The 60,221-nt window shown below is 35.8% G+C and overlaps 3 protein-coding genes and 1 long non-coding RNA gene across 53 annotated transcripts in view; 3 read left to right on the top strand and 1 right to left on the bottom strand.

The window, feature by feature from the left end:
* Window positions 1-397: 397 nt before the first annotated feature.
* On the top strand, window positions 398-11,183 carry LOC127949427 (polymeric immunoglobulin receptor-like). 50 transcript variants are annotated; one of them, XM_052546715.1, is made up of 15 exons: window positions 398-582; window positions 673-987; window positions 1,994-2,344; window positions 2,453-2,755; window positions 2,855-3,166; window positions 3,258-3,596; window positions 4,734-4,781; window positions 4,902-4,955; window positions 5,414-5,506; window positions 6,301-6,368; window positions 6,461-7,374; window positions 7,459-7,542; window positions 7,627-7,668; window positions 7,963-8,004; window positions 8,047-11,183. In XM_052546715.1, exons 1-11 carry the CDS (start codon window positions 501-503, stop codon window positions 6,722-6,724), a joined length of 2,229 nt encoding a protein of 742 aa, XP_052402675.1. In that variant the 5' UTR covers window positions 398-500; the 3' UTR covers window positions 6,725-7,374; window positions 7,459-7,542; window positions 7,627-7,668; window positions 7,963-8,004; window positions 8,047-11,183. The 50 variants fall into 50 exon arrangements, with proteins under 50 accessions (XP_052402675.1, XP_052402647.1, XP_052402651.1 ...); XM_052546687.1 differs by lacking the exons at window positions 7,459-7,542; window positions 7,627-7,668 and adding exons at window positions 7,585-7,626; window positions 7,669-7,836 and having other exon boundaries at window positions 7,879-11,183; XM_052546691.1 differs by lacking the exons at window positions 7,459-7,542; window positions 7,627-7,668 and adding exons at window positions 7,543-7,626; window positions 7,711-7,836 and having other exon boundaries at window positions 7,879-11,183.
* A 6,121-nt stretch (window positions 11,184-17,304) lies between these two features.
* LOC127949458 (polymeric immunoglobulin receptor-like) lies at window positions 17,305-33,287 on the bottom strand. The gene is made up of 9 exons (XM_052546791.1): window positions 33,047-33,287; window positions 31,029-31,376; window positions 30,621-30,923; window positions 26,429-26,740; window positions 26,002-26,337; window positions 25,653-25,931; window positions 18,778-18,873; window positions 18,621-18,664; window positions 17,305-18,517 (listed from the first exon to the last, which is right to left on the bottom strand). The coding sequence occupies exons 3-9, from the start codon at window positions 30,646-30,648 to the stop codon at window positions 18,206-18,208; spliced, it is 1,407 nt and encodes a 468-aa protein (XP_052402751.1). The 5' UTR covers window positions 30,649-30,923; window positions 31,029-31,376; window positions 33,047-33,287; the 3' UTR covers window positions 17,305-18,205.
* On the top strand, window positions 21,961-25,164 carry LOC127949596 (uncharacterized). Its single transcript, XR_008152393.1, has 3 exons — window positions 21,961-22,065; window positions 24,688-24,777; window positions 25,015-25,164. It is a non-coding gene; the product is annotated as an uncharacterized LOC127949596 (long non-coding RNA).
* A 22,805-nt stretch (window positions 33,288-56,092) lies between the features above and the next one.
* Window positions 56,093-60,221, top strand: part of LOC127949460 (polymeric immunoglobulin receptor-like) — a 5,686-nt gene continuing 1,557 nt past the window's right edge. Inside the window, exons 1-6 of the mRNA XM_052546793.1 lie at window positions 56,093-56,406; window positions 57,548-57,898; window positions 58,005-58,307; window positions 58,412-58,723; window positions 58,815-59,153; window positions 59,225-59,503. Of these exons, the coding sequence (XP_052402753.1) occupies window positions 58,169-58,307; window positions 58,412-58,723; window positions 58,815-59,153; window positions 59,225-59,503 (1,069 nt within the window). The 5' untranslated portion in view covers window positions 56,093-56,406; window positions 57,548-57,898; window positions 58,005-58,168. The remainder of the gene's footprint in view (window positions 56,407-57,547; window positions 57,899-58,004; window positions 58,308-58,411; window positions 58,724-58,814; window positions 59,154-59,224; window positions 59,504-60,221) is intronic.

Raw genomic sequence — 60,221 nt, 5'->3', positions numbered from 1 at the left:
ATCCATAAATACACTATATCAGATACAAGTGACAGAAGAAGAAATAAGACATCTCTCAGATCTTGTGATGCATCTCAATCAATTTGTAGGCCTTTCATAACATCCAATACTCATAAAAATCCAACTGTATGTTTAATAATGTTTTAAGATGACTGACATCTAATAAAACATAACTTTACTGTTTTCAGTAATGAATGTAGCATGAAGCTAAAATAAACCCCTTAAAATCATAAACAGTAACTATGTATGTATACTGTCAGTGTTTGTTAATATAGCTTTTGCCATCATTTGTGTGTTATATGCTTACAGTAGATGTTTATCTGCATGTTAGCAGTCTTTCACACATATGTTCACACTGAACACCCTGTTCCTGGGTGGAGCTGTTTAGAGAAAGAGGAAGCAGAAATGTGAGAGGAAGATGTGTGTGTTTTAATGATAATTTACATCCATACATTACATATAGTGTATTTCATCAGCTCTTGCTTTCTCTGGATTGTGATATGATCATGATTAAAGATTCAAGAAGACAATCAGGAATGATGTCCATTATCATCATCTTCATCATTCTCTGTCTGATCTCAGGTCAGTTCTTTACTGCTCAAATAGTTGTTATATTATTTAACACATGTTGATTATATAATAACCCAGAACAATTGATCTTGTGTTCGTCAGGTCAGGTTCTGTGTTTTAAAGTGATTGGCTGCTCTGGAGGGAGTGTGATGTTCAAGTGCATGAAGACAAACCAGAGAGACTCTTCTGTTCAGTTTAAAGGAAAGTATTTCTGCAGAAACAGAGACTGTAGGACAGGAATCAGTACTGAGATTCAGCACCGCTGGGTTTATAATGAGAGATTCGCTCTGTATGACGGTGAAAACAGAGGATTCTTCTCAGTGTTCATCAGGAAGCTCAGCAGAGAGGATGATGGGAAATACTCATGTGGAAACAATCAGGAATGGAGTCATAATGTTGATTTAGTGGTGAACAGAAGTACGTATGATACTTTATAACTTACTACAGAAGACTGTTTTAATAAAAATGAACAAAACATGGTGACTGTGCAAGTACACAAATCATGATGCACAAGATTATCTTACAATACAGATTTATAATTTGAGCTGTTGAGTCAGATTATAATGGGATAAGGTCCACTTTACATCATACATGTTATTCCTATTTTACATGGTCAGATGCTGTTTTTCTGGATATATGTCTTGCAGGACGTACATTTGTCTTTCAGATCTGGGGGCCAAAGTCCAAAAGCTAACAAATAAATCAGGACTAAAGCAGTTTAATCAACAACAATTTAAGTTCACGCAGTCTCTCTAAATTGATCCAGGTTAAGTGAGTCAAGATAATTGGATGTTCACGCTTATTCTTAAGCAGACCTTAATGTGGATCATGGATCAAATCAATCCACCATGACTAGAATAGAATAAATATACATTTTGCTAAAACATTTGTTGTTGGACATTGAATGTAGAATTTTAATCCAACATACAAGTGCATTTTTTTATGATAGCTTTAAATCAAATGTAAGCTAATGCTACCCTAATTACTATCTTAATTGAGTTAATGTGTATTCCTCAGTTAATGCAATGGGAATATCAATGCATTCCTATTGGCCTGACAGTTTGTCTGCTCCGGATCAGATTAGTTTCCCAGCATATTTTACCACAGTGACTGTCTGAGCTTGAGCTGTATGGTAAATTTGCTTTATGAAACCAAATCAAGTGAAAATAAGTCCGATAGTAATAAGCCTGACTTATCTGGTAAACCTGTTTTATGAAACATCCCCCTGCTCTGATCACAAGGAACTGTAAATATACCTAAAAACAAGAATGTTAAAAATGAACTGCAAGCAACATGACACTGTATCTGTCACACAGAGATGGAGATAGAGAGACTGAAGTTCCCTGTAGTGCATCTTTAATAATGCTAATAATATTTTAATATTTCTGTGCATGTCTCAATGGTTTATTGAAATCATTTTCAGCCTCTTCTTCTTGTGGGACGTCTGTTATCCGATCTGCATATAAAGGTCAAACAATCACTTTCAGCTGTGAATGTGAACACAAGTTTAAAACACACACCAAAGTCTTGTACAGAGTGAATGGAGATCCTGTGTTTGTGCTGAAGATCTCTCAATCATCACAATCATCTGAAGAGAAGTTCATCCTGTCTGACAATCAGAGAAATCACTTTAATGTGACCATCAGAAACATTTCTGAAGAGGAGCGTGGAGTTTATTTATGTGGAGTGGAGAGAGACGGAGGAGATAAACCACCTTCAGAAACATCAATTACTCACATAACCTTCATTAAAGAGATTGAGCTGAACGTTTCTAGTGAGTTTAGATTCATTTTAATAATAACAAAAATAAAATAAAAACTCTAAATAAGAAATGTAAATCTCTCCTGACTATATTAATAATGCAATAAATCTTGTCTTGCAGGTCAGATATCTTCTGTCCAGGTTGAGGCCTACATCAGTAAATCAGTCTTCATCAAGTGTAAATTTCCAGAAGAATTCAAAGAAAACCAGAAATTCATCCAGAAAGATTCATCACAGGAGATCTCTGTAGAACAGAATCAGTGGATCCGTCATGATAAAGTTAATATGTATGATAACAGCAGTTCAGGAGTTTTGAAGGTTTTTATCAGTGATTTAACTGAAGCTGATGAAGGAACGTACAGATGTGGAGTGAAAACTGCTGACGATCATCTGTTCATGAAGATCACACTGAAGATCAGTCAAGGTAAAGAGTTTCTGTCTGAGTCTGTTTCTGTACAATTACTATCAGTTAAAATGAGAAAATAAGATTTAAAATTCAGTTTTTTTATTGTTTTGTGTATAGGTGATCATTTCCCTGAATCAAGTGGATCAGCTGCTGTTATTGGTGAAAGTGTGAAACTCAGCTGTAATTCCCCTGAGAAACAGCAGTCCATCAAACACATCTGTAAAGAGAACGAGCAGAAGATCTGTCAGAGCATCAGTTCATCAGAGAAGCAGCGCTTTGAGTTTTCTGACAGTACAGCAGGAGTTTTTACAGCGAGCATCAGTAATGTGAGCCTGAGAGATGCTGGAGTTTACTGGTGTGGAGCAGAAACCAGACACCAGCGTCTGACTTCTGTTTCTCTCACCAATAAACATCAACTGACTTTAACCAGTATGTACAGACACCACAAACCATGCAGTTCAGTCATAGATGCATGTATTTCACAGTGTATGAATACATCTCTGTTTTCTTTGACTATCAGTGCCTCCAGTGATCGGACGTGAAGGAGATTCAGTCCAGATCAAATGCCCTTATGATGAAAAACACTCAACAGGAATGTGTCTGCGCAGAGGAACGTGTTTGAGTAAAGAAGTAAAGTATCTGTGTAAAGGAAAGTGTTTCACTAAAGATGCTCAAATTATCATTCGGTCAGATGAAGATCATGTTAAAAACCCAAAGATTTCAGTAAAGGACGACACTGAACTCAATCTCTTCACTGTGACCATGACTGAGCTGAGAGCAGAGGATGCTGGGAAATACTGGTGTGCAGTGAAAGATGTGTTTAATCTTCCCATTGAGCTCATGATCATCAGGAAGAACGGTGAGGATGAATCTCAATGTTTCTGCTCGTTCTGTTCTCAGACTCATCATATTTAATGTTGTTTTCTTCTTCTATTTTCATAGCGATAGTTAACTGAGAATTTTTGTCATGTTGATTTTAACATGATTTTTATCTGAATTTAGCATTTTGTAATTTTTTTAAGGTTAAAGAAAAAATGTCTCTAAACTTAATATGGCAGAACATTACAACTCATTTTCCTGGTTTTGACAGATTTTTTTTTTTTTTTAAATTTCTAACAGTGTGATAATTTTTTGGGGGTGAACTGTCCTAAAAACTGTTGACCATGGAAAACATCAAGCAACAAAAAAACGGCCTGCTACTTTGTGTTTTCACACAATCAATGCATTTTATTGCATTTATTATTATTATTTTTTTTTTTATGTTGTTTACATAGTTCCTCACACAGGGTCACATAAGAGCTTACAGAACTAGCTAATGTACTTTGCCACATTAAAGCCCCATTCACAGCAAGGATGATAACTATAAAGATTCTCAGTATTAAAATATAACAGAGTCCACATCACAGCTATAACGATAAAGGCACAGAGAAACAATATCATCAGAATCACTTTCAGATTATTTTTTCCAGCTAATAAACAATAAAAACATTGACAGCCAATCAGAATCCATTCTGCTGTAACAAGCTCAAGAATTTAAAGCAGCAGACACATGTGCACTTAAACAGAAGATATCATCCTCTGGTGTGGACACTAATATCGTTATCTTTATATTTACTGTTCTTGGTGTGAATGGGGAATAACACTCATTGAACTCAACTGATCTGAATAATGGCACTATTGTCGTCTGTAGAACTGATTTACAGCTGAACTTGCACTTGTTTCATAACGGATTAATTTGATAGCATCAACACAGTTATTTTCCTCTTTATTAGAGTGAAGCTGCTTTGAGCAATCTGCAGGCCTGTTTTAAAAAACACTACAGAAATAAATGTGACTTGAATGAGTCTTGGGCATGAAACTGGAGTTTGACATCTAGTTACTTTCTGCTTTTAGAGGATTTTCTTCAATCACATGTTGAGTTTAACTGGATTAGAGAGTGACTCTTATATTAGAAATCTGTTCCTCTAATTTTATAATTTTCATTGTGTATTTTCAGAAATGACGACCTCTGACACCAAAAGGCAAACACCCCAGGATAAGCCTGGTGAGTCTGCTTCTCAAAACTAAAAGTGATCATTATGATAAATGTGAGCGTCGGATGTTCAACATGTGTAGGAAATATTGTGTTTTTAATTAATTTTTTTAAATTCATTCATTCATTGAGAAATGACCTCATCTGACACTGAAAAGGAAACGGTCCAGGAAACAGAAAAGACTGGTAAGATCCAACAACTCTTTTTCTCTTCTGTTCTTGCAGGTTTGACACTGCTGAAGTCACTATTTCTCTGTTTTACTACCTATGATATCAAATATATGTTCAGTAAGAATATACACAATAATATACTCCTACAACTATTAATGATAACTTCTCAATTATCTCAATAACTTCAACACTGCTTCATAGTTTATATGAGTCCACACTCAGAGTGTTAAATTAACACTGGGGATTTTGCTGTGTGTGTTTGTAGAAATTACCTCGACTGACAGCAAAAGTGGAAAAGACAAGCAAAAAGCAAAGTCTGATTGCAAATAATTTTGAAAAAGTTTCTCAGTTTTTAGCAGAAAGTGATCTAACTATTCAAACATTTGCATCCGTTGTATGTATGTTTCTGAATATTTGTTGATAAATATGGTCTCACCTTGTTTCTCAGTCACAATCTTTTTGTGTGATTTCAGGTTTTTTTGTAATAGTTGTGGTTGCTGTGGGTTTGATTCTGCTGGTTCTGGTTGTAGCCTTAATCTTATTCAAACTGAAACACAACAAACATGGTGAGACACACACACACACACACACACACACACACACACACACTGCTGCACACTCAGTAAATCTGAGCTTTTCTCCCTCTGCTGGTCAGAAATACAGTCATAGTTAAAGGGTTACTCCACCCCAAAATGAACATTTTGTCATTAATCATACTCCCATGTTGTGTTAAACCCCTCAAAGCTTTGTTTGTCTTCGGAATACAATTTAAGATATTTTGGATGAAAACTGGGAGGCTTGAGACTGTCTTACTGACTGACAAATAAATAACAGTATCAAGGTCCAGGAACGTATGAAAAGCATTGTCAAAATAGTTCATCTGACATCACTGGTTCAACCGAAACATTATGCAGCGACGAGAATACTTTTTGTAAGCGAAGAAAACAAAAATGACTTTATTCAATAATTCATCTCCTCTGCATTTCTCCACATCGCCCTAGCACCATTTTATAGAATATCCTCTGAAAACAAACTGTGTAAACTCTTCTCTGTCGGCAAAGAGACAAGGATATGTTTTCTAAGTGTATTTACGCTTTGATTTGAATGAAAACAGTGCATCCTTACAGCGCCGCTGACACAGAACAGTGTATGTCTTTCATACAGTTCTGGACCTTGACAGTATACTTTATTTGCCAGTCACAAGCTCACCAGTTTTCAATCAAAATATCTTAAATTGTGTTCCGAAGTCGAACAAAGCATTTACAGGTTTGGAACAACATGGGGGTAAGTGATTAATGACAAAATTGTAATTATGGGGTGGAGTATCCCTTTAAAATCACTCTTATTTTCTGCATCTCAGATGTTTCTCTTCTTCACACAGACATTATTTCATCAAGAGACAGAAGACAGACAGGGGATCATGAAATGGTGAGTTTCAGAACTATAATCTACATCTCAATTTGTGAAATGTCTTAGCTGAAACTATGTGCTTCTTGTTTTGGAAATTTCACTTCTTACAGACTCAAGAAGACGCCAGGCGCCATTCAGATCCTGAATCAAATCCTCTCTATTCAACAGTCCAGTCACCCACAATCTCCTCTGATTCACAGAATCCACTTTACTCCACAGTTCAGTCACCCACAATCCCCTCTGATGGGCTCCTGTACGCTGCTGTCAGTTTCCAAAATCATGAAGAGTCTCTCAGTGAAGCTTCTGTCAGATTCAGTAAAGAGGAGACTCACTGTGAATACGCATCTGTCAGTCACAATATCTCGCCAAATTAATATTACCACTGGATTGTTGTTTTTATACACAGCGAGAAGCAGTCACTGAGAATGACACAATCATTCAGTTTCATCAAGCAAGTCATTGAGCAGTCAGTGACATCTACAGGTCAGTGTTGGAAAAACCTGAAATGTTTCTCTGTGACTGAAGAGAACATAACTCCTTACCCTTTATTCACACTGCACACGTCTGCGGTGCATTACGACTCCAACAAGGTTTAGTTTCATCCTTCACATGGTGCCAACTCACACCAGGAGCACTTCAGAAGACATGCAACTGGATTCACGAGACATCTTGATTCGCCTGTCTGTCAGTGTTTTTCTTGATTTTTGAGTTCTACCATGGTTAAGTTGGCTAAGTAGTGATGTTTTGTCCAGTTTAATTGTGTTTATTGTTTAATTTATTGCTATTGTTCTGCTTTGTTGTCCTGTAGCCTACACACAGTCAATACACTTAAAGTTCAGTTATGTGTGACAAGGATGAAAGACGTGTGTTTTAGTCTGCACAGGACGTTTATTTTGTATTCGAACTGTAGACTAGGCGCCTATCTTTAGCGAAGCAGCATGGATAGTCACTTCTGGGACGCTTCAGCTCTGGTGGCCGTGACGGAGCCATAACCCACTGCAGACGTGTGCGGTGTAAATAAGAGGTTTTTATAACCCGCTGCAGAAGTGTGCGGTGTAAATAAGAAGTTTTTATAACCCGCTGCAGACGTGTGCGGTGTAAATAAGAGGTTTTTATAACCCGCTGCAGACGTGTGCGGTGTAAATAAGAGGTTTTTATAACCCGCTGCAGACGTGTGCGGTGTAAATAAGAGGTTTTTATAACCCGCTGCAGACGTGTGCGGTGTAAATAAGAGGTTTTTATAACCCGCTGCAGACGTGTGCGGTGTAAATAAGAGGTTTTTATAACCCGCTGCAGAAGTGTGCGGTGTAAATAAGAGGTTTTTATAACCCGCTGCAGACGTGTGCGGTGTAAATAAGAGGTTTTTATAACCCGCTGCAGACGTGTGCGGTGTAAATAAGAGGTTTTTATAACCCGCTGCAGACGTGTGCGGTGTAAATAAGAGGTTTTTATAACCCGCTGCAGACGTGTGCGGTGTAAATAAGAGGTTTTTATAACCCGCTGCAGACGTGTGCGGTGTAAATAAAAGGTTTTTATAACCCGCTGCAGACGTGTGCGGTGTAAATAAGAGGTTTTTATAACCCGCTGCAGACGTGTGCGGTGTAAATAAGAGGTTTTTATAACCCGCTGCAGAAGTGTGCGGTGTAAATAAGAGGTTTTTATAACCCGCTGCAGACGTGTGCGGTGTAAATAAGAGGTTTTTACACTGCACACATGTACAGTGTTACAGATTTGACACTGCCACAGGAGCTGATCACAGTCTTGACAAAGCTTGTGTTTATACCAGCTGTGTCTGCTGCACAGTTCTGAAGGCCTTAAAGTGTTTGATGTCAATTGATATTTTGACTATTAAACGTTTGAGGTAGAATCACAGTTTAAAGATCTAAAACAAATTAGAGTAAGCTTCAATAATAGCTAAACAAATATTAAATGACTTTATTAGAAATTTCTCACTAGAAATAAGATGTTTACTAATAAACCCAGCATGACCCCAACTGGGGGTCAGACAATCAAAAAAGATTTAATCTTAATAACTTTTTCAAATACATTTAAAACTAGTAGACTACATAAGTTCAGCCATCAAATACCAAATTCATTTGGATAAACATTATAATTTCAAAGGCAAATCCACATTAATATGTAAGGGATCAACCGGCTGGATGTACTTTATCCCGTTGTTATATGGCTACTTGCCAAATAAATAAATAATTAGGCGCGAAATATTGATTTGAGTTGAAATATTTGAACGCAAAGCTTCCGTGAAATGGGCAGCAGCTGGGTTTGAATGAAACGAGAGCGAGTCCGCAATACCAGGGTGAAAAAGACGAGTTTTAGTATTCTATTAGCTAAACAAACGCAAAGCTTCCACCAAGAAAAAAATAATAATTCAAGCCAAGCAAGAGTACAGCACGGACCACTGTTACCCGGATGAGCTTGTGTTGTTAGCTTTTAGAGGGATAACATATCTCGGAATGTAGCCACTGAGCAATCAAAACCAAGTATTCCACAGAGGCGTGTAATATATATATATTAGGGGTGTAACGATACGCGTATTCGTATTGAACCGTTCGGTACGAGGCTTTCGGTTCGGTGCACGGTACGCATTATGTACCGAACAGTTTGTTGGACTAATTAATTATATTTGGGGAAAAAAAAGTGAAATATAATGTTATGCGTTCAACAAGGTAGCCCAATAACCCAAACGACATAACAGGCAACGCCCCTGACACTCCCGAAGAAGAAAAAAACACCAACTTATATGTTTATGTTAGGCTACTCAGTCAGGCGCTCGCTCACTCAGTACACCCTGAAGGCTCGTTGCAAAATAGCCAATGTGTTTAACAGACCAGAAAAAGAAGATCCTCCAATAACCAACAGGTCTGGTGTTTGGGTGCACTTTGGATTCACTGTAAGCTATAATGGTGATGGCAAGAGAGTAGTGTACTATTTAAAATCATGTTTTACTGTAAAGCACTTTGGATCAGCTACAGTTGTGTAAAATTTGTGCTATATAAATAAACTTTGACTTGACTTGACTAGTGGATAAAAAAACAACAGTCCTATAACAGACAATAGGGTACACCAGCGGGAATAAAAAACAAACAAACAAAAAAAACACCAGCGGAAGTACTTGAAACATGTCCTTAGTGTGTCAGTATCTGGGAAAAGACGAAAAAAAGGAGAAAAATACACGCAACAAACTATCCCCGCAGCCTTTAGACAGACATTTCCAACTGATTCAAACAGGGCAAAAGACATCACCGCGGCGATTGGTACATTTACGTTACATTTACATTATAGCCGCGGATATGAGACCTTACTATTTACCATTCATTCTGTCATCACCATTATAGCTTACAGGGAATCCAAAGTGCACCCAAACACCAGACCTAGTGGTTATTGGAGGATCTTCTACTTCTGGTCTGTTAAATGCATTAGACATTTTGCAACGAGCCTTCAGCGCGTGCTGATTGAGCAAGGGCCTTAGGGGCCGTTCACATATCGCGCCTAAAAACGCGTGGAAAACGCTAGGCACGTCTTTCTCCTCCTTTCCAAAGTGCTCGGGCAGAAGCGCCCCTGCGGCGTCTGCCTTTGCTAAGCAACAATGACGTGCTGCTCTCTCCACGAAGACGCGGAAATTTCAGCAAAAGATAAATGGATTTGCAGCTCTAAAAACCGTTTACAGTAGCTCTGCTACTAAATTTATTTCAAAATTGCAATCCATATACAACTATGATCAGCTGTTCCTTCATCTTGGCTGAGCTTTCAATGTTGTTCCGGGAAAGGATGAAGCTGATTGGTTAGTTCTTGTCACATGACCCGCGGTGTGCTTGCGGCATTCTGAAGAGTTGAGATGTTTTTACATTTTGCTGTATCTAAAACGTACCGAACCGAACCGTGACATCAGTATATCGTATCGAACCGAACCATGAATTTTGTGAACCGTTACACCCCTAATATATATATATATATATATATATATATTAATCTAATAAAATTGTACAGTACACTCTGGTTTGTGATTTTCCTTTCTGTGGTGCTTGGCTGTGTTTTATTGTAACAACTCAATTAAATTTAAGGTTTAATCAAGTAGGTGAGGCAAGGATTAAGCCGATGTGGAAAACGTCTTTTTCTCCAGCATCTTAAACTAGCATATTTCTGGACATTACATGTGTTTTACCTGCTTATTTATTAACTCTTGATTTACTTACTTCTTTTTTTCTTTTCTTTAATTCTGAGAATATAGTCTTAGAAGGTAAAAATATTCTATATATATTATTTTTTTATTTTTTTATTTAGTTTGTTTTAATTCACTTTATACTTTACTAATTCATTTACATTTTATTACATTTAATGAAACAGTTTGTAAACATACTCTATCACCAGGAAAAAAAATATATATAAATAAACAGCATTATAGTATTATGCCATTGTAACTTTGTGTGTATCATCAGTGCGTTTGGATACATGCTATGGACCAGAACTCTGAATTCGTTACAGAGGGCAAAATGAAGTAGAACACAGTAATATAATAATAGTGTTCCTGTAGCTCAACTGGTGGAGCACTGCGCAAGGAAGCGCAAGGTTGGGGGTTCGATTTCCTGGGAACACATGATACGTAAAAATTGATAGCCTGAATGCACTGTAAGTCGCTTTGGATAAAAGCGTCTGCTACATGCATAAATTTACTTAATTTTAATTTATTTATAACACAAAAACCAGACAGACCAGGAAAATGACTTTTACCAAGATGGTTTCCTTTTACTTTTGCAGAAAGGTTGAAATTTAATGTAATATGAAATTAAATAACAATAAACAATACAACTCTATAAAGCAATGGATTTGTCTCTTTCTTTTTCCCTTTAAGAAATGTTGAAATGTGAGCTTCTTTGTGGTTACTTGACCTAATTATATCTATTCGTATTATATTTACTTACTTTTATATTTAAATCGTGTTTTTGTATATCAATTTGTTTCTAATAGACAGAGCTGGGTAGATTACTAATGAATTGTAATCAGTTACTGATTACAGATTACATGAAAAAAATTGTAATCAGTAATATAATCTCTTAGATTACACATTTTTGATAACGTAATCTGATTACTTTTGGAAGTGTTTTATCCCTTATTTGATATCACATATATTCAGTTAGCCTAATCTTGTACATTTCTTGAAAATTATATATATATATATATATATATATATATATATATATATATATATATATATATATATATATATATATATATAATTCAGCAAAAAGATCTTATTTTTCAAGTGCAATATAGACAGTTAATACTTACAAAATACTAACACTAATTTACCTCGCTGTTAGAGTTTGCTAGTAACACTGAAAAAAAAAAAAATCTTATGATTTTAAAGCATATTTACTTATAATTAAGTAAATTTAGAAAATCAATATCGAAAAACATGAAATTCACAGCAATACCACTACTAGGTAAAATATTTAATCTAAAACAAACAAACAAACAACAATAAAAAAACAAACACTAGAAGTGAATAAGACTGTATCAATGAAAAACATCAAACAATATAGCTACATTGCGAACATGAATTTTGAAAAAGACTAAACTCACACAGCAAGAACATTTCTATCCATCTCAAACCATTTTGAGTGCAAAGTAACAACGAGGAAAACAAAAACAACATTACAAAAATGTATATTAAAGCGAACTAACTCATAGCAATAACATTGCTAACACAGGACTCAACATTAAGCTTTTAGTAAAAAAAAAATTCACTTGTCCAAGTAAAAAAGTAACTTGTCCAGGAAAAAACTTTTTTTTTTTTTTTTGGGCACAAATTGAATTTATTCTGAAACAGTCTCATCAGTGCTCCATCAGGTATTACTTTAATAAGTATCTTTTTGATATTTGTCTTAAATGGATTGCTTTTACACTTTTAACTTTATAAAGGAAAATATTTTCCTAAACTGATTAAATGTAGATGTCTACATTTATGTTGAATTCTTACATTTTATCCTTACATTCAATTAGAATAATAAGACATTAAGGTTGTTATTATTATTAAAATGAAATCAGTATCAACAAACTCCATCTGTCCAAATGAATAAATTATGTTATTAGATTAATGTTTTACTTTTTTGACATAGAAAATATGAAATGTTGGAAAAATACACTGAAACTTTTAAATATGATATTGATGGCTGCCTTCCCCTCCATTTCCCTTTTATCTTGTTGCTGATTTCTTCTGTGCGCAATTCTGACCCCCCCTCTCCCTCTCCGCTGGAAAAACTCAAATAATCACAAACATATATAAGTGGCAGGTTTGTTAGGAAAAAATATAAACGTAAAAAAAAAGACATTTAGGAGAATCAATGAATTGTGAACGACTTATTACCATTTTGTAAATAATATGTAATCATGTAATCCATAAAAAAGTAACTGATTACGAGTATTTTAAAAAGTAGTTTACTCTAATTACAAGTACTTGAGTTTTGGAATCTGATTACGTAATCCAGATTACATGTAATCCATTACTAACCCAGCTCTGCTAATAGACTTAGATTCAATTTTTAGTTTTATGTAATTTCTTGTGTTCTAATTCACTATAGTGTTTTGTTTAGGTTGAGCTTTGTTTCTTATTAGTTTGGTTGAATTAGAACCTTTAACCCCCCCCCAAAATAAATAAAATACAATTCAAACAACAGATTACTTCAAGTAAAATAACAATTTAACTGAAAATGATACAAACTTGACAGTAATTCACTGTAGATAAACAGTTCTCAGACAATAGAATATTGTGTGAAAAACAAATAGTCCATTGAGTCCAAACGACGAATCCAAAAAATATGACAGTCTTTTGGTATGGTGAAGTGCAAAAGTCTGTAGTGCAACAATCAGCTCTGTACGATACTTAGTGTTGAGGTAACTGCTGAGAAATACCAGGATGATCTCCACTTGTGACGTCAGATAAGGCACTGATCACTCAATGAATCTCATAAAAATACCCTGACCATATCCGGGGGATTTCAATACACAATTAATCAGTAGCATCGGACTCTACAGGTCTCGCAATCGTCTATCAATCCACTCCAAAATCAATCATTTATCACTTTATTTCCACTTAGATTTCACTTGCAATCTTCCCACATAGCAACATTGTGTCGGCCCAGATCCGGCCCACATCTGGCACCCGTGGAAAGATGATCTGGCCCACATGCAGCGTGGAATGATGGCCCTTGGGTGGACCACTCCTGTTTGCCAGATTTGAGCCACAAGCAGGCCATAGCAATGCCACATGTCAGCCAAGAGTAAAGAAAGGAACCAGAACTGGACCTTATCTGAGACACATAATCTGTGTATATATTAAATATGAATTAATTTCAGCCTTAATAAGCCTATTAACAAGCAGAATCACTGAAGGAAAGAAAAGAACAGAAAAAGAGATGAGCAGAAACACAAGAACTACAACTGACTTCAGCCACAACCTTAGATGAAATCAATTGAAGATAAAAGAAGACATTACATCTCAAGAGATCTCAGCAGAAGAGGATTAAACAACTCCACAAACAGCTTTACCAGCTTCACTTATTACTAACCAGACTTACTTTATTTCTGTAAGACATCTACAAAGGTTTTTGTTGAGAATTAACAGAGGTTTAACTCTAATGTGTGTCACCATAACAGTGATTAGTGTTTCAATTAGTTGCGCTCTTAACTCTTATTCTATCTTTTGTCTTTTTTGGCTGCTGTGACGGTGTGTTTGTTAAGTTATATAAGTTACATTTCTGTATGCTCTTTTTATACTCTTTTTAATTTATTTTACATTTTAGAAATGTATTTATTAAAATATTATCATTTTAATAGTTTTTATTTTCTGTTTTTCGTCATTATGAATCTATTTTGATTATGATAATTCCTTATATGTAAAGCAGGTTGAATACCCTTGTGTATAAATTTGCTAGAAATAAATCTTTAAACCTCAAACCACAAAAAAGTAAGAACTTAAATGAAGCTACATCATGTAATACTAGGAGTTATTGGCACAAAAATATAGCAAATGTACAAGCAAACAATAGAAACATAACTTTAGCTCAAATTAAAAGTTTATTTTCTTGATTCAGACTTTCAAACATGTCAAATGATGGATTAAAAACAGTATAATACCACCTGTGAGCAATAATAAACAGCTCCTCCCTTTCCGTGGGCTGGTCTCATTAGCTAAAGCCACACACACTTCCTGGAGTATGTCTATGTTGCAGTCCCGCATTTCCAGATAAGGGGGCGATAGAGAGCAAACACACACACTCACACACACACATCCATCTTTTATTACAGTGGTTCCCAACCTTTTTCAACTCGTGGCCCACACAACCAAACACATATGTCTGCGCGGCCCACTGCAAAACAAAATAATAATTAACTGACCCCGCTATTGTTGGGTTAATAACTTAGTACTCAGAAGCTACATTGTTAATTGTATTTATTGAATGAACTAGGGCTGTGCGATATGGACAAAAAAAAAAAAAAAAAAAAAATTTGATCGATTTCTTTGATCAATTTTGATTTTGATCACAATTTTGACGCACATATGCTTGACAGTCATAAATGCATTTAGGATGAATTTTAAACATATTTCCAAAAGAAAACCAATCAGCTTTATCAAAAAGTTGTAACGTCAACAGACATATAAGTAATCAAAATAATCATTATATTAAAGGTGTAACAACATTTATAGACTTACGGCAAAAAAATAAAAAATAAAAATAAAATATAAATCCTGTGTCCAGGGACTTTTTTTCTTTTTTGCCATTCATTGTTCATAGAGTTTATTAATTGTTGCGGTGCCTCAGGTGTTGAAATAGATTTGTTTGTACATTATACAGGTTCACACGTTTGCAGTGTGTATAATACAGTATGTGTAAGCGGTGCAGAAGCAGTAGAGAGAACGCGTTATTGTAAGGCGAAAGCACATTAAAATAATGCACAAGCGTGAATCTCTCTGTTCGCACATAGATTTCCTTTGCTCTGCCACAAAACCAGACGTGCTTGCTCAGATACACGCTGCTCTCGTCCGGAGAGAGTGCGCGCACTTAAAACATGTATCCTCTCTTAAGCTGCGTCCTGTGCACTCACAACTCTCTATGCTCATGTGCTAGATATTAATTATTTTCACATATTTTTATTTCTAGCCTTTTACCGTATGCAGTGTGAACGCTCTGATCCATTAACATGGGCTCGAAAAAAAGGCGCATCACAGGCAGTGTGTGAACCTGGAGTTAGGCATATGACCAGTCTGTTCTGTTCTCGCACTAGGAGTGTTGCATTCCGTTTTGATCGGATAGCATACTGCAGGAGGTCAAGGCTGCGGAAAATCGTGCTATAAAGCTATTTAGAAATCGTGCACGCTCAAATTGTGATTTTATGATGATTTCTATTAATCACACAGCCCTAGAATGGGACTGTAAATGAATAGAAAATAACTCGGGCTGACACCGCTCAGCAAAACGGGAAAACCAGATCCAGACAGAGCTCGGCAGCGGGAAGAAAGTCAGCGGAGCAAGCGCCAGGAGGGAACACAACAGCCATTTATGCATGTTTGAATTTGTGCAGCAAAACTTTCTAAGATAAATTGCCGGTTTATTCTTAAACCAATCGATCAGCAAGCTCGAATAGCAGAAGCACAGTTACAGTTTAATATTTATTTTTTGTTATTTAATTATATATATATATATATATATATATATATATATATATATATATATATATATATATATATATATATATATATATATATATATATATAATTTCTTTTAGTTTTGTATGTATTTTTTGATTAGATAAAGCAGTCAGTGCATTGTTCACACACAACAAGCGAGTACTGAATGTACTTGCCTTTCACGCCTGAATGGTTTTAAATCGCTTTAGTTTTTACATTAAAAAGGCTTAAAAACACGTGCAAATGATGAACTTTCGCAGTGGTGGTAAGTAACAAAGTGAAAATACTTTGCTACTTTACTTAAGTATTTTTTCAGGGATCTGTACTTCACTTGAGTATGTTTTATTTGCATCTACTTTCACTTTTACTCCACTACTTTATTAAAGACAAAGTTTACTTTTTACTCTGATACATTTACCCATGCCCCCTTCAAGTATTTATTACAATGATTTTACCAACCAATGAAAAATTTGGTTTTCTTTTGAAAAAAAGAATTGGCGACTACGCAAGTTCTTTGCCAACATACGCTCACGCAGCAGTTAGTTTGAGGTGGAAGATGACCACTAAAATAGGTTATAGTGCAGCTCTTGCTGCCCGTGTTGTGCCCAATTTCGACCCCCTGCCGAATTATTACCGCCCTTGTTCAAGTCGCTACCTGATTGACTAATCCTAACCCCACCCCTGATCCTAACCCCTTCCCCACACCTATTCCTAAACCTACCAATACTAGCGGGGGGGGGGGGGGATGGGGGGGGGGGGGGGGGGTGTTGGGGGTAATAATTCAGCAGGGGGGCGAAATTGGGCACCCGCATGATCCCAAGATTCCTGACAGGGATCACCCATGCCATTGGCCATATCTCAAGGATATATTTGAAGTCACTGGGAGATTCTTATTGGCTGAAATGTCTTCTTTGCCTATCACGGGTGAATGAAATTTCAGTAGGGCTTTGCAAAAAATCGAATGTGATTTTCATGCTCATCTCATCAGTAAAGACACTCCTGTAATTAGCAGTATATATTTCCAGCACATGCGTTCAGATCAGGGTTGCCAGGTTTTCACAACAAATCCTGACCAGTTGCTTCTCAAAATTAGCCCAAACATGTTTCCAGGAGGTTCCCCGATAAAAATTGCTTCCCGGGGTTAAAATATACATTTATTGGAAGGGTTGCCTTCGTAAAATTCACATTTGAGGCACTAAATATCAAGTTATTGGGATTGGGGTTTCTTCAACCGGCGGACATGAAAAACAATCACGGACAAATATCACCTACAGATTTAATTTAACTGATTAAAAGAAAGTGTTTTGAATCAAAACCGAATGCACCATTGATTAAAGATTAAATAACGTTGACAGTAACTAGCTGTTTTCCAGGCTATGGGTGTTTCCACATTGAAAAAATATAAGTTGTTAATGGTTTGTGTATGTTAGCATTAGTTCTCACTGTGTCTAAAACAGTTAGTGACTGGTGCAGGCAACAAACAGCATTTATTCATTTAGCAGATAATTTTAAACAAAAATATCTATATACAAGAATAATATAAATGTATTAATCCAAACCAGAGCACAAGCTCTATCATAAGTATAATTTACTACTATTTTCATTATTCTATTTTTCTTTGAGGATTGCAATTGAGAAGTTACAATGTAAATAATTACTTTTCTCATTCAAAATGAACTAGGCTTTTTAAATATCCAATACTGCAATTTAACTGCTCAAACACATTTAAAACCAAGCAAGTCAATGTCTGCATGATATGCACATTACATAAAAAAGAAAAAGAAAAAGACATATGCATGACATCACTTAAGTTATAATGAAAAACTGTCATTACAAATATTTTCTTGCACACACATGCACTCATCACACATTGTCATAAACCTAATGCTTCTCTTCTGATAAACTGATGCTTCCAGAGATTTAAAAAAAACTTTTATGAAAGGATAAAACATTTCTGTCTTCAGTTCACATAGTTTTAACTGTTTTCTTGAGGCACAGAGAAACATTTCAGCTTCTTCCCCCAACAGTGTAGATGTCGCTGACTGCTCAATAACTCGTTCAGTGAAACTAAATTATTGTTTTACAAGCAGCTCAGTAATTTTTCTTAATGACAGGATCAAGATGTATATAAAACAACAATCCAGTGGTAATATTAATTTGGTGAGATATTGTGACTGACAGATGCGTATTCACAGTGAGTCTCCTCTTTACTGAATCTGACTGTAGCTTCACTGAAAGACTCTTCTTGCTTCTGGAAACTGACAGCAGCGTACAGGAGCCCATCAGAGGGGATTGTGGGTAACTGAACTGTGGAGTAAAGTGGATTCTGTGAATCAGAGGAGATTGTGGGTAACTGAACTGTGGAGTAAAGTGGATTCTGTGAATCAGAGGGGATTGTGGGTGACCGAACTGTTGAATAGAGATTAGTTGATTCAGGATCTAAGCCTAGACTCTCTTCTTGAGCCTGCAAGAAAGTAAAATCCCACAATCATGAACCCTTAATTGAAAGGTGCAGTATTCATACAAACATCTCACATGTTTAAACACAGATCAGTTCTGACACTCACAGTTTCATGATCTCCTGCCTCTCTTCTTTCTGATGAGATGATGCCTGTGCGTGAAGGAGAAAGAAAATGGAGATGATTTTAACTGTGTAATTCTGACCAGCAGAGGGTGACAAACTCTGGTTTATTAAATGGTCAGTAGTGTGTTTCTATCTCTCACCGTGTTTGCTGCAGAGTTTTATTTTGAACAACAGGAACACTAAACCCACAGCCAGCAGGATCAAACCCACAGAAACCACAGCTGTCACAGGAAAGCCTGAAATCACACATTGATTTATTTTATTATTATTATTATTATTATTATTAAAAGCTACATTTAAATGACATTAAAAACTGCCAGAAGGTGTAGGGGCAAATCATTGTCTTAGTGAGTCATTGAATGGTTTAGTCAAATTATTATTATTATTGGCTAAATTATTTAGGGACTAAGCAAGTGAAACTAATTCAACTCAAATTGTGAAATTTGTGTATTAAATTCAATGCACACAGACTGAAGTAGTTTAAGTCTTTGGTTCTTTTAACTGTGATGATTTTGAGTCACATTCAACTAAACCCCACCAATTCACAATCTCAACAAATCAGAATACTTATATAAAATAAAATAAAAATAAAAACATTTTCAGTCAATTGTTGGCCTTCTGGGTCTCATTTTGCTTTAATTACTACCTCAGTTCGGCGTGGCATGGAGGCAGGGCCGTAGCTGGGGTTATCAGGGCCCCGGTGCAGGTTGTACCAGTGGGCCATGTTTGAAAGTGTTTAATTTGTATGTTCATTCTCTTTAATTGTTTGTGCTATTTACGCAGTGTTTGCATTGTTTTTCAAGCTTGTAAGTGTTAAAGTTTATTTGCTCTAGTTTAGAAAATGGTAATAAAATCTGACAAATTAATCTTAATATCATCCTAATATCAGATAACTTTGATAGAAAGATATGTAATGGATTGCAATCAAACGGAAACTTCAAACAACTGTCAATACTTTGTTGACCAATTACCAAGCAATGATTAATTTTGTCCGGTCTGTGGTGTGAAAAGGTTACATTAGCATTTCTGGAAAAAAAAAACACGTAAGCAAAACATGGTGAGGTCAAAGTGTTGTCTTTGGTCCCAAAAATAATTTATTTATTGTAGAAATTTCACTAATTCACTTTATGAAAGTTTATTTGGGTATAATATGCCACAGTTCACTTACATACGCACTTACATAAATTCATTATAGTGTTCTGCACGTACTAGTAATAAAAAAAGAAGAAGAATAAAAAAAACAATATAAAAATGATATCTGGTGTCTGACTAATTGTTGGTTTGACTATGCATTAATTCTTGTTAAAACTACAAAGTAATTCAGTCGAGAGCAGGGAGTGATTTTCTTTCTTTCATTTTCTTGGATTAACATTACAGCAGCTAGTAGCTAAATTAGGCGTGGTCACTTTAAGAGACGATGTATCCATCCAATATAATACACATCCCATTTTTTCTCAACTGTTTACTTTCACTTTAGACAACCGATAGTTTTTTCAAACATACTTTTCAATACGAGTATTTTGACATATTTTTACGTATTTGTTGTACAAAAAAAAAAAAAAAGTGTTTTGCCCATCTCTATCAGCGTGAGCCCTGAACACCGAACACTGTGGCTGCTGGATTGGGCTCTTTTCTGTTAGTTTAAACTGCGATTTTTATTTACTCGATCAGGTGCAGGAGGAACTTCGAGGAGAACTTCACCAAGGAGAGCTTCAGTGTTGCTGTCCGCGAGACGCGGCTCTCTCTCCGCGTGCGTAATGAACTCAGCGAGCGAGTAACCAGCTACTCAGTTGAGCTTTTCCTCGTCTTGTATTTAAATGCTTTAAACGCTTTTGAATGTTTAAATTGGACAGGCTTAAAAACACGTGAAAATTATAAGCTTTCGAGACGACACACAGCAGTGGCCTGTCAACTGTCCTGAGCGTCTTTTTAGACTGGCTTCAGCCAGACGGTTGAGATCGCCGGGGGCCCCCCACTAGCGACGGCCCTGGATGGAGGTGATCAGTTTGTGGCCCTGCTGAGGTGGAAGCCCAGGTTATTTTGACAGTGGCCTTCAGCTCATCTGCATTGTTTGGTCTCTTGTTTCTCATCGTCCTCCTGACAATAGCCCATAGATTTTCTCTGGGGTTCAGGTCTGGTGAGTTTGCTGGCCAGTCAAGCACACCAACACCATGGTCATTTTACCAACTATTGGTGCTTTTGGCAGTGTGGGCAGGTGCCAAATCCTGCTGGAAAATGAAATCAGCATCTTCAGAAAGCTGGTGAGCAGAAGGAAGCATGAAGTGCTCCAAGATTCTTGGTAAATGGGTGCAGTGACTTTGGTTTTCAAAAAAACTCAATGGACCAACACCAGCAGATTACATTGCACCCCAAATCATAACAGACTGTGGAAACTTAACACTGGACTTTAAGCAACTTGGACTACGAGCTTCTCCAGCCTTACTCCAGACTCTAGGACCTTGGTTTCTGGTGCATCGAAATTCTAGTGTAAACTTGCTACGTGCTCAAAAGAGCCTTAAAAGACCTCTGTAGCCATATAAGAGACAGAGATAGATAATGCATGCAGCACCTCTCAGTTTGTTCCAGAATGTCTGTATCTTGAGCTATTTACGATTCTGTTATGTCTGGGTTTTTAATGAGAAACACATTCTCTGGATGTATCTCTGTATTCAACTGAGCCATTCACTTTAAAGCTAAAAGTTATAAATATTGACAATCATAGGGCAGTCTGACCTTCCAAAATGTGGAAGTGAAACAGAACTGCAAGGCTCATTTGGTATTTTTGGATAGATAGGAGACATATGACCAATACTTCATAAATATTTGAGACATGACTTCATTTTTGATCACAAGACTCTTTGTTTTGAAAGGACTACATAAGGAGGTGCAGACCCCTTCCTTTCTCAGTCTCTACCTAACTGAACTTGGGTTTCTCATCTTTACTTTATCTTTTATTTCGGGCTCACTTGAATACTTTGAACTCTTACAGGTTATTCAACTCAGATACTTTGAATTTTAATACTTTGACTTTTGATATACAAGTATTCTTATATACTTTATATTATTATTTTAAAATATATATTTAACAGTTTGAGTACTTTTCAAATATTATAATCATTTTACTAATCTTAGTTGGCCAAATCCATAATATATCGATTGCTTTTAAAACTATATTAATTTTGGAATTGTATTTTCTATATTTGAAGCTGGTTTTAATACTTAATAATCTGTTTGCAAGTTATGAGTTGTATTTTCATTTTCTATATTCTCTGACTAAATTTGCATATTAATATACCACCACACCATCTGACTTGGATTCAAATAGTTTTTTGCATCAGTTTCCAAATGAAATACAAAACTTGCTCTCATCTGAAAAGAGGACTTTGCACCACTGGGCAACAGTCCAGTTCATCTTCTTCTTATCCCAGGTAAGACACCTCTGACATTGTCTGTGGTTCAGTAAATCTCTTGACACGTCTGTGTGTGGTGTCTCTTGATGCCTTGACCCCAGCCTCAGTCCATTGCTTGTGAAGTTCACTCAAATTCTTGAATCGATCAATGACAATCCTCATAAGGCTGCGGTTTTCTCGGTTGGTTGTGCATCTTTTTCTTCCACACATTTTCCTTCCACTCAACTTTCTGTTAACATGCTTGGATACAGCACTCTGTGAACAGCAGCTTTGGGCAATGAATGTCTGTGGCTTACCCTCCTTGTGAAGGGTGTCAATGATTGGCTTCTGGACAACTGTCAGATCAGCTGTCTTCCCTATGATTGTGTAGCCTAGTGAACCAAACTGAGAGACCATTTTGAAGATGTGATATGATATGAACATGTGAATCCTCATGTTCTGTTGTGTTTTTTGCACATGTAAAATAAATCCCAGAAAACAATTTTTAGTATTTTTAATGGATGACAGAAATGTATCCTTTCTAATTTAATTAAATTAAAATACTCTTGTTGTTTAATGGTTAATAATCAGTTAATGAGTGTTGGTTAGGAAATATAACCAAAATGAACATCACTACCCTTAGCAAAAAGTAGTATAATTCAAGTTTATTTTATAAAGTTTACTTAAGTAAAGTTCAAGTATACTTTTAAGGATACAAAGTGTTCTAGTAGTATACTTGTAAGTGTACTGTTTCAATACTCCTTGGGACTAAATCGGCCCACTTTCTAGTATATAAAATATACTTTTAAATATACTTTAAGTATAACAGTAGCAAACTTGCAACACAACAGTAGCAAACACTAGCAAACACAACTAGTTTACCTCTATGTTTGTAGTTTGTACTGCAATTATAATAAAAGTGAACTTGATTTGTTGATAGTTTACTAATTAAATACTTTGTACACTTATACTGCAAGTATAAAACAAAAACAACATAAAAAAACGGTGAAATGCATGGAAGTACACGTATTACCTGCTTCACTTATTACTAACCAGTTTGACTTTATTTCTGTCAGGCGTCTACAGAAGTTTTTTTTGAGAATTAACAGAGGTTTAGATGTTGATGTTTTATTTGAAAATGTTTGGTCACCATTATTGTGATCAGTGTTTATCAGCTTTAATTGGGTAGTTTGACTCTTGGCTTAGTAAGTTTGTGGTTCCTGTAATAGTGTTTACCAAAACACATAATGTGTTATAAAAGGAGCCATAAACAAAGATAAGGTGGTATAGTTTTTATCATCATGAAGAAAAACTGAGGAAAATTATTTTTATTGTCATTGACCCAAAGTGGTTATTTATTACTAATGAACATTATTCAAAAGACAATACTTTCTTCCCTCAGATCAGAAATTCAGAATTTTTATTTTTAAATACATTTTGATAGAAAAAGCTTTCGAGACACATAGACATCAATAATCAGTAAATGAATCTCAACAATGGTGACATGCTTCATGCAGCAATGCATGCATAATACAAAACGCATGGCTCGCAACATGCATTGCTGCATGAAGCATGTCACCATTGTTGAGATTCATATGTTGATTGTTGATGTCTGTGTGTGCCACCGTAGGTTAAGTTTTTTGAGCTCATATTTGTTAAAAGATTTTAACTGATTGTTATAGTACTGCTGGATATCATGTGGCAGAAACACAGGGTTTGTAATGTGAATGTACTAAAGGAACAACATAATTGTTAGATTAAAAAACATCAGCGAATCAGGTTATTTCATGATTATTATAAACCCATTAACAGGTAACAGCAATCACTTGATCTCATGTCTCTGTAGCTTTCTTTGAAGCTGCAAATGTGCTCAACAAACAAACTGTCACATCAGCCACAATAGCCAAAACGTAATAAGTGTTAAGAGCCCAACTAATGGAAACACTAATCACTGTTATGGTGTTTAACTGTTATGCTGTTATGGAAATTAAACACATTAGAGTTAAACCCCTGTTAATTTTCAATAAGAGCTTTTGTAGACATCTGACAGAAATAAAGTCAGTCTGATTAGTAATAAGTGAAGCTGGTAATGCTTTTTCTGGAGTCGTTTATTCCTCCTCTGCTGAGATATTGAGATATTTAATGTGCTGCCATGCACTTCACCCTTTGTTGCAGTGTGGTGCTTATTCCAACCAAAATTCAACGTCTGTCTGATGTCGGAGTTTGACGTCAAACAAAGTTGGGTTTAGACGTCAACCCGACTTTAATTTTCAACCAAAATATGATGTCTGACTGATGTTGGATTAGTTGCAGTCCAACGTCTTCCTGACGTCACATTGATGTACTGTGCCTGCTGGGTGGTGTTTCTTTTTTTCTTCTTCACTTGTGTATTTCTGAAAATTTTGTACAGAAGATGCATACTAGCACCCTCTACCATAAAACAATGAAAACACAGATTCTAGGAGTATAGCTCAAATATATTTAGACTTTTTGTAAGTATAAGTGAAGTATACTTAAACGTAATTTTAAGTATATTTCTGAGAAGTACATAAAGAGCATTTCTGAGAAGTACATAAAAAGTAAACTAAAAGTATACTTTTCTATTTTTGTTTTAAAAGAAGTATACTAATGGCACACTTGAATAAACTTCTTTTTCGTAAGGGTAACATCCCACGAGTTTAAGCTTCTGATGTGGGGTTTTCTGAGAGCACACATCTGAAGCACATGGACAGAAAACTGCCATCACAGCATGTGAGTACTAAACTAAGTTCACATTCACACTCAAGTTGTTTATGTTAAAAACACAAAGGTTACAAAAACATACATTATGTCTGTGAAGTTAAACAGCTGGGAAATAAATCACAGGTTATTTAAGATCTGTGTGGCAGCAGAAATATACAGTAAATACCCAATACAGGTCCGTATCATAGATTTGTGATTTTGGGGGGGCTATTTTATTTTTTATTTTTTTTGCCTTTTTGCTTTAAGCTCCTGTTAATTTCTGACCCCGAGGAGGGGATCCGAGAGGCCCTTCTGTTTCAAGGCCCATTTTAAAGTTAAACAGGTAAAACATTCTGCTTCTGGATGGTTGCTTCCTGTTTGTGGTTTAAAACTGCTGTAAAAATGACTCTGTTCATCACACATCAGATGGAAGCTGCAGACTTTACACAGCATCCTGCTTTAAAGGGACAGCCCACCAAGAAATGACCACAATGAGAGAAGATCACATTTTGTCATCATTTACTGAGGCTCATGTTGCTTAAATTCTGTACTTAAATCTGTACTCTGAGTTTATTTTCACAAAATATATTTTGACAAATGTTTGTAATCAAACAGTCACCCAATTGACTTTCACTGCACTGAATTATAAAACACACATGCACAATTTCATCTTTTGTGCTCATCTGAAGAAAAAAGTAATATTTTTTTGAGCAATGTGTTCTGCTGCTCAGTATTGGCAAGTTACAAAGTAGTTTTTAATAAAAAAAAAAAAAAAAAAAAAAAATATATATATATATATATATATATATATATATATATATATATATATATATATAAATAAAAGTCATTAATTACATTGATTACATATTTGGTCACACTATCCCTTTAATGAAAGAGTTTTTTACCTCCGGTCACGTGTAGCTGAACTTCAGTGAATATGAAGGACCCAGAGCTCTCCTCTGCACACCAGTATTTCCCAGAATCCTCTGCTCTCAGATCGCTGATCTTCACAGTAAAGGTTTCTTCAGTCAGAGAGAATCTGCTGTTATCTGATGAAACATGAACTCCGTCTCTGAAGCAGATATTGGGCTGATCTCCTCTGCAGAAAAACCTCTGTGTTTGATTCCTGATGTGTTTACAGCTGATGGACACTGATCCTCCGACAGACGCTTCATGAGCGACCGCTGAAGAAACAACATTAAATATGATGAGTCTGAGAACAGAATGGACAGAAACATTGAGATTAATCCTCACCGTTCTTCCTGATGATCATGAGCTCAATGGGAAGATTAAACACATCTTTCACTGCACACCAGTATTTCCCAGCATCCTCTGCTCTCAGCTCAGTCATGGTCACAGTGAAGAGATTGAGTTCAGTGTAGTCCTTTACTGAAATCCTTGGTTTTTTATGATCTTCATCTGACTGAATGATAATTTGAGCATCTTCAGTGAAACACTTTCCTTTACACAGATACTTTACTACTTTACTCAAACACTTTCCTCTGCGCAGACACTTTTCTTCAGTGTGTTTTTCATCATAAGGGCATTTGATCTGGACTGAATCTCCTTCACGTCTGATCACTGGAGGCACTGATAGTCAAAGAGAACAGAGATGTATTTATTCACTGTGAAATACATGCATCTATGACTGAACTGCATGGTTTGTGGTGTCTGTACATACTGGTTAAAGTCAGTTGATGTTTATTGGTGAGAGAAACAGAAGTCAGATGCTGGTGTCTGGTTTCTGCTCCACACCAGTAAACTCCAGCATCTCTCAGGCTCACATTACTGATGCTCGCTGTAAAAACTCCTGCTGTACTGTCAGAAAACTCAAAGCGCTGCTTCTCTGATGAACTGATGCTCTGACAGATCTTCTGCTCGTTCTCTTTACAGATGTGTTTGATGGACTGCTGTTCCTCAGGGGAATTACAGCTGAGTTTCACACTTTCACCAATAACAGCAGCTGATTCACTTGATTCAGGGAAATGATCAACTATACACACACAAAAAAACAAAAAAACAATGAAAAATATATCAGTAATTTAATATTAAATAAAACAAATCTTTCCCCTCATTTTAACTGCTAGAAAGTGTTCAGAAACAAAAACATGCTTGATGCAAAGTTGTGTAAAATAATAAAATATATTGTGAAAAACAATGATGAAACAGACTGATGTATGTGCACAATTAAGAAGTGGACATTTATGAAGATAAATCAGCCCACGTCTCACATGTTAAATATTTTGTAAAAAAAAAAAAAAAAAAAAAAAAAAAAAAAGTAATACAAACGTTTTCGAGAAATAAGTAATTTGTACTAACTGGTAAGGTAAAAATACATTATGTAGTTGTGTGTACACATTATGAGTTCAACTTCCATTTCCAAACATACACAAATTTCAAATCCACTGGCTCAGTTAACATTTATAGTACAGTAATAATAGCAGTGTACATCTTATTTGCATTTGAAGTGATATAATAAATCATGTAAACACATAGAAGGTAATATTTGGATTTCTCCGGTTCTCTACACTGACGTTTAGAATAACCGAAGTATCTATGCACACACTCGCAAGACCGGAAATCCAAGATGGCGGAGATATGCAACTACCCCATATGGCTTTCTTAAACCCGCAGCCGCCCGCTTCCGCAGAGTTTACAGTATCTCAGAGCTTGTGAAAAATGTACACAAATAGGTATCCAGACTAAATATTCATTCAAGTTATCCATAATAACCGATTTAAACATGATTGCATTTAAATAATATGAAATAATCAATGCTAAACCAAAGCACCAAACATGGCAAAAAACATTGGGTATTTTTTTTAATTAGCGTAAAAAAAAACTTAACCGTTAAGTAACTAGCAGCACCTCAGTTTTTAAACGCAGGCTAGGCCTACTGCAAACAATTAACTAGGAAATAAATTTACCATTAAATAAATAAATAGGGAGAACTTTGAAAATACGCTAGATATAATTTTAACAAAATAAATCCAAAACTAAAAAAAAATAAAAATAAAAATAATAGAATGCTTTTTTAAAAAGCTTGCTTAACAGGCTATTGCAAAAAAAAAAAAAAAAACAGGAGCCCAAACCCAATGCAGCCCTTTAGACCCAGTCTAGCAACACAAACAACTAATTGCTTGGTTTCGGTTTTATCCTAATCAAGATCTGCCAAATACACTGAAAAAAGTAATAAGTAAATTTACTTAATTTTTATTTGGCAAGTTTTTGCACAAGCATTTTTCAAGTAAATTTAACACATTTGGAAATTAAGTAAATCTACTTAACTAAGTTAAGTAAAAAAATATAAAATAATAATAAGTACATTTTATTGAGTAAAATTTAATTAAATCATATTAAATTAATGCATTTAGCAGACACTTTTATCCAAAGCAACTTACAGTGCACTCAGGCTAACAATTTTCACCTATCATGTGTTCCCGGGGAATCGAACCCCCAACCTTACGCTTGCTAATGCAATGTTCTACCACTGAGCTACAGGAACACTTCAAGATCTGGTGAAAAATAAGTGAAAACTTCACTTACTTACTTTTTTATTTTGGAAAAGTTTTTACACTAACAAAAAACCAGAAACAGATATTCTAGAAAGTTCTAAATGTAAAATAACAGTTTTATCAAATGAGGGTAAATAAGTCTCTCACTTCTGTCCCTTTAAACCAGTTTACAGCAAAGACAGCACGAAGGACTGGATGCACATGATAAATATTCTGCAATTAAGAAAACAGACAAAAGAAATTGCACTGTAAAACCCGAGAAGTAAACTTTACTCAAACCGTTTGAGTAAATAGATTGCCTTGATTTGAACCATGTAAGTTTTAAAACTTTGCATTTAAGTAATTAAGTGATTAACTAAGTGCATTTTTACTAAAATCACTTCCACAACACCTACTTCATTAGACGCCATACAGAAAAATAATTGATGACTATCATCACCAATATAAAGTATAACAACCTACATCTAGGTACAGGTTAACACCTGATGGCTTTTCTTCTGGGCTTTTGAGTTACAACAAATGTGTTTTAGAAACACACGGTTATAACAGCCAGAGAAAAGACTAAGACAGAAATCAAGGGTCAAGAGCCCAACTAAAGCAGACACTGATCTCTAACATGGTTACTTCAAATGAAACAATAAATCAACATCTAAACCTTAGTTCATTCTCAATAAGATCTTCTGTAGACGTCTGACAGAAATAAAGTCAGTCTGGTTATTAATAAGTGGAGCTGGTGATGCTGTTTGTGGGGTTGTTTCATCAGATCTTGAGAGATTTCATGTATTTTATTTCAGTTGATTTCATCTAAGACTGTGTCAGAAGTCAGTTGTAGTAGTTCTTGTGTTTCTCTTTTCTTCAGTGATTCTGTTTGTTAACAGCAGCTGTTCATCACTAATTCTCAATCAGCACTTAGTTAATCACTTAATTACTTAATTGCAAAGTTTTAAAACTTATATGGTTTAAATCAAGGCAATCTATTTACTCAAATGGTTTGAGTAAAGTTTACTTATCGGGTTTTACAGTGCTATTTCTTTTGTCTGTTTTCTTAACTGCAGAATATTTATCATGTGCATCCAGTCCTTTGTGCTGTCTTTGCTGTAAACTGGTTTAAAGGGACAGAAGTGAGAGACTTATTTACCCTCATTTGATAAAACTGTTATTTTACATTTAGAAATTTCTAGAATATCTGTTTCTGGTTTTTTGTTAGTGTAAAAACTTTTCCATAATAAAAAAGTAAGTAAGTGAAGTTTTCACTTATTTTTCACCAGGTCTTGAAGTGTTCCTGTAGCTCAGTGGTAGAACATTGCATTAGCAAGTGTAAGGTTGGGGGTTCGATTCCCCGGGAACACATGATAAAAGTGTCTGCTAAATGCATTAATTTAATATTATTTAATTAAATTTTACTCAATAAAATGTACTTATTATTATATTATTTTTTTTACTTAACTTAGTTAAGTAGATTTACTTAATTTCCAAATGTGTTAAATTTACTTGAAAAATGCTTGTGCAAAAACTTGCCAAATAAAAATTAAGTAAATTTACTTATTACTTTTTTCAATGTACTGCTTTAATTTCACGTTAATGTAAATCTAGAGCAGTTCCATCATGGATAGAATACAAAAAGTCTTCAATACAAGCATTACAAAATATTGCATGTCAACTGTATTTCATGCAATATTTGTAACCTTCAGCCCACGAAAAAAAAACATGCATCCACCAGAAGCTGCAGGAGTCAAATGATCAGGGTTCGAGAGTAAGCAGACATGGCTGACAGATCCTGAGCTCATTGATAAATATTGTGTAAAATGTGCTCATCTTTACACTGAGTGCATGTGATCACAAAATCAAATGTGAAAGTGAACAGCGAGTGCTTATTCAAACGCCATTTCAATACCAGCAGCTCCCTGAGGGGTGAAAATTATATTCAATATTTTAATGTAATGTTCAGAAATTCAGTGTGAGCGGGGGATAGCGGGATCACCCTCGCAGGGCTCTAGCAGAAAGCTTATAATTAGTTTTTATCAGCATGATCTCACAATGATCTGAGCCAATATTGGTGAAAACCAGACAAACTGTCTAGGAACGGTTTGAAAAATAGGTTTTGGTAAATTAAAAATGTCAGAAAGTTAATTAATATTTTTATTTATCTCAATGCAATCAGACAGTTCTTGGTGCTAGATGGATTGAGTTACAGACTCCAGATTGACTGGTTAATGTTGAGACTGTCCTTTATCTGTGACAAATTTCACATCTTCTCCGCAGGCAGCTCTGCCAGAGTCTCGTAAGCCAAACAAGAACAAGAACACTAACAATGACAATAGCTGCCAACACCGCTTGAAATAATAATAATAAAAATACCTTGATTAATCTTCAGTCTGATCTTCATGAACAGATGATCGTCAGCAGTTTTCACTCCACATCTGTACGTTCCTTCATCAGCTGCAGTTAATTCACTGATAAAAACCTTCAAAACTCCTGAACTCCTATCATCATACACGAGCGCTTTATCAAGACGGATCCACTGATTCTGTTTAACAGAGATCTCTTTTGATGAATTTATTTTGATGAATTTCTGGTTTTCTTTGAATTCTTCTGGAAATTCACACTTGATGAAGACTGATTTACTGATGTAGGCCTCAACCTGGACAGAAGATATCTGACCTGCAAGACAAGATTTATTACATTATAAACAGTCAGGAGATATTTACATTTCTTATTTAGAGTTTTTCTTTTATCTTATTATTATTAAAATGAATCTAAACTCACGATGAACGTTCAGCTCAATCTCTTTAATGAAGGTTATGTGAGTAATTTTTTTTGAAGGTGGTTTATCTCCTCCGTCTCTCTCCACTCCACATAAATAAACTCCACGCTCCTCTTCAGAAATGTCTCTGATGGTCACAGTAAAGTGATTTCTCTGATTGTCAGACAGGATGAACTTCTCTTCAGATGATTGTGATGATTGAGAGATCTTCAGCACAAACACAGGATCTCCATTCACTCTGTACAAGACTTTGGTGTGTGTTTCAAACTTGGGATCATATTCACAGCTGAAAGTGATTGTTTGACCTTTATATGCAGATCGGATAACAGACGTCCCACAAGAAGAAGAGTCTGAAAATAATTTAAATAAATCATTGTGACATGCACAGAAATATTAAAATATTACTATTATTATTAAAGGTGCACTACAGAGAACTTCAGTCTCTCTATCTCCATCTCTGTGTGACAGATACAGTGTCATGTTGCTTGCAGTTCATTTTTAAGACTCTTGTTTTTAGGTATATTTATGGTTCCTTGTGATCAGAGCAGATCTGACATTCTTCATTAAAATGTATTGACAGAAAAATTTACATCCTGCAAGACATATATCCAGAAAATCATCTGGGTCTGTGATCACAAAACATTTCATCTTACCACTAAGAGTTCTCCTAAATAGCAGTAAAAGTTTTTAGCTAAGAATTTTCTCTTAAAACCTATTCACAAAGCTGCTGAGACAAACTTTTACCAAAGAATAGACTGAAGTCTTTAGCTAAGAGTTAGGGGGCGGGGCTGAGCTCATTGCTATGGATAATGTCAGCATACTTACTATGCACACAGTGATTGGCTGATAGTGTCTGTCAGAGATTTATTCATAGAAATATTGTAGAGCACAATATTATGTTGCCATATTCAAACAGAGGCTTTAAACTAAAAAACATTAATTGCCACATTCAAATAAAGATTTTAAAATGCAGGCTAAGTGTCACTAATTAAACAAAGAGGCTATGTATTCAGCTAACTGTCAGTCTCTTATATGTATGCTTCTCATAAACAATTAGTCAATATGCATTAGGGCTGCCCTCGACTAAAGCATTTTAAGCATTAGTCGACTATTAGTCATACTTTTAATAATAAATCATATAAATAATAATAATGAGCCTTTGATTGCCACAGCGCACCGGCAATTATAATAATTATGAATGTGCTAGGGAAAAACAGAAAGTGTACTGCATTAACGTTTTAATTTATTGCTACACTAGTGATTTCTGTTTTGGGTTTAAGAGATGAAGTCTGCGACACTGACTCATCTCCACAGCACCTGTATGCATGTTTCATATGGATTACATAATTTGAGAATATTTGTTTTCTGTTTGAAGTAGTTAATTTAAAAAAAGCAAGCATCCAGTTTTGAAGTGAGGCGCTCAAGTTCACAGAGTCTGAGACGGCTGAAAGTGCATCAAGTTTGCTTTAATTATTTTACAAAAGAGCTAAATTTAATCGCTATTCTGAGTTCGCACAAATAAACCTAGAGGCTTTACAGAGACAAAAGATGCATTACTCTTATCTGTATGACCAAAAATGAGGAAGTATTTTAAGATCAAATGAGCCCAAGAGCACCTCTGTTCAGCTTCACACTCCACACAAACATGCAAACTTTTTTGTAGGATAACATTAGATTGAGCTGCCATGTAATACCAGCTAGAATTTTTTTTATGCTAAAAATGTTCTAAAACATTACCATGGATTGTTCTCACAATGTTTTTAGCAGGTATGTTTTTACAAAAAGTAATGTAACTAAACACTTAAGTCTGTAGGAATGACATGAATGATGTAAAGCTGACTTTCTCCCAATATAATCTGACTCAAAAGTTCAAATTCTGAATCATTATTGTAAGATTACTGTTGTGAATCATGACTTGTGTACTTGCACAGTCACAGTAAAACAGTCTTCTGTAGTGCACCTTTAAATAGTGCTATGGTAAAAATAATTACTGTAGAAAGTTAAAAAGTTTCATACATACTTTTGTTCACCTTTAACTCAACATCATGACTCCATTCCTGATTGTTTCCACATGTGTATTTTCCAGCATCCTCTTTGCTGAGCTTCCTGATGAACACTGTGAAGAATCCTCTGTTTTCATCGTCATACAGAGCGAATCTCTCATTATTAACCCAGCGGTGCTCATTAATGCGGTGCCGAGTCTCAGTACTGATGACAGGTTTACAGTCTCTGTCTCTGTCTCTGCAGAAATACTTTCCTTTAAGCTGATTAGAAGACTCTCTGTGGTTCAGGTGTTTTGCGTTATGTTGCTCATCAGACTTATACATGCAGTTGAACATCACACTCCCTCCAGAGCAGCCGATCACTTTAAAACACAGAACCTGACCTGACGAACACAAGATCATTTGCTCTGGGTTATTATATAATCAATCTGGGAAATATCATATAAAACATTATTTGACCAGTTAAGAACTGACCTGAGATCAGACAGAGAGTGATGAAGATGATGGTGAAGGCCCTCATTCCTGATTGTCTTCTGTCTCACAGATATTGAGAGAAAAACCAGATCAGATCACAGTTCAGGGAGAGCAAGAGCTGATGAAATGTGGACCTTAATGTAAATTGTGATTAGAAGCACAAACCCATCAGTCTCTCTCACATTTCTGCTTCTGCTCTGAGGTTTCCACCCACATGCACTGCTGACAGAACTGATATGTGTTGAGATATGTGATAAAGACATGCAGAGAAACATGCTGTATAAACACAAGAAAGATGACATCCGTATTTTAATATCAAAACATATTTCAAACAGTTTCAAAACATCATCCTGCATTCATCACAGAAATCACAGAAAAGCAGACACTTGTTTGAGTGAGAGCATACAGTAGATGCACTGTGAAAATCTTATGTTCACTGAATGATGCACTGAATGTTGTGCAATGGCCTGAAATTGATAGATGCACCGTGTGATCTAAGAGATCAGCAGCTCTTCTGCTACATCATCATTTCTATCTTTTACTATCTGTTTGTGGATCCCACATCCTTTGGCTTCTGCTTTCAGATAAAATCCCCCACAACCTCACAACCACGATCTTGAAACCCTTTGAGGGTTTGGTGCACTGCAGAAGTATTTCTGATGTTTATGATTGTGTCAGCATGTCATCTCATTGGTATCTGTTCAAGAAAAAATGTGCAAAACCTTTCTCTCCCTGTCATGATGATAATATGAGTTTTATGGTCACCATTAAACTCCTGTCCACCGGTGAATATGTGTGGCTTCAGATTCATTAGCTGTTATTAATAAATGACTGAAATAACAAAATGCAGTAAATGGTAAAACTGTTTGTGGTACGTGTTTTTTATGAGGTGGCTAATAATTTGTACAACCTCACTCGTACGATTTTATACGATTTGTCTAAACCCCTGTGTTGGTTAGGTTTAGGGGCGGGGTTAGGTCTAGGTCATTGATATAAATTCATACCTCCTAAAATATGTATGAATTGCTGGGAGATCTGAGGGGTCTGAGAAACTTTTATTTCTACCAATCGTAATGGTTCTGAAAGGACATACCTGTAATCTGATGCTATAGTAATGAACACAGTTTAATCTGCATCGTGCTCTTATTTTAATGCAGTTGTTAAGATTGTGGTTATTTCAGCATACATATCTGCGTGTCTGTGAATAGAGTGCTTTATTAATAAATTGTTTACAGAGTTTTTAAAACACAGTTTTAATGCATCAAGCCACGTACTTCCACGTTAAGCGTTTTAGAATATCTCAGTGATTCATTTGTGAATTCAACTGGTCAAGAATATTAAACTTGCAACAGCTAACATCTCGTGATTCAATAAATCAGACATTGACTGGGTCCGAAATCACATACTCAATGAGTAGGTACTTAATTCCAATAAAGGGTTAAAAGAGTACGTACACTACAGCCAAATCTCGTTGAGTATGAATGTGATCAGTCATGTTCGCGTTATCATGTGACCTGTGACGTTATAACAAATGCATCAACTTCAGAGATCCCACCTAGAAATGTTTAATGTTCTAGGAACATTTTCAGCGGCTAGATTTATTTTAGTTCCCAGAATGGTCTGCTAAAAGTTAGGATAACATTCTATAAAAACATCCTAAAAATGTTTATTGATAAAATTGTTACAACATTATTCTCTAACATTCTAATAAAGCTTCCCATCACACTAGATGTGGACTGACATTGCTCAGAAGTCAGATGTTGGTTGAAAGTGAAAACCCAACCTCTGTTTGGTGTCAAACTCTAGCGTAAATAACTCCAGAAACAGTATTACCAACTTCACTTATTATAAACAAGATTTATTTCTGTCGTAAATGTTAAAAGGTTCTTATTGAGATTAACAGAGGTGTTGATGGTTTATTGAAAATAATAGTTTAGTTTGATGTCACTATTATGGTGATCAGTACTTAGGCAGTATGACTCTTTCAGTTACGGTTCATTCAACTGCTGTAGCTATATTTGTTACAGCAAAAACAGTGAGAGACAAATGTCATCAGGTGACCTTGGTCACTTACTAATATTAGAACTTTCCTCATGTTGTAATCTGATCAGCCTGTTTTATCTGGAGTTGAATCTATGCAATTAATTTAATATTAGTGACTATAGCAGATGCAATGCATAAGATCATACAAATGTATATCATATTTTGTCTGTTCTTTTTAAATTACATTGTTAATGAACCAGAGAAAGCTTAGACACACAAAGACTTCAAGAATTACTGTATGAATCTCAACAATGATGACATGCTTCATGCCGCAGTGCATTCTGGGTGACATGGATGAGTTTTGTGTGATATACTGATAATACATTGCAGCATGAAGCATGTCACCATTGAGATTCATACACTGAATCCTGATGTTTGTGTGATATGTAACTAACACTATACATTAGATTTGATGAAAACGGGTAAACAGACCACATATGTGATGATGTGTTAATCACCAGCAAGCAACCAGCACCATCAAACAACATGTTATCTTGCCACAATAAAGATTACTGAAGTTAAAGAACAACACTGATAAGTCAAGTGTCAAATTGCACAACTAAAACCAACACTTATCACCATTATGGTGACATCAACCCAAACCATTACTTTAACCTGTTAACTGTCACCCGTCCGCTCTGTGAGACGCCTACATTTACTCCACTATATTATAATTAAATCTAATCTAATCTTGACAAACTATATATCGCTGGAAAGGTCTAAGACTCCCAAATATATTTTTTATCAATGTTTTTTGTTAAAAATTATGTAGGAAAAGTAATAGATTAATTTATGACAAGAATGCACCCTCAAAAATCTACATTATAACAGGAATTTTGACCTTTGTTAAAAAAACAAGACTTCTTTGTTGCCTTTTTCTCTATCACATTTTAGAAATCATGAGAAATTATATATCAACTGAAAACTTAAAATCTCAAAATTCATCCTTCAGACATTGCATGTTAATGGTACATCAAAATCATGTTTCAAAATGTTTTCATTCATGAATAATACAAATTTAAGTTTGGATCGTGCACTACAAAGTCAATGTTCAAAAATATGAGTGACAGTTAAGGGGTTAAACAAGGCAAGGCATCCAAGTGCTTCTCAAGGCATCTGCTTAAATCTTAATTAGAATGTTAGGGGATAATGTTCTAATAATGTTATTAATAGAAATTTTTAGAATGTTTTTAGAGAACGTTATCCTATCTTTTGAGAGAACGTTCTGGGAACAATAATAAAATTACCCGCTAAAAACATTGTTAGAACAATCATGGTAATATTCTTAGAACATTTTTAGAACAATTTTTTTTTAGCTGGGATATGACTGACGGCAACAGGTTTAATATTTACTATCTGTAAATATTTTAATGTTGATGCAATTAGTTCATTTTGTGGTCTTGTTGAAGACACAGATGCCCTTTCATTGTTATTGTAGTTTAAGTAATATAATTTGTGTGTTTTTTTTTTTTTCATACTGCATATAGTAGGGAAGTATGCGATTTCGGATGCAGCCATAGTGAATCAGATTAACAATGAACAGCTGAACATTATAATGAAGGCTTTGTAAACTGCACAGTTTTAGCTTTTTAAACAACACACTCTGTCCTACACCTGCTATTGGATTTCCTATCATGTTTGTCTATGAAAGACGATTGAACCAATCAGAGTAGGTGTGGTACACGTGCAGCCCCGCCTCGATCTGCAGAGTGCAGCCGCGTGTACTTGAGTATGGCGGTCCGATGAGATCTTTAATATGACCTTGTAACATGCACTCGTCTCACTGAACGTCTCACTGACGTCTTGATTTTTTGCTATTAAATCCATTCATTTTAAGACGCAGACAAGGCGTAAACGTCACGCAGACGTCACGTAAATCACGTGTGGCAGTGAAGTGTCGAGTCAGACGTTCACGCGTGATTCACGTGTAGCAGTGAAGTTATTTATTTATTTTTTCCCTAACACCGATCAGAACACGGTCCTCACACGGCTCATTGCTGTGTGTGAGAAATGCACAATTTACTTGCACTTCATTCACTGCTCTCAATTGACGTGACATTTCCGTCTGCATTATAACGTGACGTCTGCATCTGCCTTTTTTTGTGATTGGGTTTTTTTAGTGAGTCTTTTTCCCGGCCAATTCAATGTAGATTAATTATTCCGTTTATTTTTATGAAATCCTTTTTGAAATTACTTTTTAGGGTTATTTTGTTTTTTATCTTTTTACATTTTTAATGTAGCCTACAGCACTTGATCGTCTTGATGGCCACCCCATCGATCGCAATCGGTTTAAAATTAATGTTCAATTTTTCAAGCACCTCTCTTCTTATATTTTAAATTTAAAATCTAAATTAGGATTATAATATAATTGTATTATTCAATATTTATTTTCCTTTTTTTTTTTTAAATGTAAGCTTTTATTCAGCAATAATGTTAAATTATAAAGATATCTATATTTTGAATAATAATCTGCCAGGATACACGAATCAATCCTGTAAAAATATCATAGAAAAATATTAAGCAGCACAATTTTTTCCGACATTGAAAATACAGTGAAGGACCATGTCTCAAAGAAGACTGGAGTAATGATGGTGAGAATAGGCTGATATTTATTTATTTATTTATTTATTTATTTAATTGTCGTGTCCTTGATCGTTATCGTTGAGAAAACCTAAGATAAGCTTATTTTAAGCTTGATGAGCAGTGAATTGATATGCTTCACTTTCTGCGTAGTCAGTTCACAGCAGTGATGGAAATTAATATTTTCCAACAAAGGTTATTTTCACCCTTAATGGGCATTTTATATTTTTTCCTAGAAGAGTGCATTATATTTAGAATCAAATTCTTAAATTCAATAAAGTGTCTGCAAAAAAAATAAAAAAATAAAAAAATAAAATTATACGAATTATATGAAATTCAGGGTTGTTACCAAACCAATAAATATCATTATAAACGAAATGTATCTTTGCAATGCAGAGGAAACACGCTACATCTGAAGAGGCATTTAGATGTATTTACACACTGTTTAATGCAGGACATGAATCCTTTAACCTGCAGTTACAAATGCAGAAATAATGTTTTGATATTTTAATCCTAAAACGTTGAATAGCTTACTGATATTTACAATTATAAAGAAAAAGAAAAATAGAAAGGTACTCTAAATGTGAATTGAAAACCACCAGTAGGTGGCAGAATTACACTATTACAGTTTTTTTTCTGATTGCTTAAGCACATTTTTTTGTAACTATTGGCTATTTTTGCAAAACTCTAAACACAAATAAGAAAACCTTTCACCCAATTATCAAAACATTGTACTTCTCTTGCAAAAGCGAACACAGCTAGATTAACTCTTCACACCTTCGTAAAAATTGAGTTTTCATATCAAACAGTAAACACAAGCCATCATCTACTAAGCACACAATGTGCCAACTACACACTGATGAATACAAAACACATCTGGCTTTTGCTTTCTCTGTGTACAGATGTCAATTTGAGGTCATACTTTTGTCATAGTGTCATGTAAACATATACAAGGATCCAAACTTCAAGTATTGGTGTTTATTCACACTCATCAAAACCAAGACAAAGTCAGAACACAAAATTTCACCAAAAAAAAAAGACGATCAGCCTACATCATGTCGTCTTTCTGGGTCCGGCCACAAAATTTGGTCCACATTGCATGCAATATCCTCCAGTCCAAGACACCGGGGAAAATATCTCCTTGAAAGCCGTATCCAGGCCTGACATGATGCCTGGTCAATATCTCCACATGCCTCCTCCATTGCCTGTAAAAGGGATACCTGTTGATGAGGATGACGGTCGTACACTTTCCAGCGCCAGGCAGAGAAGAACTCCTCGATGGGATTTAAGAGAGTATGGAGGGAGGTTGAGTGAGTGCCATGAAGGATGGGTGGTCTGTAAACCAGTTGCGGACCAAAGCAGCCCTATGGAAACCAACATTGTCCCATATGATGACATATCGGGTATGCTCTGGTCTCTGAACAGTGAGCATGTCATGTAAGGTGTCCAGGAATGCAATAATGTGTGCAGTGTTGTATGGGCCTATGGTTGGCATGATGGTGAACAACACCATTTTGGCTTATAGCTGCACACATGGTTATGTTACCACCACGTTGTCCTGGGACATTGATGATGGCACGGTGTCCAGTAATGTTCCTGCCACGTCTCCTAGTTTTACTGAGGTTAAAACCGGCCTCATCTACAAAAAGTAGCTCATGTCCCATGGCATCTGCTTCTAGTTCCATCACTCTCTGGACAAGACAAAACAAATGCAACACACCAGGCCCATGCACAGCACTACAGTATGCACTTCCAAATTCAGACCCAATGACACTATAGCTTACCTGCACATAGTCATATCACAGTTGCTTTACACGTTCTGTGTTTCTCTCGAAAGGAACTCTGTAAATTTGCTTCATTCTTATTCTGTGGCGCACAAGTACACGACTTAGTGCAGAAATGCTTACACTGTGTATATTTTGAAAGATGGTGTCATTATCAATTATGCACTGCTGTATACTTGTCTTATTGCATTATTGGCAATCACCATGTTCACTATATGGGTCTCTTGCTCTGGAGTGAACATTCTTCCTCTGCCCCCAACATCTGGACGTGTAGCAATTCTGTAAAGTAACAATTTCAGTATTTTTGCATGTATGGTACTGTTGTGTTTCTCATTAGAGTATGGCAGTGCTACAAAGTACTTAACGAATCTCATTTCGAAATGTCCTAATGATGCTTGCCACAGTGTAGCGGCTCAAATTAGGCTGAACCCGTTGGCCAGCTTCCCTCGGGGTCATCACATGGTTGATGACATGGTCCACTATTGTAGCTCTGATGTCATCAGTTATTCTATTTCTTACTCTTCTTACCCTTTCTCTTTCCCCTCCTCGTCCTCTTCTTGCTCCTCCTTGTCCTCTTCTTCTAACTTCCTCTAACCCTCTCGCTTCTTCACCTCCACGTCCTCTCCCTCGGCCTCCTCTGATTCTCACTCTTCTCACTCTTACTGCTCCTTCCATTGTACTCCACACAGACAGCTTACCTGTGACTTATTTATAGTGCTTAGGCTGATTGCAAAGTGAACTTATTATCTAAAACAGTTTTCACATGTGAAAGTGTGCCAGACAGTGGGCAAAATAGTGTTAATGATAGCCATGCATGTGTATAATTTTGCTAGGAGTGTGTTGGTAATTGAGTGTAAGCAGTGAGTTGTGTTTAAAGTTCTGCAAAAAGAGTGTTGTGCAGTGGATTGTGCCTACAGTTTTGCAAAGTGTGGAAAGCAGTGTTTGTGCTTTTAGTTTTGCAAACTCAGTGAGTGGTTTTGCTATACATATTAATAGTTTTAGAAATTGTGCTACAAGAATCACGATTAGCGCTTAAGCATTCAGAAAAACTGTAATAAGTGAGTTATTGATCATTTAAATGGTTGATTAATTCAGGAATCAAACACATTGATGATGCTCAGAGACACAAAACAGCACTGTGCCTCTGTTTGGAATGAGCTATATTTATTGGTGAAATAGAGCAAAAATAGGCAATATGATGTGTCTTAAACAGAAGTCTGTTATTATTGAGTTCTTGTTTAACTGATGTAAAAAAAAAAATAAAAAAAAAATTATACCATTTGTTATATTTGCAAGAGAAAATAATGGGTATGAAGGTGCATAAGGGTCCGGGCAGTTTGGAGGCCCGCGAAGCCCAGGGGAACTTTTAGTTGAAACAAGGGAACGAATAGAGCCCTGCACAGCTTATCAGAATTCTAGTCCCGAGTCTGACTGATGCCCTGTCTTTTGCTTTCTCTCTTTCCCATACACAGCTGATGTTGCAGCAATTACAATATTTCAGTTTTGTTTTTTTAATGGCAAAGTGGTCATATCTATTTTCGTTTCTTTATTAAATTATTTTAGAAATATGTTTGGAACATTCGCCTTCCAGCAGCAGGAAGCACAATGAGCATATGTTTGATCAATTTAGCCTTCTTCACAAATCAACAAGGCTTGGCTAAAATAAAATATATGGATAAGAAAAAAAAAAAAGAAATGAAAAAAAGAACGCAGACGTGACGTTTAGTGAGACGAGTGCATGTTACAAGGTCATATTAAAGATATCATCGGAGCGCCATACTTGAGATGGACAGAGCGGTGTGATGGTGATTTGCTGTCCTCTGCTGTAATTCAGCTCTCACTACAACAGGTTTCTATTGACACCCCTTCACACTCTTCATTTCATAAGACATCATTAATGTTTAATTTATCAAGCTAATTACTGACCCTTCAAGAGTTACTGACAGTCAATGCAGAATCTCAGCTAACATCCCCAAATCAGTTGAAGTCTTTACCAGTTTTATTCATATAATCATCTCGAGAAGAGTTCAAAAGAGACGAGACGAGCAGAAACAAGAAATCCAACTGTTCAAGATTTCCAGCCTCAGCCTTCGATGAAATCAACTGAAATTAAAGAAGACATTAAATCTGTCAAGGTCTGATTAAACATCTCCACAAACTGGTTTACCAGCTTCTCATTATTGACTTTATTTCTGTCAGATGTCTTCAGAAGCACTGAATGAGAATCAACAGAGATTCAGATGATGATGTGTTTGTGTTTCTGCTCGTCTCTCAGCTCAAGGTTTGTTTCCTTCAGCCTGAGGCTGATTCCACTTTTAGTGTGGAAGGGTTTTTAAATTTGCCAAAACTTGAGCTTTTTAGATGAAAACCAAACCAGCAAACACCGGCAATGACTGCAGCACAATATACTGTAAAACCTGTTCGTCCATGAGTTACTCCATTCAGACATGAACCAACAGCAGCTCTGATCACATTCTGAGATAAACTGGCATTGTTCATGGTCCTGGCCAATGGGCAGCTTCAAGCTGATATTCAGAGGTCAAAGTTCAGTTTAGACACTTTCAGTTTCTGTTTTAGATCATATCACACAGAAACTGACAACTGCATGAGAATTAATGGCATTGTTAATTAAATTACCTGATATGATAATAGGATTTTTTTTTTTTTTTTAGTAGGATGAAATTAATCAAGTTGACAAAATGAATCCGTTAACTTTTAGCAAGTAATTACAACTCAAAAAAAAAAAAAAAGAAAAAAAAGAAAAAGAAAAAATGACACATTTTTTCTGAATCAAATTATATATTTTCTTCTTCATCTTTACATCATTTTTTAAGATGTTTGCAATCTAGATTGGGCCAAAAGGGCAATTTTAGTATCAGTGAATAAAGGGGTATGTGTTTTTGAATTAGTGCAAAATGCAAAATTAAATCTTAATATTTTGAGAAAGAAAAAAGTTAACATCAGCCATTTTATCACCCAATTACATATAAATAATAAAGTTTGTATTAATGAAGTGAAAAATACTGATACATGTATTTTTACAAGGTGGTTTAACTATATTTTCTTTAGTTTTTTTTAACTCTAGAAAGGCCTGTTGACACCAAGAATGATAACTGTAAAGATAACTGTATTAGCGTCCACACCAGCAGATCGTATCTACTCTAAACACACTCGTCTGCTGCTTTAAATTCTCAAGCTCATTATAGCAGGAGTGATTCTGACACTGTCAATGTTTTTATCAATCATCAGCTGAAATAACAACACCTGCTAACAAAAAACACACCTGGCACTTACACAACTTTAAAAGAAAAAACATTACACTTGACAAATCACACATTTCTACCACCCTCCAAGTTTTCATGAGAAGTACTTCACTATGTAGTTATTGTGAGGTGTACTGGAAAAGTCCAATGTTTTGATGAATGTTATTTTCAACATCATTGATTGTAGTTTCTGTCTGATCACGTCTGCTGCAGCATTTTAGTTTAAATAATGAGCACTAAACACAATCAAAAGAATCAAAGCCACAGAAACAGCAATTATCATATGTACGGATGACTGCTTTTGTGCTCTAAGATCACTAATGTTAAAACACAAAGAAATTCCACCATGTAAATATGTATGAAATAGAAAATCCCTACAACGTAATTATTCTGTTCTCTGTGAAGTGATGATGAATGAAAGGTAATGTTTGATATTATGCTCTTTTGAGATTACAGTATGTATTATTTTTGCTGATGGACAATGATTGTGTTTTATAAACACAGTTACAGGAGTGAGGAAAAAAGTAACATAAGTTATCAAGGGTCAAGAATCCAACTAAAATAAAGCAATCATAACCTCATCATCTAAACCTCTGTAATTCTCTACACAATCTTCTGTAATCGTCTGACAGAATTCAAGTCTTGTTTGTGATGTCTGAAGCTGCTGATGCTGTTTGTGGAGCTTCTTTTCAGTTGATTTCATCTAAAGTCAGTTAACAGCAGCTGATCATCACTAACAGTCAATCAACACTTCATTATCCACTTCATTGTTCAGTGAACTTCAACAGAACCAGAAGAAAAGTACAAGTAAAAAGAGCAAGAGAAAGAGAGACATGAGCAAGTAAAAAAAAGTTTGGGAGAGTTTTGAAACAAACAGCCCAAAGAACAACACGAGCTCTGAGTATCCCAAATGTTTTATTCCTAATGTCCAGCAAACTCAGAAAACAACTTATTTACATGAAGAAAATACTCTATAAAGAACAAATACATCAGTCATAATGCTGTCATTCTCAAATGAAAAAATCTGAGAAGAAGGTTTAATCTGAACACAATCACTTTTAATAAAACTATCGCACTTTTTCCCTAAATGTCTCGACATCTTCCTCAAAACTGTACACATAAAATCAGACATCGATGGTGAACAGTTGTGCTATACACACACTTTATTATTTAATAAAGTTTTGTAAAGTGGTGAATGAGTGTTTTGCGAGTTAATATTCAGACATGGAAGTCATCAAGGCATTTAGATGTTTAATTTGAATATTTTAAGCAGCGAAGAAAGAGAAACAGAAACATTTGTTTGGAAATCCCATATTGGCAAATTAATACAAATGTAGAGATACATACAAACAATATGTGTTTTTATCTAACTTATTTTATTTTAACTGATTATCTCCTGCCATTTGAAAAAAATATATATTTACAGTATTATAATGAAAGAATTAACAAGAGTAATAGTCTATGAATAAACATTACTCTTCGGATTATGACTTATAGGTTAAAGAACTAGGATAATAATCAGAAAAATAAAGCTTGTATTTTAGATAAGCATGTGTTCATAATGGTCTAAAGATGAACAACAACAGAAGTGTGATTCACACATGGACCTGTAATGGATACATTTCGCTCTTTTTAATTTACTTTACATTTTAAAATGTTATTTATTTTAAATACTTTTTTTCATTTTAATAATTTATATGTAAAGCAGTTTTGAATACCCTTGTGTATGAAATTTGCTATGAATAAATGTGTATCTCTAAACCTCTGTTGTCTTCTCTAGCAGCTCTGTGACCTGATCTGTGTTTCGTCTGTCTCTGTTGTTGAACGCTGGAGATCAAGACTTCATCTGATGTGATCTTCCACAGATTCAGGATTCAGATGATCAGCGTGAGGAAGAGGATGAAGGTGTAATTCACAGCATCTGCTCCAAAGCTGTTCTGAATCCACATCACAATGCTCCTCTCTTCTTCTGTGAGTCTCACATCCAGTGTCTCGTTCCCTACTCAGGGAACTGTCAGTTCTCAATATCATTCTCAATATTAAATAATAACAGAGTCCACATCACAGCTATGACGATAAAGACACAGATAAACGATATTGTCAGAAACACTTTCAGAGCGATTTGTTTTTTTCAGCTGATGAATAATAGAAACATTGACAGTGAATCATAATAAATCCTACTGTAACAAGCTTCAGATGTAATTTAAAGAAGCAGACGAGTGTGTTTAGAGTAGATACGATCTGCTGGTGTGGACGCTAATATAGATATCTTTACAGTAATCATTCCTGGAGTGAACAGGCCTTTCTAGACTTAAAAAAATAAAAATAAAACTAGGGAAAATATAGTTAAACTACCCTGTCAGTTGGAATGGTTTATTATTTAACTTTAAATAAGGAATAGAACTTCAAATATAAAAAACAAAAAAAAAAACAAATCAATTAATGTTTACAAAAGTGCAAACAGGAAGCCATCTGAAAAAAAGAAGAATTGTAAGTTAGCGTTTGAGAGCTGTAAATTAACAGTGCATTCCTATTATTTAATGACACAAATTTTGTTTGCAGTGCAGCTGCCAGTAGACAATTTTACAGCACAATAGTTTACAGTGATTTTGTTTACATGTGTAGTATTACAATCACACTGCCAAGTGGCACAGATTCACATTACACTCTCAGAGCAGCTGTTGTAGCTTAATGAACACACACAGCATGAAGAAAGATTCAAATCAAATAGACATCAGGAACAGAGGTTTAAAGTTAATTAATCATTCATAGTGATTCCATTTCATTATCAGCACTACTGACTACTGTCCAACACACATACATTCAGTCACACATCCAAATGTTATACATTAAAATATAACGAATATCTTTATAAATGAAACGTACACATTTACCAGCAAATATACTTTGAAGAAAACCATTTTGAGATCCAGTGAGAGAGCACAGGCGTCTGAACACGAGAAGAGAGATCAGAAGAACATCTATGATTCAATATGCAGGTGTGTCTCTGTGTGTGAGGACTTACACTTTCTCAGCCCTGGTTTGATCCTGAAGTCTCCTCCATGATCCAAATTAAGACAAAACAACAACAGCAACAAACGTTCAGTGGACCGATAAATAACATTCAATGAACAGTTTCACCATTTAGTAAAATAGATGCAGCTATGCGTACATGTATGGTTCCTAAAAACTGTTAAAAGAGTTTTGTGATTAGACATTTAACAGTCCTAGAATTAGACTCAGTTTCAAATCCTAGTTTTATGCATTTTAATAAAAAATTGCAACCCAGTTTCAGGGAAAACTAAATAAAGCTACAGTATGTATATATTACACATTGTCAACATCCAAAACAGCTCAAAAAGGATTTGGAATGTTCACTTTGATGCATCCAGTGAAAACAGCTTCAAGAAACCCAGTGCACATCCAGTGTGGACAGCGTTAGCTTATACATTATGTATGTATATATGGCCTTAAATGATAGCTGCCCCACATTGAGTATCTGCAGTTTATATCTTGGATCCTCCAGGTTGTGTTTGAGCAAGATGATTGTCCTGGGTTATGATATTCTAAACTCTGTTTTCTATGAGCACTCAAACAGTGTGACAGTGGGATATGGGTGCTCCCTGCAGGTCGGAAGAGGAATGTCCTGTCAGAAAGGGGCTTTTGGGAGGACATGATTAAAAGTGAAACTAACGAAAGCACCAGAGAGCTGCGTGACAGGTACAGCATGTGTATTATTCCCTAACTTTTTTGTAACTTTTATCGCTAGTGCATGTTAGAACCAATAACTCTGCTTATTAGAACCAAAGTCTTTTTTGACTTTCGTCTGTCTGACTATAAACATGATTGTATAGTGTAAAAATAATATTATCTAAACTGCTTCATCTCATTCTTTCTGTTTGAATTTAGCTTTATGTTTTCAGCTTTTCACCAGAAAGTAAATCAAGTGTGGTTGTGTTTGGGATTGTTAAAATATTAAATGAGTTTATGTAAATAAATAAAAATACATGAAATTAGTCAAACCCAACTAATAATTCATTTCTCCTCTGATCTTATCCATCGTTTCCTATAATTGTGGACACATTCGTTTGAGTTGCTTCAGAATCTATATGGAGCATAACTATGTAAGTGTATTGCTTATTTATTGTCTATATTTTACTATGAACAAATTACTCAGCATCACTACAACCTTAACAAAAAATAAATAAATAAAAAATACCAGATTTTATTTTTCTTTTAGTCGTTTCTGCTATAACCAGAGGTGGGAAGTCCAGGGGCCAAACACACTCATAGAAATGTTGCTATAGATACAGGAAGTATGACATTTCCTCTTGTAGCAATCTCTCCTAACCACATATTCATATTAAGTAATTGCTCTTTTATTTTCTTTCATTAAAGAAAATTAATATATCTCTAAGCTGTTACAACATATTAAAGGCATAGGCTAAGCAAATCACTAACTGCATAGCATCATTTATTTTATGATAGGATAAAACATATTACAATACAGCTTTTAGAAAAAAAGTCAATACTGCAACATAGTTGCAAAATGCCCTTCCTTGCACAATCATCATTCAGCTAGCAAAAGTTTCAACTGGCAAATGTGACCGGTTTAACTGTTGAGCAAATTCTAACATCATGCATTTCTTATTACTGACTTTTAAGGTTCCTATATAACAAATTTTATATCTAACTGGTATCTTTTATGGAGTTTCTGGTTTTGTAACACCAACTACGCACACAGTTCCTATCATGTATGCCTATGAAAGATGATCTAACCAATCAGAGTAGATATGGGGCGGGGTGACGTGCAACCTCGTCTCTATATGCAGGCTGCAGCGGGTGCTTCTCTTTTTTTTTTTTTTTTCAACAAAACCAATATTTTTGTATGCATTTTACTTATTTTTTTCATGTTATTTTACTCATTTTTAATGATTGCTTTTAAACATCTCATTTAATTAATTCTAATTAATTCTAATGTGTTAAATTTAATTAATAATATTGCTTGTAATCTGTTGCTACAATTTTATTGAGTAAATAAAGTTTATCACTTTTTACCGTGGTTTGCAATCTCAAAGCTTTGATATAATTTGCAAGAGATTGAAAGTAAAATTGAAGTTAACCAATTCAGTTGTTTATTTCAGCATCTTTATTATATTTTTGTTCGAGTCCTCTTGTTTCCACATAACTTGAATTATCCTTCTTATCCTAAAAACAATTTCCTGCTTCTCCATCAGCCGTTCTTCTTTTCAGTTTTTCTTGACGTTTGTCTTTCTTCATTTGTTGTTTGACTTATTTCCTTTGAATCTCTTCTACAAGGAGGTCATCAAAATCTGTTTTACCTGGTTCATAATCACCGTTAGCCAGTGACAAACGTTTGTGAATATTTGTAAGTGGGAAACCTCATTTCTAAATCAGTAGATTCAACAGATCATATGACATCACTAATGCTCAATCATCAATTAATCACATAATTATCTCATTAACTTCACTAATTCAGTGTTACTCAAACACTCTGTAGTGTGTACTACACATTATACGTGTTCACAGATCGGGGACTTATGTGAGGATCCTGTTTGTGGACTTCAGCTCGGCCTTCAACACGATCATCCCAAACCTCCTCCTGCCCAAACTAAATCAGCTCTCCGTGCCCACCTCAGTCTGTCAGTGGATCAACAGCTTCCTGACAGACAGGCAGCAGCTAGTGAGGCTGGGAAAATACACATCCAGCACTCGTACAATCAGCACCGGAGCTCCCCAGGGCTGCGTTCTCTCCCCACTGCTCTTCTCCCTGTACACTAATGATTGCACGTCTAAGGACCTCTCTGTCAAGCTCCTGAAGTTTGCAGACGACACCACACTCATCGGCCTCATTCAGGACGGTGACGAGTCTGCTTACAGACAGGAGGTAAAAGAGCTGGCTGTCTGGTGCAGTCTCAACAACCTGGAGCTTAACACCCTCAAAACAGTGGAGATGATCGTGGACTTCAGGAGAAACCCCCCTGCACTCTCCCCACTCACCATCATGAACAGCACTGTGACTGCAGTGGAGTCATTCAGGTTCCTGGGCACCACTATCTCTCAGGACCTGAAGTGGGACATTCACATTGACTCCATTGTGAAAAAGGCCCAGCAGAGGTTGTACTTTCTCCGCCAGCTGAGGAAGTTAAACCTGCCACAGGAGCTGCTGAAACAGTTCTACTCCACCATCATTGAATCCATCCTCTGCACTTCAGTAACTGTCTGGTTCAGCTCAGCTTCTAAATCTGACCTCAGAAGACTACAGAGGGTAGTCCGGACTGCTGAGCGAATCATCGGTTCAACCCTCCCATCTATTCAAGAACTGTACTTATCCAGAGTGAGAAAAAGGGCTGTCAAAATCACTCTGGACCCCTCACATCCAGCACACTCCCTCTTTGAACTGTTGCCATCTGGTCGACGCTACAGAGCACTGAGCACCAGAACAACCAGACACAGGACCAGTTTCTTCCCTCAGGCAATCCATCTTATGAACAGCTTATAATAACGGCGGACACACTACACTTTATATTTATATACACACACACTTTATTTATCTAACACACATACTTAGTATACACTTAAATTTTGCACACAATATATATGTACATACATAACTTCATTTTGTAATATACTTGCCTACAATTGTCATTTGTATATTGTTATTCACTATCTACTTATTTGTATTTTTTATTCTTTTATTATGTGTTTTATGTTCTGTCGCTGTCATTCTGTTGTACTGCGGAGCTTCTGTCACGAAAACAAATTCCTCGTATGTGTACATACCTGGCAATAAAGCTCATTCTGATTCTGATTCTGATTCTGATTCTTAAAACTGAGGATTTTGTTGTGGGGTTTAAAGGGTTAAAGATTTAAGATGAAGAAAAAACAGCATGAAATTTAATTTAACAGTAATAAACTGTAATTAATTTACGGCAACAATCTGTAGAAAAAATTATTGCCAGTTGTTTGGTGTTGATTTAAAGAAGAAGAAAAAACGCGATATACTGTAAAACGTAATAGTCAGATTTACCAAATGGAAAAAAAAGTTTTAGTGAAATATTTGTGAACATCCATAGAAAAAAAAGATATGCAAAGTCATACACTGATAATGAGAGTAAATACTGAACTCAACTGTATTAATGTGTGTTTGCACAAGAGAGATTGTTTAGTTTAATGTAGTTTTGTCGTTCACCATTGTGCTGTAGAGTAGAGCCTGTGCTTCAGTCAATGATGAGACACAAATTCTGATCTTCTGCTGCTTTATATAAAGACAGTAAATGTGGAGCTGTTGATACAGTGGTGATCTCTGTGTTCAATCAATCAATCAATCACCTTTATTTATATAGTGCTTTAAACAAAATACATTGCGCCAAAGCACTGAACAACATTCATTTGGAAAACAGTGTCTCAATAATGCAAAATGATAGTTAAAGGCAGTTCATCATTGAATTCAGTTATGCCATCTCTGTTCAGTTGAAATAGTGTCTGTTTTAGTTTGCAATCAAGTCAACGATATCGCTGTAGATGAAGTGACCCCAACTAAGCAAGCCAGAGGCGACAGCGGCAAGGAACCGAAACTCCATCGGTGACAGAATGGAGAAAAAAACCTTGGGAGAAACCAGGCTCAGTTGGGGGGCCAGTTCTCCTCTGACCAGACGAAACCAGTAGTTCAATTCCAGGCTGCAGCAAAGTCAGATTGTGCAGAAGAATCATCTGTTTCCTGTGGTCTTGTCCTGGTGCTCCTCTGAGACAAGGTCTTTACAGGGGATCTGTATCTGGGGCTCTAGTTGTCCTGGTCTCCGCGGTCTTTCAGGGCAGTAGAGGTCCTTTCTAGGTGCTGATCCACCATCTGGTCTGGATACGTACTGGATCCGGGTGACTGCAGTGACCCTCTGATCTGGACACAGACTGGATCTGGTGGCCACGGTGACCTCGGAACAAGAGAGAAACAGACAAATATTAGCGTAGATGCCATTCTTCTAATGATGTAGAAAGTACGGTGTTATGTGAAGTGTTCCGGTTCCAGTTTACCTAATTAATGCAGCCTAAAAATCCTTTAACGGATTTGGATATTAAAAGCATATTAGTATGTTATGTGTATGCCAGGTTAAAGAGATGGGTCTTTAATCTAGATTTAAACTGCAAGAGTGTGTCTGCCTCCCGAACAATGTTAGGTAGGTTATTCCAGAGTTTAGGCGCCAAATAGGAAAAGGATCTGCCGCCCGCAGTTGATTTTGATATTCTAGGTATTATCAAATTGCCTGAGTTTTGAGAACGTAGCGGACGTAGAGGAGTATAATGTAAAAGGAGCTCATTCAAATACTGAGGTGCTAAACCATTCAGGGCTTTATAAGTAATAAGCAATATTTTAAAATCTATACGATGTTTGATAGGGAGCCAGTGCAGTGTGGACAGGACCGGGCTAATATGGTCATACTTCCTGGTTCTAGTAAGAACTCTTGCTGCTGCATTTTGGACTAGCTGTAGTTTGTTTACCAAGCGTGCAGAACAACCACCCAATAAAGCATTACAGTAGTCTAACCTTGAAGTCATAAATGCATGGATTAACATTTCTGCATTTGACATTGAGAGCATAGGCCGTAATTTAGATATATTTTTGAGATGGAAAAATGCAGTTTTACAAATGCTAGAAACGTGGCTTTCTAAGGAAAGATTGCGATCAAGTAGCACACCTAGGTTCCTAACTGATGACGAAGAATTGACAGAGCAACCATCAAGTCTTAGACAGTGTTCTAGGTTATTACAAGTAGAGTTTTTAGGCCCTATGATTAACACCTCTGTTTTTTCTGAATTTAGCAGTAAGAAATTACTCGTCATCCAATTTTTTATATCGACTATGCATTCCATTAGTTTTTCAAATTGGTGTGTTTCACCGGGCTGCGAGGAAATATAGAGCTGCGTATCATCAGCATAACAGTGAAAGCTAACACCATGTTTCCTGATGATATCTCCCAAGGGTAACATATAAAGCGTGAAGAGTAGCGGCCCTAGAACTGAGCCTTGAGGTACTCCATACTGCACTTGTGATCGATATGATACATCTTCATTCACTGCTACGAACTGATGGCGGTCATATAAGTACGATTTAAACCATGCTAATGCACTTCCACTGATGCCAACAAAGTGTTCAAGTCTATGCAAAAGAATGTTGTGGTCAATTGTGTCAAACGCAGCACTAAGATCCAATAAAACTAATAGAGAGATACACCCACGATCAGATGATAAGAGCAGATCATTTGTAACTCTAAGGAGAGCAGTTTCAGTACTATGATACGGTCTAAATCCTGACTGGAAATCCTCACATATACCATTTTTCTCTAAGAAGGAATATAATTGTGAGGATACCACCTTTTCTAGTATCTTGGACAGAAAAGGGAGATTCGAGATTGGTCTATAATTAACTAGTTCTCTGGGGTCAAGTTGTGGCTTTTTTATGAGAGGCTTAATAACAGCCAGTTTGAAGGTTTTGGGGACATGTCCTAATAACAATGAGGAATTAATAATAGTCAGAAGAGGACCTATGACTTCTGGAAGCACCTCTTTTAAGAGCTTAGATGGTATAGGGTCTAACATACATGTTGTAAGTTTAGATGATTTAACAAGTTTATACAATTCTTCCTCTCCTATAGTAGAGAATGAGTGGAACTGTTCCTCAGGGGGTCTATAGTGCACTGTCTGATGCGAAACTGTAGCTGACGGCTGAATGGTTGCAATTTTATCTCTAATAGTATCGATTTTAGAAGTAAAGTAGTTCATAAAGTCATTACTGCTGTGGTGTTGGGAAATGTCAACACTTGTTGAGGCTTTATTTTTCGTTAATTTAGCCACTGTATTGAATAAATACCTGGGGTTATGTTTGTTTTCTTCTAAAAGAGAAGAAAAGTAATCAGATCTAGCAGTTTTTAATGCTTTTCGGTAGGATATGCTACTTTCCCGCCAAGCAATACGAAATACCTCTAGTTTTGTTTTCCTCCAGCTGCGCTCCATTTTTCGGGCTGCTCTCTTTAGGGTGCGAGTATGCTCATTATACCATGGTGTCAAACTGTTTTCCTTAACCTTTCTTAAGCGTAAAGGAGCAACTGTATTTAAAGTGCTAGAAAAGAGAGAGTCCATAGTTTCTGTTACATCATCAAGTTGTTCTGAGGTTTTGGATATGCTAAGGAATTCGGATACATCAGGAAGATAACTTAAAAAGCTGTCTTTTGTGGTAGAAGTGATGGTTCTTCGATAGTTGTAACAAGAAGTAGAATTTACAATTTTGGCTATATGAAGTTTACACAGAACTAAATAATGATCTGAGATATCATCACTTGGCTGAATAATTTCAACACTATCAACATCAATTCCATGTGACAGTATTAAATCTAGAGTATGATTTCGACAATGAGTAGGTCCTGAAACGTGTTGTCTAACACCAATAGAGTTCAGAATGTCTATAAATGCTGATCCCAATACATCTTTTTCATTATCGACATGGATATTAAAATCACCAACTATTAAGACTTTATCTGCAGCCAGAACTAACTCGGATGTAAAATCACCAAACTCTTTAATAAAGTCTGTATGGTGCCCTGGTGGCCTGTATACAGTAGCCAGTACAAACATAACAGGGGATTTATCATTAACATTGGTTTCTCTGGATAATGTTATATGAAGCACCATTACTTCAAACGAGTTATACTTGAAGCCTGCCCTCTGAGAAATCCTGAAAACGTTATTATAAATTGAAGCAACACCTCCCCCTTTGCCTTTTAGACGCGGCTCGTGTTTATAACAATAATCTTCGGGGGTGGACTCATTTAAAATAATGTAATCATCAGGTTTTAGCCAGGTTTCTGTCAAGCAGAGCACATCTATATTATGATCAGTTATCATATTATTTACAAAAAGTGTTTTCGTAAAAATGGATCTGATATTCAATAAGCCAATCTTTATCATTTGTTTATCCATATTGCATTTGTTTTTTATTTGTTGAACCTCAATTAAATTGTTAACCTTAACTTGGTTTGGACGTTTTTTGTATTTTCTAGTTCGTGGAACAGACACAGTCTCTATAGTGTGATATCTAGGTGAAAGAGTCTCTATGTGCTGAGAATTAACTGACCTCTGTGACGGGAGGCAGCTAGCAGACGTACTGTTAAGTACTTCAACACATACACGTGTGCTATAGCTGACAATGAACTGCGATTATTTGAGTAAAAGTAATGCATTTAGCTACGTTACTGCTACACATTAAGTGTTTGCATTTTGCAAACATTCCTTCTCAGAGGACTCAAATTAAATAAGTTCACAGTACTAATGACATATGAATGCTAGTTTTTAAACTCAAAATGTTTGAAGCAGTGGTAGTGGAGTACATACAGCACCTTTAAGATGTTTTTAACACCTATTGGAAAATTTACTCTTTGGCTTTACTGACTGTTCTGACCTAGAGTAGCAGTATTTTTACTTGATTTATTTACTTATACAGTGAGCCAAATGTAATCTAATAAGAATCTAATTAAAATCTAATAAGAAACCCAATTTTATAGTTTTGTTGGCTTCTTTTATTATTATATATTACTATATATTTACATTTAGTCATTTAGCAGATGCTTTATCCAAAGCGACTTACAAGTTAGGACAATAGAAAGAATCAAAACTAACAAAAGAGTCACAATATGTAGGGGCAAATGATAAGTCTCTTTTAGCCTATACACGTAGCAAGCAATTAATATATATATCGTCAGTATAAGATAATTTTTTAATAAGAAAGCTGTAAGAACTTTGAAAGCTTTTGAACTTTGTATGTACAGTATGTATGTATATGTATATCTTGTGTCTTTGAACTTTTATACTTACCTTCCTCTGGCAATTCCTATATGTTGACAATTTTTTGTGTTATATCTTGATAAAAAATATTGTGTGTTATTGTTCTTTGAATAAAAATAAAAAAAATGAAAAATCCCAAATCCAGCCCAAATAGTATTTCAAGGGGGGTTCCCTGGTAAAAATTGCGTTCTGGGGGCTAAATATCATGTTATTGGGTTCGCTTCAACATGGCCACATGAAAAAAAAAATACTAATTAATACTCATGTTTTTGAACTGTACTATAGTAAAGTACTTGAATTACTTTGATGTTGTAATTCTGTAGTTGATGGGCTAATATAACAATTACAGTAATATAAACAAATTACTTTACCAAACACAGTAATTTATTCTACAGTTTACTGTAATAAAAACTAAAGTACTACAGTATTTATTACAGTTCATGAGTTTACTATAGGTAATCCTACAGTATTGCTGTAGCATTTATTAACAAAGAATTGTAAATACTGTAATTTAGCCTACAGTAATACACTTTACTATAGTATGTTTCAAAAACACTACAGTATTTACTATAAATTACTATAGTATTTTACCATGTTGGCGTGGACATGAAAAACAACCCATGGCAACAGATTTTAAAGTAGCCCAATCCGAGTGACAATGGCTTTGGCAGCACTGAGTGGAGGTGACACATTTCCTGTTTGAGAGTGGAGCCAGACCATGAGCCAGACCCATCTGGGAAAAACTACCAAGGGCTCAAGTCCAAACTTTGCATACTTATTATTGAGAAACGGCTCCGTTTGGCTCAGAGAACCTAAATGCATTGGTTTCTTCTGATGAATCAATGTTGTCAAAATATGATGACGTAATAACGTACACTATAGCATCCTGAATATCAGAATAAGACGACTGAGAAATCTCTGAAAAGAAGAGAATATCTGCTGTACAACACCCCTTAAAGCATTCAGATAGGACGAGTGGTTCAAAAGTAATTAAACATTTAAGAACAATTGTACTTTTTAGCTGCGTTATATGTTTCTCTGAACAATTGATCTTGTGTTCGTCAGGTCAGGTTCTGTGTTTTAAAGTGATCGGCTGCTCTGGAGGGAGTGTGATGATCAACTGCATGAAGACAAACAAGAGAGAGTCTTCTGATCAGCTTAAAGGAAAGTATTTCTGCAGAGACAGAGACTGTAGGACAGGAATCAGTACTGAGATTCAGCACCGCTGGGTTTATAATGAGAGATTCGCTCTGTATGACGGTGAAAACAGAGGATTCTTCTCAGTGTTCATTAGGAAGCTCAGCAGAGAGGATGATGGGAAATACTCATGTGGAAACAATCAGGAATGGAGTCATGATGTTGATTTAGTGGTGAACAGAAGTACGTATGATACTTTATAACTTACTACAGTAATTTGTTTTATTATAGTATTGTTTAAAGGTGCACTACAAGGACAAAAATCTATTATTCAGCAAATTCATCATTCAATGATTACAATTCCTCACTGCATTATAATAAATTACAGCAGTATAAAAATTATTTATAATTTGAGCTGACTGAAATGTCAGTTTTCGCTCACTGTTATTGAAAGTGACGTGACTTACAGCCAAGTATGGTCACACACACACACACACAGTCGCCGGCCCAGGACTCGAACCTGCAACCCTAGGATTAGGAGTCAAACTCTATAACCCCTAGGCCACAACTCCCCCTAATGGTGTTCTGTCAGTGTTATCTGAGAGTGCACTGAAAGAAGACCATTTACCAAAAGTTTGTTGCTCAAATTAAATTTTCTTCTGGATATATTCCTTGTAAAACAAACCTTTTCTGTCAGTATGTTTCTGCTTTGATGTAGAATGACACATCTCTCATGTTTTGATCACAGGTGACAAAACAAAGAAGCACAACCCACGTGTTAGTTCACCCAAAACAAAAATTTGCCCATAAATTATTCACCCTCAAGTCATCCTAGGTGTATATGACTTTTGATCCTGTTGATAAACATCGGTTTCCATGAAACTCATCGGCTCATACGTCATCCGCCCTGAGCTGATTCTGTGTAAAACTGCTGTTGCAAGCCACATTTATGTGATTATTATGTTTTGAATATGGACATTTTTTACAAAAACGCATCGATTCACTACAGAAGGCCTTTGTTCACCCCCCGGAGCTGTGTTAAGACACTTTATATTTATGGATGGGCGTTTTTTTGGACTGAAGGAAGGCAACACCAGCTGAGTGCCACTAAACAGCTTAAAAGATAAATAAATAAAAATTCTAATAACTCCGACTGGTTTTGTCTGAAAGAATAAAGTCATACACCAAAGATAATTTATGGGCTAGCATTCATTTTTGTGTGAACTAAACCTTTAACATAAATAACTCTGCAAGAAACATGACACTGTATCTGTCACACAGAGATGGAGATAGAGAGACTGAATTTCCCTGTAGTGCATCTTTATTATTAATACTAATAACATTTTAATATTTCAGTGCAATTGTATATTGAAATCATTTTCAGACTCTTCTTCTTGTGGGACGTCTGTAAGACGATCTGCATATAAAGGTCAAACAATCACTTTCAGCTGTGAATATGATCATGGGTTTGAAACACACACCAACGTCTTGTACAGAGTGAATGGAGATCCTGTGTTTGTGCTGAAGATCTCTCAATCATCACAATCATCTGAAGAGAAGTTCATCCTGTCTGACAATCAGAGAAATCACTTTAATGTGACCATCAGAGACATTTCTCCAGAGGAGCGTGGAGTTTATTTATGTGGAGTGGAGAGAGATGGAGAAGATACACCACCTTCAGAAACATCAGTTACTCACATAACCTTCATTAAAGAGATTGAGCTGAACGTTTCTAGTGAGTTTAGATTCATTTTTAATCTTAAAATCTTTATAAATGATCTAAATAAGAAATGTAAATCTCTCCTGACTATATTAATAATGTAATAAATCTTGTCTTGCAGGTCAGATATCTTCTGTCCAGGTTGAGGCCTACATCAGTAAATCAGTCTTCATCAAGTGAGAATTTCCAGAAGAATTCAAAGAAAACCAGAAATTCATCCAGATACATTCATCACAGGAGATCTCTGTTGAACAGAATCAGTGGATCCGTCATGATAAAGTTCACATGTATGATGATACCAGTTCAGGAGTTTTGAAGGTTTTTATCAGTGATTTAACTGAAGCTGATGAAGGAACGTACAGATGTGGAGTGAAAACTGCTGACGATCATCTGTTCACTGAGATCAGACTGAAGATCAGTCAAGGTAAAGAGTTTCTGTGTGATTCTGTTTCTGGACAATTACTATCAGTTAAAATGAGAAAATAAGATTTAAAATTCAGTTGTTGTTTTTATTGTTTTTGTGTATAGTTGATCATTTCCCTGAATCAAGTGAACCAGCTGCTGTTAGTGGTGAAAGTGTGAAACTCAGCTGTAATTCCCCTGAGAAACAGCAGTCCATCAAACACATCTGTAAAGAGAACGAGCAGAAGATCTGTCAGAGCATCAGTTCATCAGAGAAGCAGCGCTTTGAGTTTTCTGACAGTAAAGCAGGAGTTTTTACAGCGAGCATCAGTAATGTGAGCCTGAGAGATGCTGGAGTTTACTGGTGTGGAGCAGAAACCAGACACCAGCGTCTGACTTCTGTTTCTCTCACCAATAAACATCAACTGACTTTAACCAGTATGTACAGACACCACAAACCATGCAGTTCAGTCATAGATGCATGTATTTCACAGTGAATAAATACATCTCTGTTCTCTTTGACTATCAGTGCCTCCAGTGATCGGACGTGAAGGAGATTCAGTCCAGATCAAATGCCCTTATGATGAAAAACACTCAACAGAAATGTGTCTGCGCAGAGGAAAGTGTTTGAGTAAAGAAGTAAAGTATCTGTGTAAAGGAAAGTGTTTCACTAACGATGCTCAAATTATCATTCAGTCAGATAAAGATCATGTTAAAAAACCAAAGATTTCAGTAAAGGACGACACTGAACTCAATCTCTTCACTGTGACCATGACTGAGCTGAGAGCAGAGGATGCTGGGAAATACTGGTGTGCAGTGAAAGATGTGTTTAATCTTCCCATTGAGCTCATGATCATCAGGAAGAACGGTGAGGATGAATCTCAATGTTTCTGCTCATTCTGTTCTCAGACTCATCATATTTAATGTTGTTTTCTTCAGCGGTCGCTCATGAAGCGTCTGTCGGAGGATCAGTGTCCATCAGCTGTAAACACATCAGGAATCAAACACAGAGGTTTTTCTGCAGAGGAGATCAGCCCAATATCTGCTTCAGAGACGGAGTTCATGTTTCATCAGAACACAGCAGATTCTCTCTGACTGAAGAAACCTTTTCTGTGAAGATCAGCGATCTGAGAGCAGAGGATTCTGGGAAATACTGGTGTGTAGAGGAGAGCTCTGGGTCCTTCATATTCACTGAAGTTCAGCTAAACGTGACCGGAGGTAAAACACTCTTTCATTAAAGGGATAGTTCACCAAGAATTCAAAATGATCTTCTTTCAGGTGAACACATGAATGTTTGGTCCCCGAGCAGCTGTCCTGCTGAGTTCAGCTCTAATCATCTGTAACCTTAGTAAACCTGAAGACACTGAGCTTGTCCAGGTCTGTTTGATAAGAAAGAATGTGATTGAAGAATACACTTTTTTTCTCTTCTCTGATTTTTGAACAGGAGTTTTACCTGAATTTTGCTTTATGGTTTGTTTTAAAGTTAAAGAAAATGTCTGTAAACTTAACATGGCAGAACATTACAACATGTCTCCGGGTTTTGACATCCTTTTTTATTTTTTTCTAACATGCCTGATGTGTGTAAACAGATGTTTCACACTAGCTGAAAACCACAGACAACAGCAAGCAACAAAAAGCTCATGTTTGAGTAAAACTTGCCTCTGCTTCTTTTGTGATTTCACACTGTTGTCACTGCATTTTTTGTGGGGGGGGGGGGGGGGGGGGGGCACAAAAAGCTTATTTACATCACAAAATACAAATACGGAAAGATAATTTGAACTCATATATATATATATATATATATATATATATATATATATATATATATATATATATATATATATATATATATGAGTAAGGTATTATGGTTATTTAGGGTAATCTGGACCACCGTGGCATTGTTATTAGCATTTAAACATTTTTAGAGATTTTCTGG

This window comes from Carassius gibelio, chromosome B1, assembly GCF_023724105.1.
Source record: "Carassius gibelio isolate Cgi1373 ecotype wild population from Czech Republic chromosome B1, carGib1.2-hapl.c, whole genome shotgun sequence".
NCBI lineage: Eukaryota > Metazoa > Chordata > Actinopteri > Cypriniformes > Cyprinidae > Carassius > Carassius gibelio.
The sequence above is the reverse complement of the archived record's forward strand: the minus strand, read 5'-3'. Positions and strand labels throughout refer to the sequence as shown.

Excerpts from the sequence above, each read along its gene's own strand:
- LOC127949427 (XM_052546717.1), top strand. The coding sequence starts at position 501 with ATGATCATGATTAAAGATTCAAGAAGACAATCAGGAATGATGTCCATT. Across the intron at positions 2,756-2,854 it reads CACACTGAAGATCAGTCAAG|GTGATCATTTCCCTGAATCA; the intron begins GTAAAGAGTTTC and ends TTTTGTGTATAG. Across the intron at positions 3,597-4,733 it reads CATGATCATCAGGAAGAACG|AAATGACGACCTCTGACACC; the intron begins GTGAGGATGAAT and ends GTGTATTTTCAG.
- LOC127949458 (XM_052546791.1), bottom strand. The coding sequence starts at position 30,648 with ATGAAGATCAGACTGAAGATTAATCAAG. Across the intron at positions 26,338-26,428 it reads ACATCAACTGACTTTAACCA|TGCCTCCAGTGATCAGACGT; the intron begins GTATGTACAGAC and ends TTTGACTATCAG. Across the intron at positions 18,518-18,620 it reads AGGCAGGAGATCATGAAACT|GCTCAAGAAGAGAGTCTAGG; the intron begins GTGAGTGTCAGA and ends ACTTTCTTGCAG.